Source organism: Nelumbo nucifera, chromosome 4 (assembly GCF_055504915.1).
Source record: "Nelumbo nucifera cultivar China Antique chromosome 4, China Antique-T2T, whole genome shotgun sequence".
Classification (NCBI taxonomy): domain Eukaryota; kingdom Viridiplantae; phylum Streptophyta; class Magnoliopsida; order Proteales; family Nelumbonaceae; genus Nelumbo; species Nelumbo nucifera.
Window position 1 is genome coordinate 16,082,266 of NC_142652.1, and position 70,818 is coordinate 16,153,083.

Genomic DNA, 70,818 nt, shown 5'->3' on the forward strand with positions numbered 1-70,818 from the left:
TATAATACAGTAAGAAACAAAATAAAACAATGAAAACTTAAAAAAGTTATTATTGGTTAAACAAGCATGGCAAGCATAAGGTTGAGTTTGAAATCAAGTTTGAGTAGGCTTGGCACACTATTGAGATTGAGCAAGGCCAAACTCAAAGTTATGAACTTTTGAGGCAAGTTGATTTCAAGCTAGTATTTCTAGCTTGAATTGAGCTTGAGCCCAAAACTAGGGCATTATGCTTTTTTGTTGAACCAAGCTCAAATAGTTTGATATTTGGCTCCGTTCACCTTGGCTCCACCCTTTGGAGGAGGTTAATTTGGCATCTTTGGGGTTATTTCAAGTTAGGTTTCCAATTCTTTTTTGGGTAGCATTAAAGAGATAGTGTTTCTACTTTATAGAAACAAGAGAAAAAAAATAAAGAAATAAGAGAAAATATAAATAGTAATGGAGAAAACAGTATAGTAAGGAGAATGATTTCTAAATGTGAAACTATAGAAACCCAAGACTCAGAGGTCCATTTGTATTCCGGATTTTGATGGGTAAAGTTGATTAGCCCATGGTAAAATTATTTTCCTTGACTATCACTTACCCAAATAAATGATACCCATCTTCAAAATGGGTAAATACTTTTTTCACATCTTTTACATTTGGAAGAAATTTGCTAACACATAACATAATGAGATAAAATTGCTCCTTTTAATAATAACTTTTTTGTTAAAAGGTCATTATCTTATTTACTTGTGAAACAAAAACATAAATAAATATACTTAACCAGATAAATAATGACCAAAAGGAAAATGAAGGGGCCATCAATATTTATAACCCTTTTTGATTCATAGAGATAAGGGTCTAGAATCAAAATTGAAATAAAACTGTTGTTGGGTGGAATTGGAGTTCAAATATGCACCCCACTGCCTCGTGCCTCAAAAACGCCCCACACAATGAAAGCCTGCCAAGTGGGAACGAGATCTGCTCCTCACACATGGGCACTTCGCAGGCACATCCATCGTGCATTGGGAGCATCTCCCGTGAATAACAACTTATAAGTATGGGAGATGTTCCCAATGCTTGGTAGGATGTGCGTGTGAGGTCGGTGTGAGGCACCCATGTGTGAGGAGCATATCTGGTCTCTGCCAAGTGTCCTCCTGCTCCTGCACTTGCCTTGATGCGTGCGGAACTACGGGATGAACGTTTATTCACTCTGTTAGCTCCCAAAAATCTCATTCCCGCTTCTCTCTCGACTCTGTTATCTGTCATCTCATTTTAGTTGAGAACCAAACTTGGATTCCACACTTGCTCTCCAATGCCAGACAACTAAACTTACACTCCACATTTCACCTCCTACACGTATTACCAGTCTGACTCCTAGGGGGCCACGAGTCGAGCTCTTCACGAGCTACTTGAGTTCGCTCGGATCGGTTTCAACTGAGCTTCGAGTCGAGCTCGAGCCCAATTTATAGGCTCGATTAATAAACGAGTCGAGCTCGAGCCTAATAGAGCTCAGCTCGTGAGGCTCTATAATTATAGAAAATAATATATAATAAAAATATTATAATTCTTAATTTTTTAAATATCAAATAAAAAATATTTTTATATATAATTTTTTATTTTTATAAAACATTTTTTCTCAAATCTAGCTCAAGATGAGCTGAGCTCAAACTTATGAGTTTTTTACTCGAATCAAGCTCGAACCTTGTACTACCTTGACAAGCTGAGCTTAGCCTCATACTATTCATCTTGGCTTGGCTCGAATCCACCTTTTCACTCTCACCACGCTTCAGTCATTGCTCTACAATGCAAAAAACTTATGCATGCAACTCGCCCGTTTGTACAACGTTAGAAACTTGATCAACCTTTCAAGAACTCTTTCGGTGCTACTTTGATATAAACCTGTAATTTGCTTTCTAAGTTTCTTTGAACCCATTTTGCATGTTTTTGCTGTGAGTTAGTGAGTTATCATTTTGTCATATTTTATCATTTTCTTCAGTAAGTTTTTGTATTTATTTTTATATAGATTTATTGTGGGTTTTACAGTCCCGAGTGTTCTATATTGAACTTCAAATGAATTCCTATTTATCTCCTTTCAGACATTTTTCCTTCTCTTATTTTCATTTTTTCTATTCCACACTTTTCGTACATATTTCTCACTGTATGGAGGCTAAATATCAGTGGTTCTCTCATTTCTTTCCTAAAAACCCTATAAAGTTGGTTTGGTTGTTTTTTCTGTGATGTTTTCTCCGATTGTTCCCTCTTTGAATTTGGAAGATGGGTATTTTTAGAATCTTTTTATCATAGTTTTGATAAACTTAAACTCTCCATCCAACTAATTTATGTTGTGTTTGGAAATAATGCAAATAAGTGTGAATGCAAATACGTAGAGTGTAAAACGGTTCATATAAATTGTAAAATTGGGTTAGTTTTGCACTGACAAATTTACTTTCTTACCAAACAGACTTTTAGCTATAATAGATGCAAACATGAATTCCAATAAAGCATATGTTTTTTTTTTTTTTTTATCAAAAGCCCACTTGAATGCAAATTTACTTCTTTTTTATTGATTTACTTTTACATCATATTGTCAATGTAAATATGCAATGGTTTGTCATTTGTCAATGCATAAATGTAATGTTGCCAAACACAAGCAAAAGTGAACTAGAGTGCAAATTTACCCTGAATCAGGATTTACACTCCATTTGCATTGTTGCCAAACACAGCCTTAAGGGTTCGTCCTCTTTAGCTTTTTCGTTTGGTAATATACTAATATTTTGTTCACAATTTTCTAAACTTGATGTTTTAAATTCTATAAACGAATTGTCAAAGAGATCCCTGCCGAGAGGTGAACGGAAACATGAATTCATGAACAGAGCTATCAATTTCTTCATGAGATTGTTGTTTAACATGATGAATGGAGAATTAATTAATAGTATTTTGAAGTTTAATATGTATCTTGTATCTTTAACCACTCGGGGAGAGAGAGAGAGAGAGAGAGTATGGGCGATCGAGTTCCACAATGCAAGTCGAGAGTCTTATAGAGCATGAGCGGGAATAAGGATAAATTTTCATTTTGGGTGAATTGGGAGCTAACGGCTCTGCACACACTGAAGAGGGAATGCATGTGAGAGGTCACTTGGCTGGCTTTCATTGTGTGGGGCGTTTTTAGGGTGCCAGGCCATGGGGCACAGATTTGAACTCCTGGAATTGGAGTCTTATTCTCATTGTTGATGGAATGACATTCCTCTCCCTCTTTGAAATGAAATCCCATTCCAGCTAATTCTAATTTTCATTCTAATTCCTATCTAAATCAAATGGACCCTTATATCTTTGATTCCGATAAGATATACACCATGCAATGCCATTATGCCATACCATATATTGATGCTTTAAACTTGCGTATTGGAGGTGAACTCCACAGTCTCCACCAACGGTCAAGGCCAATATATGGCATATAGTATTAGCATTTAGCCAATTAGGGCATTTTCTATGATGCCGGAAGGTATAATACCGCATGAACTTTTAAACACTCAGAACACGAATTCACATCTGCACCCCACAAACGGCCCACGACATATCCCATCGTGTATTTTGGGAGCATCTCTCTCAGTGAGAACTTGGGGAGATGTTCCCAATGAACGCTGAGATGTGCATGTGGAGCGTTCGTGGGGCTCAGATGTAATCTCTCAGAGCCCACCCATTAGTTTGATTAAACCAAACTTAAAATGTGACCACCTCATCGTAATCGCGGACTAAGATTCGAAATTCAAATTAATGAAAAAACAAACGGTCAAAGCCAGCCAGCTGGATCCCACTGGCATGTAATTTAAAATTCAAACACACCGAGCCCCCCAGTAACATCGTCGGTCTTTTTAAATTTTAAAAGGCAAGCTTTCACGGTTTCACCACACCAACCTCTTACTTCAACACTCCCCTGGACCGCAAACCCTACTTTCTTCTACCAGCTTACCGCTCTCTCTTTTCTCTTTCTTTTATTTTTCTATCTTTGCACAGCAAAACAGGAAAATGAGGGAGTGCATTTCCGTCCACATTGGGCAGGCCGGAATCCAGGTCGGAAATGCCTGCTGGGAGCTTTACTGCCTTGAACACGGTATCCAGGTAAGTTACCCCCTTTTCCTTTAATACATTCCTATCTCTCTCAAAATGTATGCTGTTATTTATTTTTCGCCTTCTCTTGTAGCCTGATGGACAAATGCCCAGTGGCAAAACCGTTGGAGGAGGGGATGATGCCTTCAACACATTTTTCAGTGAGACTGGCGCAGGGAAGCACGTTCCTCGTGCTGTCTTCTTGGATCTTGAACCCACTGTTATTGATGAAGTGCGAACTGGTGCCTATCGCCAACTCTTCCACCCCGAGCAGCTCATCAGTGGAAAAGAAGATGCCGCCAATAACTTTGCTAGAGGCCATTATACAAGTATAAGCCCCCCTCCTTTTCCTTTCGTTTTCTTACTAACATACCCTTGTCAGATTCACATTTATACATAACTACATACATTTGGTGTCCGTTTTTTCCATCACAGTTGGGAAAGAAATCGTTGATCTGTGCCTAGATCGTATCAGAAAGTTGGCTGACAACTGCACGGGACTTCAAGGCTTCCTTGTTTTCCACGCCGTAGGTGGTGGCACTGGCTCGGGTCTTGGATCCCTATTGCTTGAAAGACTCTCGGTTGATTACGGGAAGAAATCAAAGCTTGGTTTTACAGTGTACCCATCTCCTCAGGTTTCAACCTCTGTTGTTGAGCCTTACAACAGCGTCCTGTCCACTCACTCTCTTCTGGAGCACACCGATGTGTCTGTACTCCTTGACAACGAAGCTATCTATGACATCTGCCGCAGATCATTGGACATTGAAAGGCCAACCTACACCAATCTCAACAGGCTGGTCTCTCAGGTGTGTATGTTGATCAGTTTGGGTGTCGTCTGGTGACATAGTTCTAGATTTTAGCCTAACCGCGTACCCTTCTTGTAGGTTATTTCCTCGCTGACAGCATCTCTTCGTTTTGATGGAGCTCTCAACGTGGATGTTACAGAGTTCCAGACTAATTTGGTTCCGTATCCCCGTATCCACTTCATGCTCTCTTCCTATGCCCCCGTTATATCCGCAGAGAAGGCATATCATGAGCAACTCTCGGTTGCAGAGATCACCAACAGTGCGTTTGAGCCATCATCCATGATGGCAAAATGTGATCCCCGCCATGGTAAGTACATGGCCTGCTGTTTAATGTACAGAGGCGATGTGGTGCCAAAGGACGTGAATGCAGCAGTTGCCACAATCAAGACAAAGAGGACAATCCAGTTTGTAGATTGGTGCCCAACTGGCTTCAAGTGTGGAATCAATTACCAACCACCAACGGTTGTCCCTGGTGGAGACTTGGCCAAGGTTCAACGGGCTGTGTGCATGATATCAAACTCAACCAGTGTTGCTGAGGTGTTCTCAAGAATTGATCACAAGTTTGATCTCATGTATGCCAAGCGTGCTTTCGTACATTGGTATGTTGGTGAAGGTATGGAAGAAGGAGAATTCTCAGAAGCCCGTGAGGATCTTGCCGCTTTGGAAAAGGATTACGAGGAAGTTGGTGCTGAATCTGGAGAAGGGGACGATGAAGATGAGGGAGAGGAGTACTAGTCCCATAGTTGAGCAGTAGTAGATTTATAGATGTGGCTCTTTTTGCTTTCAGCGTAACATCACCAATCGACTCATTGGCCTGCAATGAGGGATTAAACCGTCCGTTTTATTAGCTAGTGGATTTTCGTAGTTTTCATTTTGGTGTATTAGAGCTGTTTTCTTCAAGAGAACACTCTCTTTCTTAATGGAATCATCATATACAATTCTGTTTTTAGCTAACGTTCTTCCACCCCATACTGGAATATATCTTTGCAAAACATTCGCTAAAGCCTAAAAGGCCATCTTGCTTCTGATTCACGGGAAACATTTCATTCTCTGCAAATTAACACCATAAGCAATTTGCTTAGAGTATATTTTTCTTTTCAATGGTTTAAGTCAAGGAAGGGGATTGTACTTTTTACCTGTTTCTCAATTTCGATGGCAGAAGCAATGAGCCTTCTTTTCAGTATTGACCTCTCTGCTTCGCAACTCTCTACCTTGGTGTCTACATATGTCAAGAAAAAATTCATTGACTTGCTTGCTACAAGAGGTCAGATTTTGTATCAATTTATAAGTAGTTAGATTCTCAGTTCTCACCGTAAAAGTAGGTTGACAAAATTGTGATCCGTTCAGTTGGCTGAAAATAAAAGACAAATATTGTAACTTGTCAATATCCTCTCAAGTATCAACTAAAGCCTAACTTCCTACCATAAAAAAAGAAAGAAACCCTTCATAAGAATAATTACGGGCCATTTAAGATCTGTCAATACTTGGATGCACCTCAAGTATTTAAGAAATCTGCAAACTGACACAACTCCAGCTCCCATGAATGGATGACACTATACCATGTATTTTATTTGAAACAGGACTTGTAGTAAACTATACTTGTACTTTTTCTTGTAGTCATTTATTAAGGAGATTTGCATCATAGCCGAGAACTGAAGACCCTGGAAATTGATAATATAGGTGGAGAAATAGCATACAACTGAACGTACTCTTTTGACCTGTGAGAACTCCCGTCATCCGTTCACATATTTGGAAAGGAGGCAACTTGGAGGACCCCTCCACGAATCCTAGTGGGCCCATCCAGTTCCAAATGTAATATAGAGGTAGCTGAGAACAAGGGTAATCTGATGGGTAGTAGAAAATGATTGCAACAAGTTGCCATAGATGCATTAAAGTGGTAAAATGTATGAACAAAATCTAACCTTCAGAAAGACTAAATGACACATCATCCAATTAAGTCAAAGTTGCACTTGTAAGAAAATAAGGGAATTTTACCATTACAAAGATCCCCTCTCGACGGGTTGGGAGTTGCTCAAGCTTTCTCAGTGTGTCATCGCCTTTCGTAACTCTACCGAATATTGCATACTGAAGTTGGAGGAATGTCAGCCAAAACTTGAGGAGCATAAAGCACTGGAATCATCATTAATAATGTTTACCAAGTGTAACAACAATACCTGGCCATCAAGGTGAGGAGCATCACCTAGAAGGATTGAGAATGAGGATTGTGCACTATTTGGATCAGCATACCTGCGCCACAACACAGATACATATCACAAATGGAAGAAATCAATTTAGGACCAGCAAGAGAATTGATCAATGATCCAGTAGCCAGAAAGAGAAAAAAAGATTAAATAGATAGAGCGGAAGATGCAGAACATCCCATTTTGGTGAAAGAAAACATCAATTTTAAAACGAGTATAAGAGATGCAAAATTACAAATGCTAAAAATGTACTACTAAAATTCCAATTTTAAGTGGATCAGTGTGATAGTTCTAAATCGGGCTTTTGAGATTTGTCCTTTAGTATAATATTAAAAAAATGGCGAGTAATTTCAATCAAGAAATTGGTGGTTATGGTGTGCGATCTGGTGCTCCCTGCCGGCGGACAGCTCAGACGCCAGGCTGGTGAGGTCGCCTGGGCGAGCTGCAAGAAAACAATATCAGAGTGTCTGGGTTGCTTTACCCAGGGTGGGCACTCTGATACAGTCTTCTTGCAGCTTGCCCAGGTGACCTCACCAGCCCGGCATCCGAGCTGTCCGCCAGCAGGGAGCACCAGATCGTGCACCATCAGGTGGCATCATGAATAAAGCAAGATTGAAGCATAACTAGCAAAAGGATTTCATGAAAAGTAAAGCATAACTAGTGAGGAGATTTAAGGTTAAACAAGGATGAAAGTTTTTTTTTTTTTCTTGATGAATAACAAGGACAAAATGTTTAGTGAGTAATAACTGGATAATTATGATTTCGAATCACCTTAGTGCCGTCAAAGGGTTGGATTTGGTTCAGCCAGGGTAGACCAGGTCCCCAATCATTATCATCTAAGCCTTATCCCCACTATATGGGGTCCATTACACAATCCTGTTTCATCATTCTGTTCTGTTACATATCCATTGTAAAATTATGAGAACTTAAATCATTTCTTACTACTTCAACCCAGGTCCTTTTTGTAATAGCCATAGCCCTTCTAGCCCCTTTAGCTTGCAACAGATTGCTTCTTTCTACAGATGCTGTAGATGGTCTTCAATGCACTCGGTCCCGAACCAATTAAGAAATGTATAGACCCAGTCCCAAACTATATCCTGTAGAATTTATTACTTGCAAAACTAGAACAGTCCTTATTATTAATCAGGATAAGACCCAATCATAATTGGCAGGTATTTAGAAATAAATTGGGATCTGTTAAAATTCTATTGGTGTTAAGAGATTTGTTAGCATCTTAGAGATTCACACAGTAAAATTTTGATACTAAATCAGAAAACAGACCGTCTTGCATTTTTTGTTGAATGCCATGGAAATATACTAAAGAGTTCATCCCCAATCCCCAAAAACACTAAGAGTGGGATGGCCATGAAAAGATAAATACTGCTCCAATGCAACTATGATGTCAGATCTCATTCCATTAGAGACAAAAATCAACCAACTCTCTAGGTTGATTGTTTGGCTCAGGGAAGTTGATAAGATTGATCTATAGGGTGAGATCATCCAGATTAGGCCTGGTTTAGTGACTACTGCTTGTTTTTTTTATTGATTATAAATAAATTATAATGAAAACGGAATATGATAGGGCACTTACTGTCCAGATCTGATGTATGGCTACAAATCATTCATTCCAACAACTGGCAGATGGCACATAATAGTTTGGTTTCACATGGAAACATCTTAAAGCAAAGACAGATCTCTATTCCTATCACAGGGAATAGGACATCTAATGCATGCTATAATGATACATGAAACAGACAACTGTGCCACAAAGAAGCACCATAACATGGGACAGAACTAGGGGTGTGATGGATTGTACCGGGGCCAGGCCAGGCTTACCTCATGCATCCCCATGCAATGACAAAACACCCCTTTTCAAGATCCATACTTGTTATTATCATGCTTTCATATAAAATATTGGAGTTGGAAATTTCCTAGGAGGGACCCATCTTAAAGGGCAAAAAAAGGAACCCAACTTCATTGCAGAACTGCATTGGTGTAGACTGTAGACTATGATGTTGGTCGAGCACTTTTTGTTCTCTTGGCACAACCACTCAGTAATACCAAACTATTAGGTGCCATCTGCCAGTTGCTTCTAGTGTTCAAAACTCAAAACCAAGACCCAGACTGCAACTGCTAGAGATAAGAGATCACTGCCAACCACTGTTGCTACTGTTCTGACTCATAAGATAGATGCACTAGTCACTACCAACACGGCTTGCCAAGCTCCAAATAGGTGCTGAACTAAACATTTAAACCAAGATAATGCAGTGTGCAGAGTGCTGAACCATCAGCAAGCTTGATGACGGCAAGATTGCAACTGCTGATTGCTTCTAGTTTGCTTATTGCTTGCCAATTTAGAAGAGGAGATCAGGGCTTCTCTCTTTCTCTAGGTATCTTATATATTATGACAATTTTAGACATATTAACATGTCATTATTATATGTAAGCCATGAGAAATAGGTTTTTAACTCTGGGGGTATGCATTACATTATAATACATAGTTCATTCAGGTCTTAATCAGGTCAGAACAAGAAAAACTGATCCTAGACCTATTATAATCAGAACTCAAAACCAAAACCAAGAATCAACCCTATTATAATCGATACACAAAACACAGATACCAACCCTATATAATAAGATCAATTTGGTTCAGGTCTGTCAAGTTGACCCGACCAATTGACAGTCCTATACTAACTATTTGAGAATTGAAGCATATCCATAACATCTCCCTTTTCCATAAACATGAAAAAAAAAATGGGTGGGGGTTTGAGGAATATGTGATACCCAACATTTTGGGTCAACTCTATTAATTCTAAGATCATAACTAACCATATAATCTTATTGGTAATAACTCTTTCATACACCATAAATCTTGAGTATTCTGTCAGGCCAGATGTTACCCCACCAAAGACGATCTTCCAAATGTTTGTGTATGACACACTAATACCAGGCACTGAAAGGAGAAAAAAATTTATCACTAGCAATCCACAACTTCTAAATACATTCTTTTTGATAATGACTGCAAGTGTGCTATACACCACACATCTGGAGCATTCTGTCAGTCTAGATCCCCCCCTTTCCAAAGACAATTTTCCAGATATTTGTGTATGATAAACTTGTACCCAGCACCAAAAGCGGGAAAAAGATGCAACACTAGTATTCATGAATTCTTACAACTATTCATTCATTCATCCTAATAAAAAGATATTTTTAAAAAATCAAAATTATAAGATCATTCTTTTGTGGGAATTAAGAATGCAAAACCCAAAATGGACTTATTTTGGCTTGCCTCAAGGGGCTTGGTAGTTGGTACAAAGGCAGCCCATAGAATCAGGATTCAGGAATGCAAAATGTTTAACATCACATTAGCTATTTGAAATAATGCGATTAGGAAAAAATATAGAGATAGAAGGTTTTACATGCTCAAATATGTTTTATGTTATATTTGATTTTAAGTTTATATTTTTAATAATATTACATTTAATATTTTTATTTGTGCACTCTTTTGAATGTTTTGGCATTTTTGAACCTTACTTTGGAGAGTCATGAACCTCGCCTTGTGCTTTGTGCATTAGGCTCAGTTTGGAAAGAGTACAGATACAAATATGTACAGTACAAATTCATAGAAAATAATACAAAATACAAGGCTTTGCACTCTACAAATTTGTATTTGTACTCCTTCCAAACTGAGCTTCAGGTGCAAAATTCCCTTTGCACTTCTTTTGCACCTTGCACTTTTAAAACCCTGCTCTCAACGCATGCACCAGTGTGTGCACCAATTTGTGTTACATTCTTATGATTTTTTTTTTTTTTACAGATTAAACCAAGTCAACTGTCTCATGACACAATGAACCAGATTGACATGGCTGAATCTTACTACATTCTTAAGAGAGGATTAAAGAACTAAATCTTCCTTATAAATTAACAAGGAGAAGCCAAAGACATTTGGAATGACATCACAGAGAAGTCCTGAAATAAAATTAAAAGTTTCTAGAAAACAATTTCTTAAAAGACCTTACCTCCCCATAGAAAGAATACCTCTTACATGTTTGACACTACTAAATTCACCAATAATGGTTTTTGCAGCTTCTTCCCTTTGTTCCTCATTCAAAGGAGCTGTTCTACCACCCAAAACATCTGCCACTTGGGCAACAAATCCCTTGTCAACCTGCATTGAGTTCAATTTAGTATATCTCTACTGGTTTGCTAATCAATCTGTTATGGAAAAATCACAATTCTAAATATTCCAGTCATTACCCGGAAGAAGTGATTAGTATTATAGCAACCCAAACGGACAAGTTTGAATATGTGGTCAACAGTTTTGGGTGCAACACTGGGAAAAAATCCAAATTCAATGTCTCCATAATTAGTCTGCACGGAAAGTATGTCATGTCATTACATGGTTAATGCATAAAAAAGTGAATTAAACAAATTCAAGCTTTTATAATAACCATAATCACCATCAATTTATCTGGATATCAGGAAGCCAATTTTTCTCAGGATGTAGATTTCACTGTAATGCCTGGAGAGCAATCTTTTTATAACTAGATTGTATAAATTATACACAAAACTGTTAATATGAGTCATTAGGGGTAATGGTCTTTTGGCCAGACCTTGTGCAAAAATTAACATCAAAATGATATGATCCTGACCCAATGGGTCAGTTCCTGTGATTCCATGTATTTTCATAAAGAGTTTTTTTTTTTTTTGATAAAAAATGGCAACGAAGAAATATTTTTAATGATATTCCAAGGTTCTTTTTCTTCATTCCATCTTTTCATGTATATAATTGGCAACAATATTGACCTAGTGGACAATGACAATGCTCACACCAAGTCCAACAAAACTGCCCATGTAAAATTAGTTGATGAACGAAAGTTCTACATTTTTTCATACATAGTTGTTTCCATTTTTATAGTATATGTATTACTTATTCAGTTTTTTTTTTCTCTCTCCCAGATTTCATTACAAAACAACTCCAAAAGTTGCAGCTTAGCATTATTATTATAGACTTTGGGTGTACATTATAGATTTAAGAAGCCTGCACATCAGGGCCAAATTAGTTCTTTGCTGCGACATATTCTAACATGATTTTGCAGACAAGACTAAGCACGAAATTGTTAAAAATAAATTCCTATGAGGATCAGAGACCAGATGGGTAATAATCAGGTAAAACAGAGATTAATCAGATGCCTTGTCCAGAAGGAATTGGTACCCATAGCAATTATGTCATGACCCATTCCTGAAGCCCATGAATATAGTGTACGGAATACCATCTTAAGAGAAAATTTTCACAAATTTCAATAGAAAATCTCTGCACAAGTTACTGTTCCTAGTAATATGTACGCAAAAAAAAAAAAAAAAACAGGTACATAATGATAATTACCCCATGTGATGAATGCACCTACTTAAGGAAAGTCCATCACCTCCCCAAAGTTCCTTCAATTTTGGATTTTAATAGCAAATGTTAAAACCACTCTCCCATTATCAACAACTTCTCCAGTTATATCTTTCTATTTCTTAAACAATAGTTTCTTAAGTCTGTATATTTGATCCTCCAAATCTTTCCTTACCAATACTTTCTTAAAATAAAATATTCTTTTTAAGAAATGCTAGGTTTAATCATGTTTGTTACCATTCAGTTCTACAACTTATAGTTTATTCCTAAAGTATTTGAAGTTTTTAACAAATAAATTTTTCTCTTTTCAAATCCTTTTCTTTGTAGTACACATATGAGGCACCCAAACATACCCATGGATGCTCACAACCTTAACATATTTTAGCTTGGAATCTAGCATTCTCACTCTTGTTCTATGCTCCTAAGGACATCATTTTGTGTGGAAAAAGCATGTGGTTATGATCTGCACTCATAGGAAGATTGGTTCCAGCAGCTCTCCAGCTTCTCATAAGTTGTAGGAACTTGACAAGGACTCCGACCTCCATTGCTAAAATAACAAACGTGTAATTTACGCCTTTATACTTAGCCTCGAAATTTCAGTAAGTTATCTTCGTATACAAACCACACCAGACCTTAAAAGAGATAACCCCTTATAAAATCTATCCTTCGGTTTCAACATTGCACTCAATCAAGCTTGAGTATACATAACCATACCTGTATAGTTTACTAATGAGCTCAAAGAACACTGGGAGGGAGTATGAATATGAATATGAGGTTAATAAATGAAACCAAAATTATAGCGGTATGATCTTGTTAATTTACAATCATAAAAAGAAAAATAAAAAGAAGATAGAAAAGCTGGACGAAATATGGATAGAAGCAGGCAGGAGTTCTCTTTCAGAAACCTACTCCTGTAGTCATCACCAAGTGAGCTATTAAACCACGGAGCCACTTTCCCAAGAACTCGATATTTTCCTAGTTCTTAGGATCCACGTTCTTCCCTACTGGAATCTTATCGCAATAATCACCTACTAAAGCGACCTATGTACCAGCACATTGTGGGTTATATACTAAAATGTGATTGAACTGGAGTAGATTATGAAAAACTTCCATTTCAGTAAACAATCTCCCAAGAAATATCAAACAATTTTCGAAAATTCAACAGAAATCCAAAATAGGTACAAACTAAACGAATAAAAATGAGGGCGAAAACTGCAGACTCTGGTGAAAATACCTGAAAAACAACGCGAACCGATCCGAGTTCGGGATCTTCAGAGGAAACCTGAACAAAAGCAAGCAAGAGGCAAGTAACGAGGATCGACAACCGACGACTTCTCCACATTTTGTTCTGACTTTGGCGTGAGATCTCAGTTCAGACGAGCTGAAAATAGTCGTCGTCCCTCCCCCGCGCTACTTCAACCGTATAACGTGCACCAGTGGACATATTCCAATCTGACGGTTGTCAGTGTTAGCTATTGGCTCTATCCGCTTCAATTAAAAATGTGAGAAATTTTTTCGGAAAAGTACGACAGGCCTAATACAGATTTTTTAATTCCACCGCAAATCTATAAACATTCAAAACGTAAAAATCACACTCTACGCATTCATACCCGTCCGGAATTGGCATCAATTCCGATCCGGCACTATGACCCACCCCAAATGTTTTTTGAGCCTAATATACCTTTCTCATAAAAGGGAGAAAATTTTTCAGGTGCCAATCAGGATATATTGGAATTCAATCTTAAACACACTGGGTCTGATACAATTTGATTCAAAGATTCAATCCGATCTTTATAAATATCGATTTGAATTCAAATCTAAGATGTTGGATATCCCAATATGACCTGATCTAAATTATTTTTTAAAAATTAACAAGTTATTAAAAGAAAAAAGAAAATATAATTCTTTAAATAAAGAAAAACAAAAAATACATGTATTTTTCAACCATTTTCATCAATTTATACATATTTTTATAAAAATTAAATAATATAAAAGAATTTACAAAAAAGAAATATAAATAAATAACATATACATATATATTATATACAAATAAATAAAGTAAACATTATATTACATTTCACCTCATAATTCTAAATTCCACTACAAATTTACAATAATTTAAAATTTTAAATACCCCTACCTATAATATCAATACCCACCCATGTATTGGCATCGAATCCCACATCTACCCCAAGTATATGGTAGAACTAAGATTTATTGAGATAGACTGAACAATAAAAACCACATAAATAAATAAATAACATATATCATATTGGATAGAGGGATGATCTGAATCGGATCCAAAAGTTCAAAACATGCATATAATATAGGATAGGACTTCAAATCGGATCGGTATTTGCACCCCTACGCAATACTTGACTGTATTTTCAGTTTTCACCTATTTGGCCATTTCACCATATAAAAATGTTTTCATTGTCATATATATCAAGACATGAAAAAAATAACGGAAAATTTTTAATTTGAAATGTTTCGGGTCAAATGATAACCTACGCTACTCATACAGTTTGGAACTTCTCTTTGTCTAGTAGCTGCATAGCCGTAGCAGTCTAGCTGGCATCTCACGGGGAGGTCAATGGGCTGGGCCTTCTTCTATTAAGCCCAAAACATTAGTTGATTCTTCAAAGAGCTCACGTTGTTTTCTTCTTCTGTTTTGGGTAATCAGCCTATCCTTGTTAATGGACCTTTCAGGATTATAAAGGATTTTGCTCAGATCTCCTATACACAAGACATTTCAGCCACACATCGAGAACATCTCCCATAATTATTTATAGTCATTGACGGGAATGCACGGTTGTAGTGCCATGTGGGTAGATATAAATAATTAAATAGGTTTACAATATGGCTGGTTTTGTTTTTCAAAACAAAAACAATTGCCCTATCAACAAAAAACAATATCATTTCCTTGTTGCAGCAGCTGTATTTATCTTAAAAAAATTAAACCAGTCATGTTGTCAAACACCCCCTATTTCACTTTCTAATAAAAGACAATATAACGTTTCCTTCTCTATGTCCACTGTCCAGACGGCAGGATTTTGTAACATTTTTTTTAGTGTATGACTAAAAAAGTTCACTAGTAAGTAAATGTGGATATGATTGCTCCAATCAGGCCATAGATGGGCCTGGCCTAACCAGCCCACAGTTTGGGAGAATTACAATTTACAAGCCTGCGCTAAGAAAATAGTCGGAGGTTGGTCTCCCCTCCCATGTCCCATGGCTTTAAATTTTCAGTGGTTTGTGATTTCAGGGAAGCCGCACTTTTCTTGTTGAAATGAAGTATTTAAGGGGTCCTTACCAACATAAACTGAGTTTTGCGGTGCGATTCCATGAAGCTGGGATAATGTTCAGGAATCAGAGAATCATCAGTTGATTCTTCAACTTAGACTGATTTTCGTTTTCTTATTCCAGTCTACATATTTTATCGGCAAAAGGTTAACAAAAGAGAGTAATGGTGAAATGGAACCAGTTGCCCAGTTTTCAGAAAGTTGATTACAAAATTGGAGAAATATTCTTTTTTAGGTTATTCGAAATCAGTTACAGAAAATGGCATGTTAGAGGATGGATTTGTCATCCACCAAGAAAATTCTATTAGGCCGTTTGGTTCGTGAGAATAAGGGTCTAGAATCGAAATCGGAATGACAACTTTTTGGTTGGATGAAATCAGAATCCTATTCTAAATCCTGCAGAAATGGAATCCAATTGACCAAACAGACTATGAGAGTGGACTCTGGCTTTGATTTTAATTGCAAATCAAACAGACCCTAAAATTTTCTGAAAAATGGGAGATGTGGCTCTATCATCCACCATGAAAAAGAGGATTTCCTCCATTTTAAAAAAGCAGCAAAACTTTTTTTCGCATGTACTTCACTTTTTTATGAAAAAGAAATAAAAAAATGTTGTGCATATTTTGTTAAAAAAAAAAAACTATTACTTAATAGATAATCAAATTGGTTGGTCAAGATTTTATTGGATTGCAGGTATTATACATTAATGAACTATTAATTATATGAAAACCCTACTCCCTAATGACTAATAAATAGAACAAATGAGTATCACAAATAAAATAAAAGTTGACATGAAAAAGTTATAATAAAGACAATAAAGAATAATGAGCAAGCATTACATAGCTCTTGTTGTCTGGATACTTTTTGCCAATGCAAACAAAGCATTCAATCTGTTGTCACTCTGTGATGAAGCTTTGTAACGCACACACAAAAGAAAAAAAAAAAAAAAATCTAACCGTATGATGCTATAAGCTGCAAGATTGGATATTTTTGGAACGGTCGAAATCAAGGATTCCATTAATTGCAAAATGGTTCATTGATTTTGATGGTTAGAGGCATCTAATCAAGTAGGTTTCTTGTCTATTAAATCTTGTACAAAGGTTATAGCATTTCTACAATCCAATCTGAAATGATTTCCCACCAAATCCTCTCAATCAAAACAAGCAATTGCCATACCTATAATAGTCCAAGAGCTATTGGATACTTCTTCTGAGAATAATATATCAAAATTCATGTTAGTTATGCTATTGACCCCCCCCCCCCCCCCCCTATCCATTAAATCAACTGAATCGGGTGGATTTAAGTCTATAGATTTATTTGTTGGATGTCAAATTGTCAATCCATGTCGAGTTGGTTATGAGGCATCCCTCCTCAGATTTGAAACTGAGGCAAAATATTTATTTGTTGGGTGATAGAAAAGAGCTAGTATTTTCTTCATGAATGAAAGAAGAGCTAATCAGAAACTGGGGAATAACCTCAGAACTCTAATTAAGTTTTGCTAGATAATTATTTGAATTATATTTGGCTTGTTCTGTTTTGTAACTCTCACATTGTTTATATGGATTTGATTTTTCATATTAATTCAGGATTCAATTAAGAAGCAAATCCAGTTTATCAGTAAGGGTGTCAATGGATTGGTTTTGGACTGGACCCCGTTCAATCCAAAATCAATTTGAATGGATTGGATGGACCAACAAGACATATTGGATTGGACCAATCCAGTCCAAAATTTTTATTAGATTGGATTGGACCTGGTCCGTCTATAATAAATTTATATTAGATTGGATTGGATTAAGCCAATATTTGGTCTATTAATATATAAGAATATAGATGTCTATGAAACAGATTTGAGTTAAAACCAATTTAAATTAAAACGAATTTGAACAGATTAGATGATCCAAACATTGAATTAGACCAGTCTAAAATGATCCAAAACATTCATTGGATTGAATTAGACTTGGTCCATTTGTAATGGACTTACATTGGACTGAATCAGAATGGACCAAATCCAGAGCAATTGACACCAACCTCTCCATATTCACTAATCAGGTAATCAAGCACTCGTTTTTATCTGTCATTAATGGAGGGAAAGGTGTTATAGTCACCAGACAACGAGTTTTAGTCACACACTCACATGGCTTGTCACGTTCTATATATTAAAAGTTTAAAATTATTAAAGCAATATCCATTGAGACTCGTTAGTTGCACCATATCTTGCTGTCTTTCCTAAAACGAGTTCTAATGCGGGACCATCGCCAGATGTGGATTAGGAGACCTTGCTGAGAACTATTTAAGGCCATGGCCCAGCTGGAATGGAGTATTAAATAGGGAATCCACCCATTGTCACAAATTTTAGAAGACAGGCTTTCGATTGATGAACCCTTAATCGAATAGGATAAGATTCTTATACAACTACTTCTTTCTCATCATACGTTGTTTGAGATCGTAATACAACTGTTTTCTGGTTTCAGGCCCCCACAGAGATTGGCTCCACGAATTGATGCTCTAAGTTGTTGACAAATGAAACCTTCAAGTACACATTCTTCTGTTTTAAAGCAATTCAATTTCCAATTTTCAGTCCATGTACAACATTTGGTGGTTTTTGTAATTTGCATCACCAGAAATCACTGAGAACTCAGAATACAAAATCTGGGAAGTTGGAGATACTGTGTCCACCTGGCAAAAACAATTAAACATAGCCACGAAGAAGTATTGATTTATAGAAGGAAAATGTTGCACTTCAAAAAAAAAAGGGAAATTGTCTAAAATTCACCATGAGTTTTCGGCATTTCTTTTAAACTCACCACAATTTTTCAAAATGTCTAAAACTCACCATGCCACTAACTTCACGTTAAATTGACTAACAGGTGTTAATATATTATCATTTTAACCTTCATAAAAATATAAAATATATACAAAATAAATTAACGGGTGTTAATATATAGCCATTTTAATATTTAGACATGAAAAAAGGAAAAGTTCAAAACATATTTTCAAATATAAAATATATAAAAACATAGAAATTACAAAAAATATAGAAATTGCAAACAAAATAAAAAATAATTTTCAAATTATAGAAACTATAGAAATTGAAAATCAAAATCAGAAAATAAAAATTGTAGAAAAAACAACAAAAATTATAGAAAAATACATAAATTGTAAATAAATAACAAAAATACAGAAAAAATTTATAGATTGTAGAAAATAGAAAATGTAAAAAAATAGAAATTATAAAAAACATTGAAAATTATAACAAAACACTAAAAATGCAAAAAAAAACAAGAAAATTGAAAACAAAAAAAAGACCATTTTTCCTCTAACTCCCCATTCAAAGGTAATTTGGTCATGAAAATTGTTATTTATGTTGACATGGACACCTCTGTTAAGAAGCATTAACAGTGCTCTAAAGGAATGTGAGTTTTGGAAAAGAAAAACTTACTCACATGGTGAGTTTTAGACATTTTGAAAAGTTGTAGTGAGTTTAAAAGAAATGTTGAAAACTCATGGTGAGTTTTAGACAATTTCCAAAAAAAAAAGGAAAATGTATTTTAAAATGGACCGTCTAGATTTCTTTGTTACACCATCCTCCTTACTTACTCATATGATGATAGGTTTATTTTGCCATTATGAACCATCTAGTGCATCATCCAGTTTCAAACCCCGATGAAAGGGATGCCAATTGGACTGGATTTGATCAAATCCGATCCAGTCCGATGTGAGCTCATTTCAAAGGACCAGGTTCAATCCAATCCAATGAATATTTTGAACCATTTTGGGTTGATCCAATCTGTTTAAATTCGTTTTAATTAAGATTGATTCAAACCCAAACCTCATTCATTAACACCTAAATTCTTATCTTATATCAATGGACCAGATATTGGCTCAATCCAATTCAATCCAATATAAATTCATTATGGATGGAACAGGTCCAATCCAATCCAAAAATACTTTGGACCATTAAGTTTGAACTGGTCCAATTCAATATGTCTCATTGGTCTGTCTAATCTGTCCAAATTGATTTAAATTTGGATGGGTCCAACCTAAAACCAGTCCATTGGCAACCCCCCCCCCCCAATATATTCACATTTGAAATTTTGGAAAAAAAAAAAGAAATTAGACTATAAAGGCTGCTTGCATTGCCATATGGAATGATGGATATCATATAAGGCTGAAAATTGCCATATAAAGAGATGTAGTGGATAGTTTAAATTGGCAGTTTGGGACATTACTCTCTTTTTGGGCTATTGCTTAAACTGCAATATAAAATCCATGGGCTACCAATCTACTTATTGCACCACCGTTCTGATAAGTATGTCTCTTTATATGATATCTTCCTCCATACCCAATGCATTTTTGGCTGATGGAGATTGGATTTATACTATATCATAAATGCATATATAGCTAATTTTGATATTTTTATTAACAAGTAATTTAGAGGAAGTTATGTCTAATGAGAGTGAGCATATCTTGACATTGTAAGGTAAAAAGTAATTTTAAATGGCAAAATTTTTGTCTGTTAGGCATATTCTCTAGATGATTTCAACCACATGGAGAGATGATATCCAATTCATAGCATCCATTGGTTTGGTAATTCTTTGGATTATCTATGTTAAACCTACTTAATCAAAACAATCTGATTAAGGCACTCTTAATTTGATCTGTTTATAATTAGATCTACCCCAATGTGATCTGCTTCATGTAATGACACTTAAATATTTACATTGTACTTATGCCCACAAAAAAATAATGCATTTATTAGTAAAGTTAGTTTAAATTTTATATATTTACTAAAAAAATCATAGGTTTAAATCTCATAAAAAGTTATTTTCAAGTCATTTTATTCATGATATACTATATCAAATTTATTTTTTTTATTAATAATATATAATATTCTGATTATTTTTAGTTTCAAGATTCGATCCGAATTCAAATTTTAATGAATCAAATTTGGATATAGGTATATCAGACCAGATTTGGTCTATTTGCAAAGTACACTAGTAGGGATGGCAATTTGTGTGTGTGTTGCTTGAAAAATGGATTTTTGGGGAAGGACAGGTTTTGGAATTTTACAACCAATAGGTAGAGGATTAGGCTAAACCCAATCCACATATCATTGGAAGGCATATAAATTTGTGTTAAATGTTGAATTTAATAATATTTTAAACTGTATATGAAGAATAATTGGTAGTTTATGTATTTTTTAAATGTTTTAGGCCATGCTTGGGAGTGCTTATGTTAAAAATAAGTGCTTAAAAATAAGTGCTTATTCGAATAGGCACTCATTTGCATTTGGCGCCCAACTTTTTCAAGTTCTTATTTTAAAAAATAAGCACTCATTTCATATTGGGCATTTGGTAGTCTTTCTACAATAAGCACTTACATAAGAATTTGTGACAATTTTGTCCTTCACTTTCTTTCAAATTTTACAAAAGCACTTTTATGAAAATACTTTTATTAAAGAACTTTTCTGAAAAACACTTTTACGAAAGCAATTTTATGAAATACTTTTATAAAAACACTTTTACGGAAGTACTTTTAAAAAAAGTATTTTTATAAAATCACTTTTACGGTACTTTTATAAAAGCACTTTTTCGGATATACTTTTATGAGTGTTTTTATAAAATCACTTTTATATAAGTACTTTATAAAAGCACTTTTTCGGAAGTACTTTTATAAAATTCAACTAGGGGTAGTATTGTAAGTGGTATTTTAGAATTCAACTAGGGATAGTTTTGGAAGAAAAAAATTAAATAAGTACTTATTGTATTTGCACTTAAAAAAAAACTGAAAATTTGGACTTAAAAACTAAGCCCTTATTATTAAAATAAACACTTATCTCGGAGGTATTTTCCAAACACCAATAAGTGCTTAATGATGTAATCCTAGCTCAAATAAACACTTATTTCAATTAAACACTTATTTTTAAACATTCCCAAACATGGCCTTAATCAAATCATCGGAAACTTTGATATTTATTCATATTACTTTACTTGCCTATTGCTTATATACAATAGGAATTTGAAACCCAACCAACCATGCTAGAGTCTGCCGAGATCAAGCCCGCCCTATTGCCATGCTTATACGCCAAGTGAGTTTTGAATGAAATTTAAACTAGAAAGCACCAAGTAAAGATGTGTTTAATTTAGCTATATTAATTTAGGGTATATAGTATTGAATTTTGCTCCAGATATGGAAGGTGGAGTGACATGGTTGGATATAAGACAACCAACTCAGCAACTTAAAAAGATGAATTAATTGAGGGGGTGTTACAACGTGGTTGGTTCTATTTTTGAAAAAAAAACAAATGCTACGTTAGCAAATTTGCGGAATACCCCTGAGTTAGCTAGTATAGGTTATGTAAGACCAAGGGAAGGGAATATTGGAATTAAGGTTCAAAATTTTGATACGATACACTCCGTATCGGTAGCTTAACGATACATTCCTACAGAGGTCATATTGGGGTCTGACCTGGTTCATGGGGTAGACCAGCCTTAAACCGACCCCTCTGAACTAGTTTCAAAGAAAAAAAAAAGTGTGTGCTTCAATATTACATAGGCCCATACTACTGATATTTTAAACCTTGATTGGAATTTGAAAACTTGCAACAACTTAGGGGGTGTTTGGTGATTTTTATGGTTTTGTTTTTGAAAAAAAAAATAATACGACATCAACAAAAAACAATGCATTTTTGCTGATGTGGCAATTTTTTTTTTCAAAAAACAGAATTATACACATTGGTGATCACCCCCTTAAAAAAGCTAGAAGGCAGCATGGAAACTCATGCATTATGGAGTATCTTTATGGTCAAGGGTTCTGAAAGAAAAGTATTTTCCGACCACTTCTTTTTGACAAGCTGGGATTTGTGTTTAGAGTGGCCTGAATATCCAAAATTTGACTCTTACAAAGTTTCCTTCATTGCCTGCTTTCAAAATGTTAATTCTTAGGCCTCTGAATTGCTAGTTATGTTGTGTAAACGATTAGGCTCTGTTTGAAAAGAATATAAATGTAAATATATAGAGTGCAAAACCTTGTATTTTGTATTATTTTGTATCTATTTATATTCCTTCTCAACTAAGCCTAAAAGATGAAATGCGAAGAGAATTCAAATATTATTTGCAAAAGCTGAAGAGCACACCATATCGTGCATTCCTCTTAATTCTCTGTCTCTAATATTCTAGTGTTTGAACTTTGAATCATCTCCTTTTTGTGCTCCTATCTTTTTCTCTTCTTAAGACTCCAAATAACTCCTAACCTTTCTCTCTCTCTCTAAATCACTCTTAACATGTAGGTTGGGTTGGGTTGCCTGAAGCCTCACCCTTAACCCAACCTGAAGTCAAAGTGGGTTAATATTTTTCTGCCCTAATCCTAATCCGACCCTCAGATAAAATCAAATTTTCAATAACTCGGTCCAAATTACACCATATCCAGTTCATCGCACCTCAGCCCTATGGAATATGGCTGTATGGGGGCTAAAGCCACATTGTCTAGTGTCTTCTAAGTCTACACAAGAATTGATCGATCGAAGTGCATTTGGAAAAAGGTAGTCCAAATTTTACCAACCATCCGAATCCAGCCAACGTAGGTCCAACCTATCCCAGCCCATTTTCGAGAGTGGTAGGTATATTGAAACTTCGTGACGGGTCAGAATAGGTTTAACGTAAACCTTATCGGTTATCACTTTAGGCTCAACTAAAGTAGTCTAAAATTTGATCCCTTGACTCTACCTGTTTTTTCCAGGATTCTCACAGGTTGAAAAATAAAACGTGGCAACTAGCTGGAGCTATAAAGACGTCCACGTGTTCTCAACGTCACCTTTTTGTAATTTTTAAGGTCGTGACCATTAATTTGTTTAATTTAATAATTCTTTACCACGTGGCAACAATGAAGTCTTTTTCTCTTTCTAACCTTCTCCTTTCCCCTCTTAACAAAGACGAAAAGATGCATTCGCTGGCATTGAAAAGAGAAAACAATCAAACATGCCATATACAGTAGTAGGAGACGATGCTGTTGCAGTCGTACGTAGCCGACAACATTGCACAAGCAGCCGATTCAGAGGTAGGCGTAGGATCAATTAATTTGGCAACGTCGGGAGTCGGTTAAGAGCCGTGGACCATCTAAACATCAATCCTAAACCATCTGTGATTGAAAAAAAAAAAAGGAAAAGAAAGGAAAAAAGAACTAATAGACTTTTTCTTTTTTTTTTTTTCTGCCTTTCAAATATTTTATTATTATAACCAAGAAGCAATCACCAGAGATTGAATTATCAACTTGCCAAGAGGATTTCTACGGTGTTGCCTCGTTGGACTTCTATCTTATTACTATGATTATTATTATTTTTAATTCAGATTCGCGAAAGAAAGCAAAAGAGGAACTGTTTAAGCGTCACCCCTGGTAATACGAAATGCTCACTCCTAGGGCCCACAATGTCAGACGGTGCTTGGGATTCACAAATCACGACTAACGCAAAAGACCATCCAACAGTGTGGATCAAAAAGAGCGTAATCACTGGATTGAAAGTTGAAACAATCCCCATTGAAATTTGAACTATCTCTTTCCGTCTTCAACTCTCGATCGCCCTCGTTTTCATTGATTCTGGGTAGTTGATGAAGCAGAATATGGAGCGGACCCAACTCACAAAACAGATGTGTTGGATTATTGTACGTAATCTTTCAGGTAGCGTTATATACGTGGAAACAGTGGCTTAGACCAACAAACAATATTCTCAGTTGCTAGAGAGAGAAAGCATGAGCGATGGAGAGGAGAGAGCATGGAACAGAAGGAATACCGAATACATGCATCTCACCAAGGCAGTTTCTGTCGCATTTCACATCCAATGTGGCGAATTACGGTGTCGAACCTCTTTTATAAGCACCCAAAAGAAAAGAAAAAAGATTCTTCATTTGCGGGTCTAACCACGCTGAAGAGAACATGGATGTGCCTTATTTTGAGCCCTAAGATTGGAATCCGCTGGTGAGGGGTGCTCACTTTTTTTCTTTTAGTGGTACAAACCAACTTCCTTTCTAGATGTTTGTCCAAATTAATGTTCCAGCTGATGACCTTAACCCAAGGGCATCTCATTTTTATCCATACATACATATCTTTTGAACAAATAAAAGAGCCAACTTAGAAAAGATGCTTTCCTTTCTTCTTTTCTATAAACTATTCTGATCTCTTTAGGGGCAAAAGTCATTATCAGGTTGAGAATGAGATCATCATATTATAAATTAGAATTTAGGGCTTCGGGATTAAAGTTGGTTCCTTTGGTTAACCGAAATTCACGGATTACATGTTCCCATCTTTATCACTTTGTGAATACGACATAAAGGCAAAGAAGAGGGGTAGAGGTGGGCCTGTGACTGTGAGGGATATTTGAGTTTAATTTCCACAAGTTGATGAGTTGGAGATGCCTGTAAGAGTAGAGTAGAGAATTAAAACAAGTTAATTTTATCCTTCCTAGTTCCTATTTGTAGGTTAGAATGGATGAATTAGTGGCGTGAAAGAGACATTTGCCTACCATTAATATTATTTTTTGTACTCATCTCATCCCCATGGAAGTGGGTTGGGATGGAAGCTCAAAAATAACATCTCTTCTTTGACATTTGAACTTTCCGTTTGTCCTTTATGCTCCTTGATTGAGATCATCACCAGTCAAATTTTGCATTCTATTTGGCTCATTATCATCTTTTTCTTTATTTAATTAACCATTTAGAATTCCATAGGACTCGTAGCATTTAATTTGCAAAAAAACGCACTTGTTTGTGATTTAGGCTCAGTTTGGACGGAATATAAATATAAATATTTACAATACAAATACATAAAAACTACTATAAAAAGTAAGATTTTGTTTCTACTCCTTCCAAACTGAGCCTTAGATGTAAGTGAAAATTTATTAGTGTTTGACAATGGATACATCTGTGATAAATGACAAATGGGAGAGATAATTACCTTTACCATAATTTTATCTATATATCTTGCTATGCTGTCTCATCATCAAGTGAACCAGCCTTTAGTAATTGCCCCTAGTGTCTGATTTGATCTTTGAGGCCAATATCATTGTTGGGTTGTCAAAATTTTTGGCCTTTAACATAAAGGTAATCAATAACGACCACTTATTAGTTGCCAAACCACTTATTAATATTTATGTTTCATAGCATATCATGTGCCCTCTTCCTCTTTGTGAACGTTGAAGAAAGTAACTATGATATAAATATATAAGGTGTGACCCTGGGCCTCTCACCCCTGCTTATTAGTTAGCTGTTTGATTGGAATTTGAATGTTACTCTTCCCAACCACTCCCCCCAAAAATATTACAATAAATTAAAAACTAAAATTCCAATATTTGGTTAAAGTACAGTACTCCTTTTCTTTTTGAACACCAAATTCAGCTTTGAAATTATCATTCGATGATGTGGGCCAAAGCAACAAACTTAGATGTTGTAATTTCCAGAAGAAATCCAAATTAAGTAAAAAAATCTGGCTGTTACAAGTTAATAAACATACTTCAGAGTTTCACATTACAGAGGGAAACCAACTAAAAAGCTGCAAGCTTGAGTGAATTTTAATCCCACCAGATGTGCAGCTAGAGGTTTGCAGCCTCAGGTACAGAAAATGGAGAAACAAATCCGTGCTGAGAAGGGGAAGCAGTTGGTGAGGTTGGAACTTACTATTTTTAAGGGGGATTGGGTCCAGGTTAATTAAAATGCAAACTGTCATGTAGCAACCATACATCCCACATGGGTTTGGTTAGCCCAGCCCCGACTCAATTCCCCCACCACCTATGGCCCTCTATGCACTCACAAACAAGCAACGATTACAAGGAAAAAAAGAAATCAAAGAATGATGGGTGTACGTGTAATTTTTCCTTCTTCGGTTATATTTGTACTACGTTTTCTTTTTCAAATTCAATAATTGGAAAAAATAGTGATGAGTGTCGCCTTTCCTTGCCTTACCCTCACTAGTCACCATGCCTTTGATTGATCAGCAGCATAAGTGGACACACTGGATGATGATGATGGTGGTGGAAAGTTTCAAACTGTTTTTCTTTAAAAGCAGTTTAAGATATAGCGTGGCAGGAGCTTTCATTTGCCACGTGGACTTTACTTATATTGCGTGGTAACTAGGCACCACGGCTCTCGTTAGCTGACATCCGAGTCAATAACTAAGGGGGGCTAAGTAGGAAAGAGGGTGGGACCGAAGTCTGAAACCGCCTTTTCTTTTAATTAATTTTTTTTTCTTGGTTTCGTTGGTTTAATTGGGTTTGACATTAGTCATAAACAGCTTTCTCATCCTCCAATAATGCTCCACATGACCACACGTCTTTAGATAAGCCACTCACACGCGTCGGTCTGTGATTGGAAAGCTGGCATCTCGGTTCGCGAGTGATTATTTTAGTTGGTTAGTGCACGCCAGAATCTTTTGTGGTTGGGTGGTGGAGTTGCTTGGTTTTGAAGTTGTTTGCCATATTTTATCTTTATTTCTTTTTTCATCCTTTTTTGGTTTATTATTATTTTAATTGATTTCTGCTTCAAACAATGTCGAGGTGGATGATGTTAGCACATGCCCTGTTACAGTTTTTTTCCTTGTTTTAACAAATCCCACACATAAACACGAATACAGCTATCTTCTTCAGTTTCTTCTTTATATGCAAACCGGTCCAAACTCAAACTCAACCATGACTAAAATGGTAAAATGGGGACTGCACACTGCAAGTACGACTCTTCTTCTTTTTGCAATCCAAGGAGGAATTATGCGATTTGGATGTCGCTCGCTTTTATTTGCTTTTTTTTTTTCTTTCTTTTAAGATAAAATATCCATTTCACATTCTCACTTACCATCAAGAATTCTAGATAGGCAATTAAGACAGCCACCCGCTGGTCCATCCCCCCCCGGGCTCCGGCCCACTCCTCTTCATTCTTCAATTATCAGAATGGCTCCGTTCTAAACTTATTAATCAACCATTTTTCCTTTGCTAAATCTGAATTGCCTGAAGATTGAGATTTGCTTTTTCTTATTGTTAAATGTTTAGATTTTAGAATCCCTCCCAGATCGTGCTTTTAATTTTCGATTCATGTCTCTCACTTAGATGGTTGCATGCGAATGGAATTATACTTGTTCTTGGCTAGGGTGTAGGTCTATACCGTTCTTTTTAGGGTACAGAATACATGATGTCGGCTTCTCTGCCAACCAGGGGGCCGGTTTAGCTAGAGTGAGATTTTAGTCAGTGACAGTGAGGGCCGCCTCATTAAACCATCCATGGGGCTGAGAGGCAAGAATGAATTTTAATGGTTTCTTTTTAATTTCATTTTCTCTGTGACGCACTTAAGATTCGTTTAATTCCTTCGAAATGAAACAAATGAAAAGAAACGGAGCCCCTCCGGCGGATAACGATTGATAAACTGTAATAACGACCTCTTCCAATTCAACGATAAATGATAAATCTACATCATGCTGTGCCAAAACCCAAACAAGGGTCGTCCTTAATTATTAAAGTTATTCCCGTAAAAAAAAATTCGTTTTTAGTCATCGTTGGACTGCCTCAACACTGTAAGGCTTTCACGGAGGGCGAGGACACTCTAAACTGTAAAGTACGTAATCTACAATTTGAGCAAAATGAGTTATTTTCACTCTGAAATATAGCCCAAGTATTTCAACACTGATTTTCCCTTTTATTTCATTTAAAAGCGTATTGAACTTGAAGGGTAGAAAAAAGAACAAGAAAGAAAAGGAATCTATGTGCCCAAATTTGCATGTGGGCATGAGTGTATATCATTTTAGAGCATGGACGGATTTAGTTGAGAAATGACGATGCCAGATTAATTGTTGCCTGGCTGGCATTAATTTGGTCTTTGTCTTTTGATGCATTCTCTCAAGTCTAAACCCCCACTCTCGTCGTGGAGGCAACCTCTCTGCAATATAAGATTACTGCCAAGCATGGCCAGGCACGTTTCTGTTACTTGTCAATCATCCCCTCCATCTGTAATGCAAATAGGGGTAGATAAGTAGATTGAGTTGAGAAATTATATCCCTTAGCCTTAGTCTTAGCATTAATTGAATCTCATTTCCCAACTTAATTTGTATTGTTAGGTTTTGTCACCCCCTCCCCCAAAGTCCGTTTCAGTTGGCAGACAAATGGCAGAATTCAAAAGGTTTGAGTTTTAAACGAGCAAATTCCATGCAAACTCTCACGAGATTAATGTGATTACAATTATTTTGTTGGTGGGAATTCGGAAATACACTTTGGCTTCATAAAGGCTAGAAAGTTGTTGAAATCAAATTACAAATTAATTTATCTTATTTTTTTGAGGCGAGCAGCATCAGGCGGGTGCAAACTTGTGGTTCAAATGGGTTGGACCGGATTGAGGTGTATATGGAACTTTCAAGCCATTAAACATGAAATCCATTTCTTTGTTGGATTGATAGTGATACTCTCCAAAAACAGATAGTACGATCTCTCTACCCAGTTAAAATATGAATTTTATGGTCATATATTCACAAAAATATATATAACGTGGTGAGAAAGAAGAAAAGGGAAAAAGTAGTAGCAAACTAACAATAGATAATGAGATAATGGCAGGGACATTCTTCCGTATAGTACTACTGGGCTCCCCGCTGAAGGCTGAGAAGGCGATCGAGATACATAGTATATGGACTTGTGACTATGGACTATGGAAGAGGAGGCAGGCGTTGAAAAGCGCAGGCGCTTTTGGAACAGTCCAACTGAAGCTTTTCCACGTGCACCGACACGTGGCTCGCTTTCCCAAGCCGATGTTTTTGGCCTCGCCACGGCGAAACTCGATCTTCCTCCTCGCTCCCACCACAATTACTTTTATTTTAATAAATAGCCAAAAAAAAAAAAAACCAATAAAAAGGAAGCTGCCATGCGGATGCGCGGCCCAAGCCAATTGACAAGTGCCAAACACAGGTTCAGAACATCTCTCTCATCAGCTCGTCAACCCCCCTCAAAGCGCATGCGGCGCACGAGATGCTAATAGAAGCGGCCCAGTCCACGATGTCGTCAAGTCAGACACGATATTACACATACACACTCAAAAAAAAAAAAAAAAATCCTAATATTTAAATCAAGGTTTATTAGTTTAGAAAGAACAAATAAAGTAATAAACCCACTTCGGCTCTTCTCGCCAATTTCTCTCGATATATTGAGGATTGACGGTTTCTTTCGTTTTGGAGAAACCGTGAAGGCTCACGGCTGGACTGGTAATAAAGATGGATGGCACTTGGTAGTTAGCTTACTCGTGACGAATGTGGATCAATCAGATGGTGATGGTCAGCAGCTTATGTCAAATTTCGGCAGCGTCCATTACTTCTTTCTTTTTACTTTATTTTTTAAGTGTATGTAAGACAATACCATCACGTATCTATTGTCTTATACCCATCTACCTAGCTAGGACCCATATAGGGTTCTTTTTTATATAAACAAGGTTGTGAGCTTGTGATCTAGATGCCAAAATAAAGAAATGAGTGACATCTTTAAATGACTTCATTATAACCGGCTGGCACACATATATATGTAGCTTCTAGTCTTTTACACACCCACTCTCCCCCCAACCTCAACTGACAACACACAAAGGGAGAGAAAGAGAAGGACTCGTGTTAACCGTTAAATTGTTAGTAGTCCTAGGATACCCCCTTAATGCAAGGGACAAGACCACCTATGAAGCGTTCATAACTCCCATAATTATATAGCTCCTAGATTTAGAATTCTGACCACTTTAAGTAAGTTGGGCAATGGGTAAACCCCAAACCCCCTCTTATTGTCTCTTACCAAGATACTTATATGGGTAAAAAGGTAAAGTACAATAAAATGAAAAAAGAAATATAAAACTGAGAGTGGTAAAAAGGTTCCATAGACTCTAACCACGATGGGAGGAAAAAGATGACAAGACCAGCCCTCCTCCGTTGGGTCCTTTTTTGGTATTGACCAATGTTTGGATCTTGACTAAATTGCCTCCCATTTGAAAAGCCATCATCCAACCAAAGAAGAGGGTTGAGACTTGGGACGAGTAGTTATTAATACTTAATGAGATTGTGATGATTATTTCCATCCTAATTCCCTTTCTTTCTCGATAGGCAGCGAAGTGTTAAGCCCGACCACTCCCTCCTTCCTAAGTCTTAATCTTATCATATTCTTATGCATATATTAATAATATATATATTTTTTTCAGACTACAAAATGTATTATAATAATCAAAAGTTGGAATGATTACGAGAATCTATTTACAGTAACACCAAAAAAAGATAGTAGCCGAGTGCTGCGTGAGAAGGATTCCTCCTCCCATCTCTCTCTCTCTCTCTCTCTTACACGGAAAAGCTTTTCCAATGTGACTGATATGCCTCTATTTGTATATTAAATGAAAGCTCTGTTTCGTACGTTGTTGTCGAAGGGGAATTTGTCAAGAGCTGGGGTAACGACACAGGGAGCTATAGATATAGATTACGGGCCACAGAACCATTCAAAAAGAATATGATAAGTATTACAAGTTGGAAGCCATGGGTAGAGAGGTTATTTGTATACCCACCCAGTTTTACTTTATCGTCCACCTTCACAGCATGTGCCTCCCTCTCTTCTCTCTATTTAATGTATACTAATCACTAAACCAACAAACTACAATATATTCCATGAGGTTTACAAATTACTACGCTATCGCTGACCGCTGAGGCCACGCACAGTCATCTTCATACGAATCAAGTCCTAAAATTATAGCAATTCAGATATCAATTTCCCTAGAACGATTTAGAATTTCTATATTAATATTCTAAGTAAAGCTTTTTTGAATGGCCTAAAAAGTAAAAACCATGTCTTCCGTGTTAAAATTGACTATAGAGAAAGAAAACAACTGCAGTTAATAAAAAGCATTAAAACACAACGAGAGGAAAAGGTATTTTAATTATGGCTTAACATATATAGCAATTAATAAGTAGTCACACTTTTAATCCATATTTGAATGAAGTGAAGTGAACTGATTTCATTGTGGTCTTTCTTAATTATACATTTTTATGCACAATATCACCATCTTAAATGGGTCCATCCCCCCCCCCCCCCCCCCCCCTCTCTCTCTCTACGAATATTAGTGGAATGAGCTCAATTCTTTTTTTTTTTCCCTTCAAAATTAACATCTAAGTTTGGTTTAACAGCCTAAGATAATTCTATCTTGGGGCAGGGCGGGCTATATCCTCACCTGTTATTTCTAATTTTTCATTTCATAATGGTTAATTAAATCAGAAGGTGGACTCCCCCTTCACCTGGAGTAAGGTTTGGGGTTAAAAAAAAAAGAAATTGTTGATGTGCATTGAAATTTTTATAGAAACGAAAAGATAAATATTTTTTTTTGAGGAATTGAGAGACCTATTTTTTTATTAAAATATTTAACTTATCTTTTTAATAGATCAAAAAATCTAGATATAAGATTAATCTTTTCATGGATTAATAAGATAATTACTTAAAGTAATATATATTTGAATTTTAATATATTGCAAATTCAACATGTATTCCTTTTCCATTTACTAATCATTGATCAAATTCTCTAGAATCTAAATGCAATAACAAATTAACAAATTCTAATTAAAACTGTTTTGTGATGCATCATTTAGAAGCTTCGCTTGGTTGAACATTTTCTGAACATCAACTATGTGCATCAAAATCTAAGTACTGTAGTTCTCTTATGCATATATTCTTAGATTATGATGATTTTAATACTTCATAGTTCATTATACACAATTAATCATGCAAACAATTGTAAGGATGTAACTCAAATGGTAAAACGCTCACTTAGCATGCAAGAGGTATGGGAATCGATACCCTATATTTTCATTTTTCGTTTGTACAAATTTATGATAAGGTGGGGGGGGCTGGGGGATTTCTATAGAAATTGAACCAAATTTTTTGAAGGTGGCAAGTAGACCTATTGAAAAAATTAAAAAAAAAAAGAAAAAGAAAAGCTGTTCTTATACATTAGATGGTTGATATGGTAAATCCTTATCAATATAAACATATTATACAATGTTGGTTTTCTGGTCGTGGTAGCCGTAAGTTGAGCCATGCCCTAAATCATGAACAAAATTTCATTGCATCAATTCTTTCATTTATTTAATAAATTATTAAGTGTTGGAAATGATGAAAGATGTACATATTTAAAAATCACTGAAACGGCATATATTGGATTTTTCCCTCTAATTTATAATTTCTCCAATCTAAACGTAAAAAAATTGCTCCATATTTAGTACAGTTTTGGATTTATCATCTTTTCTATGAAAATAGCCATAAAAAGGGGTTACTGAAAATTGGAACATAAGTCATGATTTGGGAAATAGGCCTTATTTGTTTAATGGAGAAGCATTTATTTTCCCTGTGCACAAACATACATGCGGAAACTGGTTTCCATGAAAACACTGCATGTTTTCAGTCGACTTGCACTCCATTGTTTTGAACAGTGTTAGTTTTCTGCATCTCTAGTACAATCTCCTCTCCAATCTTTTATGTGCATTATGTGCAAAGCAAAGAAGGCTGTTTTCTTTTTTGTGAAAAAAGAAAATGTCTCAAGAGTCAAGACTCTCAACCCTGAACATGTTAGCTGTATTTGGGATTACTTTGCGTTATAAATATAATTACATGTCCGAAGGGTATCTTAGTAATAGCACACTATTTTTTTGTCCAAGATGCCCTTGTTCTGGCGTTTTACACGTGTGGAATCTTGCCATATAACCTGTGTGGATTTCTGCACAAGTTGCAGAGGTTGGCCAGATCACGCTTCTCCCTCTAAAAATAGAAAAAGGAATCAAGGCCTCATTTATGAGATGGTCATGTTCACACCTCAGCTTATAATCCAGTTTCAGGCTTTCAGCCTAAACGCATGATGACAGATCAAAATTTGAGTAACGTTTTAATGACGATAAGATACAGACGCCAGCCACGAGAAATTGAAGGAGGGCTCCTCTCTCTCTCTCTCTCTAAGACTCTAACGGGGAGTTGGAGACGTAAGAAGAACGGAGTTCTTTTATTCTCTGTACAGCTGTTTCTCCATTTGGCACGTGTCCAAACGTCTCTGTTATCAGTTTCAGCTCTTCGACCACAATCCGAAACGGCGATGACTGCGAACCTCTTGGCCGTTTGCTGGGTCCACCTTCTCTCTAAGAACAAAATATATTAAATAAAAATAAAAAAGTTAGTAAAATAAATAGAGGCCTGAGCAGGGGAGAGAGAGACAGAGCGCGCGCGTACAGAAGAGTGGGGGATAAAGGCCCAGATACATAGTCCGAAAGGCCCAACCCAGAGCTTCCAGATTTGGGGCGTGATTTGCAGAGAGAATCGAAGCACGACGAAGAAGAAAAAGAAGAACCGAGGAAGAAAGAAAATAAATTATAAAATTTCCAATCAAGGCCTCCTTCTATCCCAATCTGTAAGTCCGCATCCCTTTGTTCATTTTCTTTGCTCCTTTTCCTCTGAGATCTCCAATCCCATACCTTCTCTCTGATGAAAAATAAACTAATAAATAAACAAGTATAAATTTTACCAACAAAAAAAAAACGGATCTTTTGTTCTATTCTTAAAGAAAGAAAAGAAAAAGATAAATTTTGATTTTAATTTTACATTATTTTAGATTACAGGGTCGTCTTGGGCAAGCCGACACATTTCTTCTTTATTGCTATAACCTAGAGTCTGCTTTGAAGAATTTTCGTGTCTAGGGGTTTTCTCGCACTCGCTCCTTCAAGGGATATTTTCGTTCTAATATTTATATATATATTATTCGCTTTGATCCATCGGTTCTTTCATCTTGTTACGAATTTGGGACCTGAAGATGGGTTCTGATATCTTCTAATCAAAAATTTTTAATTTTTCTGTTCATTTGGATCGGTGATTTTTGGATTTGCATCGATGAATGGTTGAAACAGTTTGAAAATAAATATTTTCCTCGGTTTTCTCCTTTTAATTGGCGTTTCTGGTTTATATCGATATACAATTAGGGCCACTTATTCTCCTTCTGCTTGAAAGATTGCAATTTTCCTTTGCGAATCGGTTCTTTTTGGATTCGAGGGAGTAGCTAAAGCGTTAAGGCTTCTATTCTAACTGATTTATTGTGGATTTCATTTTGGTGAGGAAGAAAGGAGGCCTTGGGTTGGTCGGACTACTAAATTTACTGCTTTTCCCGGTTGAATTCGGGAGAAATGTTGGAAGGTCAGTCCTGTCTGATTTCGAGGGCGTTGCCGAGCTCGTGTGAGCAAGAGAGTAAGTGGGTTTACATGACTTACCGTCTTATTGAGATGTCAAATGGTAAGCGTCGTTTAGAAGATGATGGGGATGATGAACATGGAGACAGAAAGTCATCCAAGCGACTTGATGCGCTTGACAAAGAGGTAACGATCCAAACTCCGCAGGATCTTTCCTCGTCTCCCGCGGATGAATCCAGTAACAAGGGTAACCATGAGGATCAATCAGATTTAAATTCCCTCATACAGCCCATTGGACGGGATATGTCAATCAACTGTCTGCTTCGCTGTTCAAGGTCTGATTACGGTTTGGTTGCCTCTCTCAATCGGAGCTTCCGGTCTCTAGTTCGAAGTGGGGAGCTTTATAGGTTGAGGCGGATGAATGGTGTGATCGAACATTGGGTCTATTTTGCATGCCACCTCCTTGAGTGGGAAGCCTTCGATCCCATTCGCCGTCGTTGGATGCATTTGCCAAGGATGCCTGCAAATGAATGCTTCATGTGTTCTGATAAGGAGTCCCTGGCCGTGGGAACGGAGCTTCTCGTGTTTGGGAAGGAGGTTAGATCTCATGTGATATACAATGTGATATACAGATACAGTATTTTGACAAATTCTTGGTCAGCCGGCATGAGGATGAACGCGCCTAGATGCTTGTTCGGGTCTGCCAGCCTTGGGGAGATTGCTATTCTTGCAGGAGGTTGTGATTCAGAAGGGAACATCTTGAGTTCAGCTGAGCTTTATAATTCAGAGACTGGAACTTGGGTGACTCTCCCAAGCATGAATAAGCCGAGGAAGATGTGTTCTGGGGTATTTATGGATGGAAAGTTTTATGTCATTGGGGGAAGCAACCAAGAGAAATCACTCACCTGTGGGGAGGTGTATAATTTAGAAACAAAGACTTGGACTGAGATCCCTGACATGTTCCCTGGACAAAACGGTGCAACTGGTGGAACCGCACCCCCTCTGGTTGCAGTTGTAAACAACGAGCTTTATGCAGCTTATTATGCAGAGCAGGTGGTGAAGAAATATGCCAAGAACAGGAACTCATGGGACATAGTGGGGAGATTGCCTGAGCGAGCAGTCTCAATGAATGGTTGGGGGCTTGCATTTAGGGCATGTGGAGAACGGCTTATAGTTATTGGTGGGCCAAGAGCTTTGGGCGGAGGAACCATAGAACTCAATTCATGGTCTCCGAAAGACGGCCCACCACAATGGGACCTCCTTGCTTGCAAGCCGTCAGGAAGCTTTGTCTATAACTGTGCTGTGATGGGGTGCTGATGTGTCAGGTTTTGGCGACACCATGTGTATTCTATGGTGCCTCACATTGGATGGGATGTACAAGATTGGTTAGTTCAAGGGGATAATATTTCTGGCTAATGGGTAATTTCTACCAATTTTCTTTTTTTTTTCTGGGAAAATTTCAGATTTAGCTCAAGATTCAATGGAATGTTTTCTTGTAAGGAGGTCTTGAGTTCTCTTTTTCTTTGATTCTTATTTTATTTCTTCAATTGAATTTGCAACTTCTACCCTTTCTGATTCCATGAGAGCTTTCAAAGGCTGGCATCTTGTAGAACAGAATAGGTTAATAATGAAGCTCCAATTCATTGGTAGGTTGTCAGGAATATCACAAAATCATTTTAAGCATTTCAAACCATCAAGTGTGACTGGCTTTCTTTTGAAGAGAGAAAACAGTCTTTTCAGATGTTTTTCTCCTCTTCATGGATCATGGTGCATGGCCTGTGGGATGGTTTTGTATATAATTCTTGCATTTGTATGCTATAATGCTTGCAATCTCTCTAACTGTTTTATGCTATTTCTGGTTCTATCTTACTTGATTTGTTGAGTACAAAATGGAAAATAACCTATTTGAAATGTTGATCTTTTCCTTTACTCTCTCTCATTAACAGGATAAACAATATTAATGGACACCAAGTTTTCCCCAGATCTTGGGTGAAAAACCTTAGTTTGTTATTTTTTATTTGCATAAAACTGATCAGTTTTTTCACACCAAATTCTTATTCTGTGAGTATTTCCTAGGATCTTCTATCTGCCTTAAGTGAAGCTTTTTGTTCACTAGTTTCCATTCTGATTGATTTGCCGATTGATGTTAGCTTGCATTCCAGAATGTCAACATGTTCAATAATATTAAGCATATACATTCATCCAATATGATATTGTCATTTTCTGTCACCAAAGGAATCATAGAAAGTTGTGGACATGTCTTTTCTACTCCAATCTCATGCTTTTATTCTGTAGTAGCAATTCAAATATTAAGTTGATTATTATTACTATAGTTTTACCAAACAAATTGAATACTTCCCTTCATAAGACAACTTCATTGCAATGGGCAAACATTACAGATAAAATTTGATGGAAATATATGGAGATATACCACATTACACTTTTGTTGTTTACATCATACACACCAAACTCCCCCTTCCCCCTTCTCTCTTACCTTAACACCCCCCCCTCCAAAAAAAAACAAAAAAAGCCTTCATGTGTGCTACTCGTTACTAATATATGATAAGAGGTTGTATTGCCACATTATGTATTTTCCAGCTAATGGAGCTGTATAAACTTATAATGGATCTCAGGATTTCATATGTTGTGTTATAAGCATTGATGACATGTACAACTACTGTTACAAAAATGTTGAATTCCATTATATTGAAAGCCTTTTGTTTGGAGTTAATCATGTAATGTGATTTTATTAAATCCATGTTCTTTTTAATGTAATGGCACATTTGAGTTTCTTATATATGTTAAATAAGTGTTAACTCTGCAGCTGGTAATCTGAGCAAAACTCACCTTAAGCTGCATAGTCATATGAACATTATAACTGGACCTGCCTCCTTGACTGGTTAGTTGATTGAAATCTTGCATATCTTGTTTTTGGAGAGGTTTTTGTGCAAACTGCTTATTTTGGTTTGGACAATAGACTTGATCTGGAGTTCACTGAGATTTTAATATGAGAAGCAAAATTGGATCCTTCATGCTTAGTTATTTGATTTCTTGTTCTTTTTATTTGGATGGGGGGTGGATTAGCGATTAAATCTTTCCTCAGGGTTCTTGGTTTTAGCCTTTTCTAGGACAGATTGGGTTGCTTTGATTTTTCTCAGAGTTGGTTGAGCCACTTAATTGGAAATAATACAAAAAAGGAGCTGCAGACCATTCAGATGATGCTACCAATTGCTACTGATGTTACAATGCGGTTGTAATTGTTTTTGAAAAAAATAAATCATACAATAGGTGAACACCACCTAAGTTTTCCATCTCCCATGCTGAAGCGGATTGCTTTCTATCGCATGCTAATCTTCTTATCCTGTCATTCTTAGTAAATAAATTCTTGTCAGGTTGTTAATCAAGAATCCTGCATGTATGTGTCAATTACCTTTTTAACCATTATTGCTGTTTGGTGCTTAAAATGGACTAGCTCTTTGATAATGTTTGACCTGTTACCTCTTTGATATCTTTTGCCGTGATTTATGCCCTGACTATCTGAATCATGGGTATTTTCTCCTTCTGTATCGCCCTGTTTGAGGGATGATCCCCAGGTTCCCCATCTGGTTGCCTGTATAAATGACGTTTTCATGTTCAGTGGTGATTATGGGGGTAGGCTAGGTACAGGTCTTTGATTAAATCTTGAGGAGATTTCACATGGTGGAGTGATTCCAATTGTTGACTTTCAGTTTTTTTTTTGGGACAGTACTTCAAATTGTTTTCAGGTTGTACAGTAGAGCAGAGAGATGCCCTCTTGCCATTGAAAATTAGAGAGAGAGAGAGAGAGAGAGAGAGAGCATGCAACCCTATTACAGGAATAGAACATGAGGTTGTCATATAGGAATGTGCATCCGTAGGTAGTTTCATCAAATCAGAAGATAGTGAGAGAGATCATGAGAATACAAATTTGTTTTCTTGCTCTCGTACAGACGCACCGTACATCATCAATTTATAACATTATTAATCTGTTTGTACAGGTGGGTTTCACGCATATTCCAGATATGTGGTTTTGTAAGGAGTGGAAGAAAATAACTAGTTAACTTTGGGAGGAAAATGATCGTGCATCTGATTTGGTATTAAGGCTGCGTTTGGTTGTAGTGCAAATATGTAACAGATGCAAATTGGTTCTGTTTTTTTTCGTAACTATGATTTGCATTTTTTTATTTGATTAAAATTTGTACCTTTTTTGTCTTATTTTGCACTCACTAGCAAGTAAATTTTTCATCTTAGAAACTGATGTAAAATTTGCACCACCTTCTTCTTCCTGTCCATTTTTTTTTACTCTCGGTCTCAATTCTTTTACATATAAAGTGGGGGACTACATCTTGTTCACTCCCAGACAAATAATCTCTCTTCAGCTCCATTCTTTTGCATATACACCATTTTACTTTTCACAAACAAACAAAACAATGTGAAATCTGAAGCAAAGGTAAACCAGCAGTTACACTCAACCTATTTGCACTCTTATGCATCTACACCAGTGCAACCAAATGCAGCATAATGACTAATGTTCACGGGAGCAAGGTGCGTGTGAGGCCCACTAACCATACAAGTGTCAGAATTTTCAGTTTCCTACACCTTAGTTTTAGAGTGCATGTGTGGCCCATTAACCATACAACAGAGTTTACAGTTTTCCTTTTTTTTTTTTTTTGATAAAATAGGGGATGTTTGGAATCGTGGCCGTTTTTCTGAAAAATGGCGCCACATTGGATTTACGTAGGCAATTCAACAATCACATGTATCATCGTTTGGTTCAAGCGTTTTTTTCAAAAAACGCACAGATATGGTAAATACCTGTGTCCCATGTGGTGCTAACCTGTTGTCATTAGTGGGAATGTTTCGGTGCTTCTTGGCTCATTGATGCTCTATAACCTTTACTCGTTTCTTTCGTCACTGTCATTGCCGGAGAGGGTGGTCGCTTGAGCCACGTAATTTGCCATCAGTGTTAAATCGGCTAGCGTAAAGTCATCACCAGCCGGGAATCGAATTTCCCCTAGCCTCCGCTCGTACACGTCAAGTATCTTCCCCAGCTTCTCCTTATTCTGTCTGATCAAGCCCTCGTCCTGCTTGAGCTTCATCCTTGGTGCGAGCGCAAGCTGAAACACAAGAACAAAGCTGGGTGGGTTGAAGCTCTGCCTTTCTGCCTCCAACCACTGATCTATCGAAGCCTTCTCTGGAACAGAGCTGGGTGGGTTGAAGCTCTGCCCTTCTGCCTCCAACCACTGATCTACAGAGCTGGGTGCGTCGCCATTAGAGGCTTTACAGCGGCAGTCGGTAGCATCCTCTCTCGTTCCTGTGTATCAGTGTATGTATTTCCAGCCTTCCACGCTAAAAGAAGAGATGGGACTTTATTCTTAGGTCAAAGAGGGTGGTTACAAACTACTGTAGATTTAGCCTACTAGGCAATTAAACATATTTTCTTCTTCGTTCTTCCCACTAGTCACCACTGTACTTTTCTTCTTTGGGTGGGAAGTGATTTACTAAGGGTGTTTACACCTAAAACATATAGCAAGAAGGTGAATTGAGAACCTTCATATATCAAGGATGTAATCAGAAGCATTTAGGTGAATTGGATCACGCACAGTCGTTGGATATGATGCCATTATTCATGCTGATGTTGTTGATTTATTCCAACAACATTTTCAACCATTGGATTTAAAATTTTAGGCCAAATATTAAAAAACAATCATCCAATTAATCTAGACTATTTGGTAAGCATCGTTATATATTTTGGTATGATATTAGTACGCATTATCTTATGGGGTAATGTGTGCATATACATGAAAAATGATGATGAAAATCACCTTACTAAACAGTATAGTATTGCTCACAGCCTATGTGGCAAAAACACTCCCAAACAAAATCAAAGCATTTTTTGTGAAAAAATGGTCTTAGAAGCATAGGTGTTTTTTGTTGAAAATCGGTCTCAAAAAACGCCCATGCTTCCAAACACCATGATAGTTTACAGAGTTTTCAGTTATAGGAGACTATGAGTTTGATCCTACAACTTTTAGATGACAGTTTACAGGGCTTACATAATGGTGACTTCATTGGAGAGCAAAGAGGACAGTTTATCATCCAACTGGCTTATATGGTAGCTCATTTACGGGGTGTTTGCAAATGTGGAATGGTATTGTTTTCTAAATAAAAAACAATTGTTATGTAGGGCTGTTCATAAGAAGGCCCAACCCAACCAAACTGACCAACCCGGATCGACCCAACCCGAGTTGGCCGGGTTTTCATCCGCACCGGTCAGTTTCGGGTTGTACAAATTCATAAACCGATGGTTCGGGTCGGTTTCGGTTTTCTTGTGTGAAAACCGAAACCGAACCGACTTAGTTCCTACTTAACTAAAAACTGAAATATCTGAAAATATATATTCCAATATATTTGTGTGTATATATATATTTCTAAAATACATATTTCAGTTTTAAATATATTTCCAGAAAACTAGGTGGCCATGGAGGGGGGGGGCATGGATGAACTTAGAGCCGAAATCGACCCAAACTGACCCAACCCGACTCAAACCGAACCGGTCGGTTTCGCTTAACACTGGGTCGGTTTCGGTTTCCATCTCAGATAACCCGACTAAAACCTCAGTAACCGACCCAACCTGACCCGTGAATAGCCCTACTGTTATGTCAGCAAAAATAATACAAAAATGCTGATATGGTAGTTGATTTTGTTTTAGAGAAGAAAACCATTCACATCGACAAACGCCCCCTTACTCCGCTGAGATATGTTTGGCATAACGATGGGACATATAATATTTCAGTTAACTCAGGAGTCCAACTTGGGCTGGGTTAGCTTGAACCCAACCCAAAAAATGTATAGTATTATTCCTCAAGCATCATAACTTTCTTCTATTACATAATGGTAATGCTAAACAGCTGAAGTCGATAAACCTTACCTACTGCATACTGGAAATAAGAAGGTTTCGGCCCAAAAGAAGTGAAGAAATCAAACCCATCAGAGTCTGATCCGATCCCAACCCAATATGAAGTAATAGGGTTAGATTAAGGGTTCTACAATTTGAGTTGGTTTAGGTTGACCTTGACCCAAATTAATCCGTCCGACTTGCACCCATATGTAACCTTTCAAATAGGATTCTGATTTGGTTACATTAGTCAGTCTTTTTTTAACTTTGCCCTTTTGAATGAAGGGTGCCGAACCATCTTGAGCAAGAGCAACCACGCTGTTTTATATGCTCAAAAGGTTTGTTAGTTTGTTTTGTATGGTCGGGTTGCTGTCCCCAAAAAGGAATAACGGTTGGCATAAGCAAATCACACTCATCTTCCACTTAGATCCTACTCCTCCAAGTGGCAAGGACTGTGCTTTTGTGGCGTATTTTGTTAATGAAAAAGGGATAATAATAAAAAAAAAACAAAGAAAAAAAGTGATAGTTCCACAGCAAAACTTGGAGGTCAACCAGCGGCAAATTTAAGGGCACTTTGGTTTCAATAATTCAATGCGATGCGAGTATTCGTATGTGGTATTGATGATCAACTGAGACAGAGTTTGGATTGGCCAACCACGAGGTCTCTGGAGGAGGGTGATCATTGGAAGCCACTCACACTTTAAACATGTCACTTGCCAGCTATTCCACGCAACTTGTTCGTTCGGCACAGAGTGCTCAACTATCATGCCTCATTTAACACAATTCATCCCAAATGTAGATGCCGTTCCAAATGAGTTTCTTTTCTCATAAGAGAAAATCTATCATAATATCTTTCTGAATGTCTCAATGTCTTTTTGGTGAGGGTGGGGCCTGGATTGGATCAAATTAAGTATGCCTAGATCTAAATTGGAATAATTAATATCTAGATTCGTTCATGGAATTTTATCCACTGATTTAGATCGTATTTGGATTAGATTTTGATATTTAATATTAAACTAAAATTTGTCACAATATTACATAGAACGTTATTAATGAAAACAGCTAAAAATGACGATATTGTATGATAATGAATATGGTTACTTGAATTAACTGTATGAGATTTGAATCTATGACTCTCGAGTAAATATGCAACAATCAAACCAACTTTTGCTAATAGACACAATTTAAATTTATTTAAGTATAAGTAGATATAATTAAATATTATTGAATCTGAATGAGTGATCTATATGAGGGTGAAAAATGGATCTGGGTTAACTGCCACGTGGACCAATTCGACGATCCATGGCCAGTGTGGGCTTGTGTTGGCATGACTCGTGTGCTAGGCACAATACGACACATGGCCCAGCACGAGCACGGCACGCATCATGGCTCGTGGCATGACTTGGCCCTCCTCACCTTATTATAACCGTTTTATAGCCATTATAAGGGGCTATAATGGCAAAAATACCCTCTAACAACTATAAACAATTAGACTTGAGCATTTAGTTTATTCGAGTATCGAATAAATCAAAATTTAAAAACCGAACTGAAAAAATAAAAATCGAAACCGAAACCGAAATTTAGAAAAACCAAAATAATTGAAACTGAAATTTTTGGTTCGGTTTTCGGTTATTTCGGTTAAAACCGAATTTTAATAATATATACTTTATTATATATATTATATATTATAAAATATATGTTATGAAATCAAATTTTAGTATATTATATATAATAATAAAAAGTTCAATTAATTCAATAACCAAAATTCTAATTCCAAAAACCGAAACCGAAAACCAAAATAACCAAAAACCGAAATAGTCAAACCAATTTAACCAAAAAAAAAAAACCAAAACCGAAATTTTCGATTTGGTTATTCGGTTTTAACCGAATTATGCTCACCCCTATAAACAACTATTTTGGGGAGGTATGTGTATTTTAACCAAGGGGTGCAAAAAAATGACTAAAATGCCTCCAATAGTTATAAACAACTAGTTTAGGGGCATTTTCAAGTAAAGTGATAAATAAACTTTATAAATAACCAAAATACCTCTCTCAACAATTATAAACAATTAGTTTATGAGAGTATTTTGGTTAATTCAATTATTTTTAACCCTATAAATACCTTAGCCCTTGCCCATATTCATAACAACAATCAAGTATAATATTTCATATCATACTACTCTACTCTCATGTTCTCAATTTTTTTTTTTTTTTAATTTTAAGGAGACTTGATTGAGTATCTCAGCTGAAGTTGGCAATTTGTGATACTTAAAAGCTTTGCTTTCAAATTGAAATACCAAACCGGTAGACTGAATTCTAAGGACCAAAGTGCAATTATCGAATTAGCTGGATTTTTTTATAAAATTTAGATTTTAATATTTATTTAAATGGTTGGTTCCTCTTAGACCCCCTCTCAAACCCAGTTTGATGCTAGCCCTAGTAATTTTAGGGTAACAAGAAAGAAAACTAGTGATATTTGGAATTATTTTACCATCAAGGATGTAACTAGAAATGGCATGAAAGCATTTTGTAACAAATGTAAACGTGATTTTTTCTATCAAAATAGTATTGTCGTTGACCATTTGAAAAGACATCTATCAGACTTTTAGATGTCCAACATAGAAAATTTTGATATTTTTGCCTGGTAGAAAGTACAGAAAAATAATTATCTTATAATTGCCACTGTGACACACGATCTACTAATCCCTCTAGTGTCCACAATAGCATTGGAGTTTTGTTTTAATGTAGGAAACAGAGTGTTAGATGAGAAGAGGAGTCAGATGATGATAGATGAAACATTGGAGATGTGCATTTGTCTAAAATATTGGTTTGATGCAAAAGATAAACCGTAAGATAAAAGAGGACATGATATGTCGCCCAATGTATCACCAGTTAGTGAAACTTGAAGAAAATTGTTTAGATTATTGTAAAATTTGAGATGTTGTTCAATTTTATTTGTACCTTGTAAGTTACTTATAAATTTTTCAGCTCCATTGTAAATTTTTATTTTTTATTTTGTTATATAATTTTTTCAATTTCATTGTAAAATTTCCAAATTTATTTAATCATTTTATATTTTTATCGTATGAATTAATTATTCATATGAAATAAAATTTTATTATGATTTTTTTTTAATTATTGCTACAATCATTGAATTTGACATTTTTTACTTCAATTATTTTTATTATTTTTTTTTATTTTTTGTAGTGAATAAAAAGAAAGAAAATGAAAAATACAAATCGTGTTATAGGCCTAGGCTCGTGCTGCCCCCTATGGCCTAGGGGTGGCAATTTTCCCTGTCCCCGACGAGTACCCGGGCTCCCCAACCCGATGGGGTTGGGGCAATCTCTGAATCCCTGATCAGGTTCGGGGACGAGGATGGGGAATGCAATCCCCGCCTCGACCCGACCCCAATTTAATATATATAGTTATATATAATATAATATTATTCATTTTTTAAAATATTAAAACTTAAAAAACAGTAAAAGTGTAAAACACAAAACCCTCGACAGTTCAACTTCGAGTCTTTGATGGAGAGAAGAGAGAACTCTCAACTCTGTCTCTTGAACGACTGAACCCTAGCTTCGTGCGTGCCTTTGTCTTCGTTGCCCGAATCACCGATTCATCGATCGCCGTCGTCGTCAGAACCCTAGTTTTGTGCCTTCTTGAGTGATAGAGAAGAGATATTCAAAGAAGAGTTTCAATCCTTCAACCTTCGTCTACAGTCGCTGACCGCCGTCATTGTCGCCCGTCGGACTCTCTCTCATCGCCGACCTCAACTCTCGCAATGGTCCTCTCTCTCTCTCTCTTTCTCTCTCTCAGTCAATCTCTCTGTTACATACTCACCCAAGTTTACATTGATACACTCTAGTTCGTTGGGGATTTGGGTCTCCGACAGAAATTCATCCTTATCAGGGTCGGGGATGGAGGGGGATTCCTTTCCCCACCGAAGATCGGAAACGGGGATGAGGTGATTTAGGGGTCGGGGTCCCCGCCCCGTTGCCATTCCTACTGTGGCCATATCAGCTCGAGCCGTCCCGGCATGGCCTTACAGTGCGGGCGGCACAAAAATGTGGGCCATGCCGGGCCACAGTATGGACTACGGAAGTACGGAGCGGCCCGAGCGGGTATGGGGCGGTCCGGGTATGAAAATCCGCCCCGCCCCGCCCCGCCCCTCTCCGTTGGCCATTCCTAGTTTCCTACCGCCAAAGCAGCAACCAGCAAATCCTTCAACGCGCGTACCATGGTCACCTTGGTGTCTTCCCGCTCCGCAAAGAGTGAAGTGAATAGAAGATGAGCTCTGGTTCCACTCCACCACTCGTATACGAAGCAAAACCTAATTGTAGGATTTCGTAGTCAGGTTTTTTTAGGAGAGAAACAAAAGCCTAATTTTTTGAATTACTCCCATACGGATTTGAAATGGAGTTCTGAATTTTCATGGGCTGAAGATGGGATCAATCGATCATTTGCACCAATTTTGGGACTTCTCTCCCGCTCTGCTTTCTTTTCTCGGAGAAAATTTTCGGACAAAAGATGATCTGCTTAAAGCTTCGGACCTCGTATTGGAATTGGATAAACAGTGCTTGGATTTGGATCACAATCTCACGGATCTCAACCAGAAACTTAAGGCAAGTATCGTCGCGTATGCTTCCCAGTCAGAACGAATCGGAGGTCTTTTCAATGAAATCAAGGCCAAATTGAACGATCTTAGGTCATCAACGTGCGTTTCAGGGTTATTCCTAGGTTTGCCTGATTTCCCTCGTCTTCTATTGTTTTTCACTTCTTTCTATTCTTTTTGCACCATTGTCGAGGGCTTTTTTTTTTCTTATACTGTGATGCAAAATCCAAATTCCAAAATCTCTCTGACTTTGTCTTTAGATGGAAGTGATGGAGAGAATTTAGGCAGAGCGGAGCAGATTCTAGTGAAAGAGCTGCCTTCACTAGCAAAAGAAGTGGCTAGGGTGGAGACTGTTCGCATTTACGCAGGTTAATCTCGTATGCCTGTCTTTTTGAAGTTGGATTGTTCATAGCAACCTTCGGCTTAAGTATTGGTATTCACAAACCAATTCAATAAATTCAGCTGGATAAGAAGATTTAATTAGAAAAGGAAAATAAATAACCTTGGGAAATGCTAGGTAAAATCAAATATATCTTTAAAGTGACAAAACGATCTAAGCTTATTCAATGCCTTATTGATTGTTAGCTCTTGGACCATTCTTTCGTTTATTTCCCAAAAATTTGAAGTTAACTCAAACCTTTATTGTTTCTGAATTGCAGACTATCTTTCAACTTAATTACTTAAAACAATCAAAGGAGCATTTACCCCTCACTTTACCTTTGAGATGTTTGGATCACTTCTATTTGTAATTTACAGTTTTGACATTAAAGATTATAACCAGTTAAACAGTTTGCAATGAGTTAGAAAAAATGGCTACTAATAAGGCTCCCTCACGGGCTTCATGAACAAAGTGAAAAACAGAGTAATTTGTTTCATTCATTATGAATTGCAACACAGGCAGTTAAATAAACGAAAGCAAACTAGCAAATGAGAGATCAAACTCACCAAGAATGGATTGAATCCATGTCAATTCAGCAGTAACTACTTCCTGTTTGCAAGAAAACTAGCAAATGAGATTATGAGGAAAATAATTTATCTGCTTGTAGATTGCCAGTCATCAGGCACTTCATGCAGTCAACATTGGATTACACATGTAAATTAAGCTTAGGTCATTGGAAAGTAGGGGGAGAAAGAGAATGTTTCATGACTTAATGATGCATTTGACAGCTGCCCAATGCTCAGAGGTGGTTTGTTTATAAACTAGCACACTTTGTAGTCTTTGTTGACTTTGAAGGAAAATAGCACTTGTAGCGGTAAGATATTGAAGAGTACCTACAGTGCGACAATATTCACTACAATCTAGTAAAGGGTCCTGGAGTGATAGGAAAGTTAAGAATAGACATAGTGGTGCATGCCCTATATGATGAACTGTCCATGTCGGATGCATTGGATTCAGGCACTCCAAGGATTCTTGATGGACACTTGGACGTAACATTTTTATCAACTTGCTTATTTGGCATAATGAACAGCTAATATACACCATGAATGCCATTATTTTCATAAACATGTATTAAGCAACAAAGATAAGCAGATAAGCTTTTTTTTGACATAGAAGGTAAAGTATTGTATTAATCAAAATAGGAAAAGATTACAACCCCTGCACAACAAGGCCGTGTGCAAGGCCTATTTTCTTTCTGTACATTTCCTAATTCCTATCCTGTGTGCATAGGTACAAAAAGAGAGCTTAAATAAAAAAAAAGAAGTATACGGTCTGACTTTGAAACTTTTCTGTATTCCTTACCCAAGAATACAGCCTACCTAAAAAATCCTTCATAATTCTGTTTTGTACTTATTTTCGAAAGGCCTCCTATTTCTTTCCATCCAAATTGTCCAAACCACAGCTGCAGGCCCAGATCTCCAAATGATCTTTCCTTATTTACATAGACATTTCAGATCCTAGCACCAAAGTAAAGCCGCCAAACTATGTGGGAAACAGAACCGAAGCTCAAAAACATTCAGAAACTTGGCCCATAAAACCCTTTCTAGTCCGCAATGGACCAGAAGATGACCCAAATCTTCAGAAGCTTCCCCCCTCATAACACACCTGCTGGGCTCCACCCTTAAACTTCTCCTAGCCAACTTATCTGTTGTTAAGCAACAAAGATTAACTTTTGGACCTTTTTTATAGGTATATGTTAGAATTGTTAGAAATAGTGTACTCTGTTGCTAGTAGTCAACCACTTCATGCAGAGATTTCTTAGTAGTCAACTACTAACAGTATACTGTTCGTAGTAGTCAACTACTAGACGAAGAGATTTCCTAATAGTCGAGTACCAGGGCACTGTTGGTTTTTCTCTTTTATTTTGTTGCCCTAATATAAATAGTGATGTTGGTGCTGCCAACCTATCTTTTTGACTCCAAATCTTTCTCTCCTCTCTTCCCTTCTTCTCTTCCCTCTTCTCTCTTCTATTCAGCAACGTTTCTACCAAGAAAACATTGTATTAGAGCATCGGTTCTAAGACTAAAAGCAGTTTGGTCACCAGTTCTTCTCAACTTTTCTTCTCTATTGATTGAGGTCGACTGTATTGTTCATGGCACTGTTCATGTCTCAACTTTTATGTGCCCTAGGAATAGAGAATATTCTCTATTCTTTGGTGGAAAGTAAAAGGACTCAAGAGGACTGATCACCCCCCTTGGAAAAGAGGCTTTAATGCCTCAAGTTGCAGTGTTGTGTGAGTTGGTGGTGCTTTTCTAAAAGCTCTCTATTCGGTAGTTCGAAGAGGGCAATCTTGTGATGTCTCAAGTTGTGAGGTAAGTGCTTCTTAATGTGTGGTGATTTTGTGGTGTGGTAACATCTTGTGGTAAGTGTATGATCTTCCCCTAGTGTTTCTAAAGTAGAATATTGGTGATTTTTGGTTTTTTTTCCGAAGGAAAAAGTGTGCTACAGTAGGTGCATACTAGCTGTTTGACCGTTTGCCTAGGTGAAACAGTAGTGATCTCTTCTCATATTCATGGCTTCATCAAGTGATAACACCAAACCTATAGTAGTTGTGCAATCAGATCTCATGACTTTTCAGTTAACTACAATGAAACTTAATGGCACTAATTATATCCCATGGACCAAGTCGGTTGAGGTATCTCTCATTGCAAGAGGCAAGTTGAAGTACATTAAGGAGGATCCATTGAAAAGTGAATCAGAAGGGTAAAATGAATGGGTACAAGAGAATGCATAAATTATGACATCTCTTTAGAATATTATGGAGATATTCTAGACAAGACAATAAGAATTTACCAGTTATACCAAGACTATTTTTCTCTTCAACAAGAGGATAAAAGTGTTGACGAATATTATGCTTCCTTAAAAAGCTTAAGGAATGAGCTTAATGTTTATCAACCCTTATCCACTGGTTTGAAGACTCAACAAGAACAAAGAGAACATCTAAATGTGGCAAGGTTTTTATTTGAGTTGATGCTTGAATTCGAACCAATGTGGGCCCAAATCTTAGGTAGTAGTGATCTTCCATCCTTGTTTGAGGTTTTCTCCCACATAAGGAGAAACTCAAATCTACATAGTGATCATTCCCCATCTTCAGAAAGATCAGCCATGGTGATTTTCATAGGAGGCTTTCCTGGTAGAAATATGCGTGTTAGAGGTGGAGGTAGTGTGAGGGGTTTTGGCCATGGGCCTAGTGGTTGATGTGGAGGTGGTAGAGAGGTTGGCAATGCAAGAGGTGGTGGTAGTCGTGGTTCAGCTCGTGAGTGCTCACATTGTGGACGAGAAGGTCACATAGTCAACTTTTGTTATGATCTTTTTGGCCTCCATCTTCTTTGGCTAACCATGCAATGGTGGAAGGTGACTTTGGGAGTCTTTGTCTGACTAAAGATGCTCTTGCTTTTAATGTTGGTAAGGGTAAAGACACAATCTCTATCTCACTTTTGCCAGTCTGCTTCTTCCAGTTTTGCCATTGCTAAACTTGTGAAGTTAGGTATTGCTTGCCTTGTTTCTAGTTCTACACCTTCACCCTGGGCAATTGATTCTAGAGCGTCAGACCACATGACTGGCTCCTCAGATATGTTTGTATCTTTGTCACCACCTTCTACATCCCTGATTGTTACTTTAGTTGATGGTTCTTTTTCCATTATTGTTGGTACCGGTAATGTGTCTCTTGGTTCTAACCTTAGTTTATGCTCGATTTTTTATGTTCCCATGTTTCTCTTTAGTCTCTTGTCTGTAAGTTTACTCAAATCCTTCATTGCTTAGTAACCTTTTATCCTTCATACTGTCTTTCAGGATCTCAAGACGGGGAGGATGATTGGTGGCGGTCATGAAATTGGAGGATTGTATTACTTGGATGACCATGGTCTTTAGAAGGTTCTTCACTCCTTTCTTACACCACATAAGTGGCGTTGTCGTCTTGGTCATCCCTTCTTTGTGTGTTTTGAAAAAGCAAGTCCCAATGCTGGAGTTTGTAACTCAGTTAGATTGTGAGTCATGTTAGTTAAGCAAACATCATAGAGTGATTTTTGTTCCTAGAGATGATAAGAGTCCTAAGTCCTTTTGCTTTAGTCCACTCAGATGTTTGGGGCCCTAGTCGTGTGTCATCTTATAATGGATTTAGATATTTTGTAACATTTATTGATGACTATTCAAGAATGACATGGATTTACTTAATGAAGGATCGTTCAAAATTGTTCTCTATTTTTCTATCTTTTCATGCTAAGATAAGGAATCAATTTGGTGTATACACTAAAGTTTTTCGTTTTGATAATGCCAAAGAATACTTCCATAAAAGTTTTCAGTCTTATTTTGACTCTCACGATATTATTCATTAGTCCTCCTGTTCACACACTCCTTAGCAAAATGGTGTGGCCAAAAGGAAAAATCGTCATGTGATTGAAACTACTTGGGTCTTGCTGATTCAAATGTTGGTCCCTAAAATATATTGGAGTGATCCAATCCTCACCTCTTGTTTTCTCATAAACCGTTTGCCCTCTTTAGTCCTAGATGTTGAGTCACCTTTCTCTATTTTGTTTCCTTCAACTTCCCCTTTCTCTCTTCCTCCTCATGTGCTTTGTTCACAAATTGGGTCAAGGCCATGATAAACTTGACTATAAGGCTATCAGATGTGTTTTCCTTAGTGCCTCTCGTACTCAAAAAGGTTACAAGTGTTATGATCCTATTCTACAGAAAGCTTTTGTTGCACTGGATGTTAACTTCTTTGAGAGTTTATCCTATTTCTCTAGACGTGAACCTACTCCTTCTATTCCTCTTCCCTTTGACTCCAATGGTGTCTTTCTTGTTACAAGCAGTTGATCAACAACCATAATTGTTACAAGCAGTTCACACACTCCAAACGTGATCAACAACCATAATTGTTACAAGCAGTTGATCCAACTCCAACTTTTAACCTGCCACCAGAGTCTTTCTTGTTGACAAATTCACCACCCTTAGATCTTGATCTTACTATTGCTGTTCATAAGGATGAGTGTTTGCACAGATCATCTTCTTTCTCGGTATGTCTCCTTTGCTCACTTATCTCCTTCACATCAACGGTTCATTTCCATATTGCGTTCTCTACTGGAAGCTCTCTCGCCTCTTGACTGGAAGAAGGCAACGGATGAAGAATTTCATGCTCTTCAATCCAATAATACTTGGGATCTCACTTCCTTACCACCTGTGAAGCAGTTTATTGGTTGTTGATGGGTTTATACAGTTAAACATCGTCAAGATGGCAGTATTGAGTGGTTCAAAGCTCAACTTGTTTGTTGCCTCTGTTTGGGTTCTAGTGAAACAATTTCACATTTAATAATCTCATGTCCCTTTGTGTTCTTTATTTCGTATTGGTTCTCTTCTCTCTTTGGCTACAGGTGGACTCCCTCCTCAAGCATGGTGAACCTCGTTGATCCAACTTTTTACAGGCAACCAACAGTTCGTGGAAGGATTATGTGGAGAGCCACTAGAGCTGTTGTATTGTGGTCAGTGTGGGAGGAAAGAAACAATAGGATCTTTAAAGGCAGATGTTGATCCAAGGAAGAGGCTGTGGAAGGAATAACTACTAAGGTTATCCATTGGATGAAATCCTGTGATCTTTTTAAGGATTTTTCAGTTGAAGACATTTATAGAAGTTGGGGTATTGTGGCATCTACTACTACTTCCAAAGCTATGATACAGGAAGTTTGGTCCCCACCGGCACAACAAAGGGTGAAACTGAACTTTGATGGAAGCTCTATAGGTAATCCAGGCCCATCTGGTATAGGAGGTGTTTTCAGAGATAATGAAGGCAAGATAATGGCTTTGTTTTCTGGTCCAATAGGAGTTGGAGATTCCTTAAGAGCGGAAATCTTGGCACTACATCAAGGTGTAAAACTGGCCAAACAGTTGGGGCTACAACGGATTAAGATAGAGGGAGACTCCAAGTTGGTAATTGGGTGGATGCAATCAGGGCAGCTGGGAATTTGGCAATATAGACAGCTGATAAGGGAAATTCTTAGCATAACAAGGGAGGTGGGTGTTTGGTTCAAGTGGGTAAGGAGATCAGCAAATGGTTTTGCTGACGCCCTAGCAAAACAAGGGACTGCAAAGGAGAGTCTTTTTTGGGCAGTGTTGTAATGTTTGATGTTTATTGGATCAACCTTTTCTAATAAGGGTTGAATTCTGTATTTCAGGTTAATTTATCTCTAATGAAAGTTATCGTTTCTAATAAAAAAAAAAAAAAAACTCGACTTGTTACTAAAGGGTATACTTAGACCTATGGTGTGGATTATTCAAACACCTCACTTGTGGCTAAAATAGCTTTTGTATGAGTGCTCATCTCTTTAGTTGCCCACTTTGATTGACCCCTATTTCGGTTTGATGTTAAAAATGTTTTCCTACATGGTAATTTTCAAGAAGAGGTGTATATGGAGAAACTTCTTGGGTATGTTGTTCAGGGGGAGTTTGGGAAGGTGTGTTGATTAAAGAAGGCTATCTATGGGCTTAAGTAGTCACCACAGGCATGGTTTGGTCATTTTAGTAGTGTGGTGCAAGATTTTGGCTTAAAACAATGCAGTGTTGATCATTCTATGTTTAGCAGGGACTTTTTATCTAGAAAAATCATTCTAGCAGTGTATGTTGATGATATTGTTCTCACTGGTAATGATACACATGGAACTAATGAGTTGAAATAGTTCCTACAACAACACTTTCAAACTAAAGATCTAGCAACCCTGAAGTACTTTCTTTGTCCCAACAAAAGTATGTTTTGGATATGTTGGATGAAATTGAGTTATTGGGATCCAAACCAGTTGAAACTCCTATGGATCCCAATACGAAAATGACTAATAGTCAGGGGGAGCCGTTAGAAGACTCTGCAATGTATTGGAGACTAGTAGGCAAGTTGATCTATCTTACCATCACTAGGCCTGACATCTCCTTCAATGTTGGAGTCCTCAGTCAATTCATGCAGAATCCAACAATTGCTCATTTTGATGGTGTTATGAGGGTGTTGAAGTATCTAAAGGGTGCTCTTGGTCGAGGGCTTTTGTCTCTGGTAGGGTATTCAGATGCAGATTGGGCACGGTCTCCAATGGATAGGAAGACTACTATAGGTTATTGTACCTTCTTGTGTGAAGATCTTGTTATCTAAAGAGCAAGAAGCATAGTGTGGCTGCTAGGAGTAGTGCTGAAGCTGAATTCAGGGCAATGGCCCATGCTACCTGTGAGCTAGTTTGGTTGAAGCATATTCTTTAGGAAATGAATATCACAATTTTCCAACCCATTAAATTGTTTTATGACAATCAAACTGCAATACATATTGCCTTCAATCTAGTGTTTCATGAAAGGACTAAACACGATTGCAATTTTGTAAGAGACAATGTAACAAGTGGAGATATTGTTACTTCCTATGTTAAATCTAAAGACCAAGTAGCTGATATCTTTACTAAAAGTGTGGGTCGCTCAAGGATGGATTATATTTGTAACAAACTAGAACTCTATGATATATATTCTCCAACTTGAGGGGGAGTGTTAGAATTGTTAGAAGTAGTGCTAGTAGTCAACTACTTCATGCAGAGATTTCTTAGTAGTCAACTACTAACAGTATACTGTTCTTAGTAGTCGACTAGACAAAGAGATTTCCTATTTGTCGACCACTAGGGCACTTGTAATTTTTCTCTTTTATTTTGTCACTCTAATACAAATAGTGATGCTGGCGCCGCCAGCCTATCTTTTTGACTCCAAATCTTTCTCTCCTCTCTTCTCTCTTCTATTCAGCAACATTTCTACCAAGAAAGCAGTATACAATGTTAACATTTGAAAAAAAAAACTATAATATCTTAATAGATTATGTTTTTCTATGGCCATGCCCTCAAGTCTTTGTTTTATATCTTATTGAGACACTCCTGAACATGCATCACTTAGAGAAAGTTATGGTTTTACATGTGGTTTAGCATCATCAAGTTTTGCTTGAGAAAGTAAGTAAAAAGAGGCAACTATATAATTCTGGTCCAGGCAATCGAGGGTCTTGGGAGGGGTGGACTACATTGGACCTAACCTCTGGGACCCTTTTTTTCTTTTTCTTTCTTTTTCTTTTTTTTTTTTATATAAATGGTGTATTGTATTGCCGAACCATAAGGTAAGACTCCTCACAAAACATATGGACCTAACCTCTGGAACTCTTTTAGCATGAAATGGCCACTTCTGAGAGAACAAAACTTCAACATAATGGGCTACATTCTGATGGAGGGGCCTTAGCATGATGAAACTTTAAAATAATTTCATTTGTAGGAGTCAATTTCATAATTTGTAAAGATTTTTAGCTATAGAAAGAAAATGTAATATATCATGAGTTGGAAGAGTAGCAATTAGATTGTTCTTTTTTTCTAATCTTTTTTTTTTTTTTAATGAAAGATGATTGGGGTCAATTTGGAGGAACATATGTGATGGATACGAAAACATGAATAATTTCAGTTTATCACTTGATTAGGGGGCCATTATATGCTGTCTTCTAAAAGTAAATCATTCAGATGTCTTGCTTTATGACCAACTTTGATTGTCAGGGAGAGAGGTGGAGCAGCAAAAATTGCAAGCCTCTGGAGAGCAAGTTCACCCTGGTTGATGATAGTCAAACATAATGGTTGCAGCTCAAGGTGTGTTGCCAGCAAGGATCAAAATATCGATACACACCAAGACCAAAAATTGGGTATCAGTGCATATTGATAGACCAATACTCTTTTTTTATAACTTTTTTTTGGTCAGCCTGAGAGGGATGCCTTCTATCAGTGTGCGTATTGTATTGATATTTTGATCCTTTGTTCCCAGGCTGATTAAAAACTTGGCATAGAGCTTATTGATTGGCTGGAGATGACTGTTGATGTTTTGGCTTAGTAGTACCGATTGTTCCTTTGCTGTAACCATGACCAAGCTTTTTTAATTGATTCTGTATTTGGCAATTGTTACATGCACAATTAGAATTATTGGAGTAGGACAAGCTTTTGGCAAAACCGTTAGATGAAGCATTTGAATTGCAACTGAGAGATTTTGATTCTTGAGACAAGTCATGGTTAAGAAGAATGCCATGGAGTACTGTAGTATCTATTGGTGAATTGCAGAAAAAAAATCATGTACTGGAAGGAGTACTCCTATAAGTAGAGAACTAGTTAGAAGTTGATAAAAAGACAGCCCAGTGCACGAGGTTCCTGCCAATGCAGGATCTGGGGTGGGACAATATCCAGATTACCAGCAATAAGTTTCACCTATTGGAAAGACCAAAAACAGTGATGTGGGGCAGAGAGAGGAAAGAATGATCCTTCTTCTCTTCCTATGTCTGCATCATTTACTTGTTGGATGGGGAATTGGCAATGAACTTCTTCAATGTAAGAGCCTAGGAAGTTGTCTCTTTCCTTTGGTTTGGCAGGGCTGGGATTGGTGGCTTCAAGTGGAATGGCTGATATGTTTCAAGAATGGAAGTCAGTTCCATTAATTAGAGGACAGTTCGTTGGAAAGCTGTTATTCATGCTGTTAAGCCTGTTATGAATGAGCAGGGTGTCAGCAATGAAGCACTTCTGATTGGAAGTGCTATGGGAACATGTCTTCTTGCTAGTTGACTCTTGGGCATTGACTCCTAGGTTGTTCCAAGGGATTTCTTTCAATGTTCTATCATCATTATCACCCAAGCCTTATCCTAACTATATGGGATCTTCTTGCAATGTTCTATGAAAGGGATATTTTGGAAATTGTTTAATCATCCTCCTCATATTCCACACACCTTAGCTTTGCCCTGACCAAATCCAACAACGGAGGAGTAGCATTTTAATGGCAGCTCCTTGGCTATCCCAGGCTTCATAACATTGATGAGCTGTCATCAGTTCAGCATCAGTCTACCAACTTGGGTGGAAACTACAGCCATACAAGTGAGCAAATGGGGGACATGGATTCCACCAGGGCAGAGACGACTTCCCTTCGCACAGGCTCATGGATTGTTTTGAGATTGCAATCCTCTTCTTTGACTGTTGAAGGAAATTTTGGACAATGTCATAGTTGGAGTAAAGCATTAAGTAATGAAAAGTAACTTTTATCTGTAGTTATCTAAGGTTGGAATTAATCTAAATATATATAAAGATTGGTTTAATATAATATTAAAAAATTGATATGGACTATTTTAATAGTTCATACTTATATAGAGATGTTTTCTGTAAGTTTTCCGATCTTGCCAACTTAGATTCTCAGACACATTGGATTCTGATTCCTGTGTCCATGTTCATGAAAAACTATTTTTTATCGGTAACTGGTCAATGTATTTATTAATTAAAAGAATATTATTATAAAATGTGCTCAGCACACCTAAATGAGGGCTAGAATTGCTACCCATCCCTGCATTACCACTTTCTTTTTTTATAATTACAACATGAAATCACCCCAATATTGGTTATACTTGCCTCTTTTCTTGCCAACACATCTTCCATGCCATTGGCTGATGCGTGTTCATGTAAAGCTTGCCATTATCTCCTCTGCCAACCAGAGAGGTTGTTGGTCCTTGTGCAGTATCTTATTGAGTGGGGCTTTGTATATGTTATGATCATATTAATATATTATTTTATCTACTCTCAAAAAAAAAAAAACTATTTTACTTCCCTTATTGCATTCCTGTGTAACCATGGGAACTACTTTTACCTATCCACCTGCCAGATCTACCACTTGTGTTTGTTTTGACAAGGGTTGGCTTGAGCTGAACCTGACTGAATCTGTTTTTTTTTTTTTTTTTTTCTGGTATTTGAACCTGACTGTATCTGATCTATATGTCATGTTGGACAATCCACCCTTAACATGACAATATATGTTGCATAACTTATTTAGTTAACTATTTTTCATAGAATATCATGAACTTGTGATAGTGTAGAGGTTGGTTAGTTGCATATACATTAAGTTCTCATTTGAGAAATAGTAAGCTCAACTTTATGCCATTTTAGCTTATCAAATATCATAGCTTCTAATCCTTTATCAACTTGTCAAACAGGACACTCATTGTGGGTTGGATATTGGGTATTATTGAACTTTGGTTTGCCCAGCTGTAACCTGATCCATCCCACCCAAGTTTAACCTATTTTTTTTTTTGACAATTAAAAAAAAAATCTCAAAGGAAAAGTGGAGGGAACAGGGAATAAATTGTATGTATTGAACTAGATCAGGTTCTAACTTGGAGCATCTTCTATTAGGGGGTTAAGTGTTAAGACATCCAAACTCCAGCAAATGTGATCAGGTTACCATAAGGTAGAATACAATTTTGCTTTATGGCTATTTCGTATGCCCTCGTCATTTCTCAACCTAGAATTCATTTATATAATACATTAATGCTAGGCTTCTCCACTAATTGCTTGTTGCAGTTGTGAAAATTTTCTTTATTCTTTCTGATTGTCATTTTTTTATTTAATTCGTTCCAGAGACAGCATTAAAGCTTGATACTTTGGTTGGTGACATTGAAGATGCTGTTTCCTCTACCATGACTGGACATTTGAGAAAGATTCACTCTTTGGAAAATTTAGAAGTAAGCAACCTATAATTCAATGGAACAGCTGACGTTACAAATGACACCTTATTTGATTCCAATGTCTCAATCATTATGCAGGAAACACGTCTTATGGCCATTAAATCGCTCAAACTAGCAGAGGATGTCTTAACTTCTGTTACAAAAGCACGGCCTCAGTGGACACATCTTGTTTCAGCTGTTGATAACAGGGTTGATCGAGCTTTGGCAATTTTAAGACCCCAGGCAATTGCAGATTACCGTGCCCTTCTTGCTTCCCTAGGATGGCCACCACCTCTTTCCAATTTGAATTACTCGAATGCAAATGCAGGGAAATCTCCTGATATCCTAAATCCTCTTTTCACAATGCAAGGGGACCTGAAAAAACAATACTGCAAAAATTTTCTTGCTTTATGCAGTCTCCAGGAGTTGCAAAGACAGAGAAAATCTCGGCAACTCGAGGGGCATAACCGAGAAGTTGCTCTACGCCAACCACTTTGGGTAATTGAGGAGCTTGTGACCCCTATTTCATTGGCATCCCAACATCATTTGTTGAAGTGGGTTGAGAAGCCAGAATTCATTTTTGCTCTTGCATATAAGGTAATCCGGGATTATGTTGACTCCATGGATGAATTATTGCAACCGTTAGTTGACAAAGCCAGGCTTGTGGGTTATAGTTGCAGAGAAGAATGGATTTCTGCAATGGTAACCTCCCTAACAACATTCTTGGAAAAAGAAATCTTTCCTATTTATGTTGGACGCCTGGAGGACAATGTCTCTGATCTTTCATCACACGCTAGACTCTCATGGCTGCATCTGGTTGATTTGATGATTGCTTTTGATAAACGAGTTCATTCTCTGGTCACACATTCAGGAGTCCTGCTTCCCAATGGGGAATATGATAACTTACAGAGGATCTCTTCCATGTCTGTCTTCTGTGATCGGCCTGACTGGCTTGAGTTATGGGCAGAGATAGAGCTGGGTGACATGCTTGATAAGTTAAAGCCTGAGATGGAGGATGAGAGAAGGTGGACAATGAAAGTTCAGGGAGAAGTTCTGCGAGGATCTGAAGATTACAAATCTCCCGCAGTTACTGTTGTTGTTATCCGGCACTTGTCAGCCATGGTGGATCGTTGCCGGCCATTAGCAAGAATTTCATTAAGAGCAAGGTTTATCCAATTAGCCGGGTTGCCTATAATACATGAATTTTTTGATGTATTACTTCGAAGATGCCAAGAAGCAGATGCGCTGACTGCTCTAGTAGATGATGATGCCCTTATCAAGGTAATACATTCCATCAATGCAGCTCGGTACTGTGAGTCTGTTTTGAAGGAATGGTGTGAAGATGTGTTCTTTCTTGAAATGGCACTCAACCATGGCGATCAAGTTATAGAGGAAGTTGATTCAGCAAGTTCAGTGGCAGGGACTGCTGAAGGACCTGGGAATGGTATTTTTGAGGAGGTAATCAAGAAGTTGGAGGAGTTCATATCAGAGTGGGTTGAGAAGATATCAATAGTTGTTTTAAGAGGATTTGATGTTCAGTTACGCGATTATGTCAAGAACAGGAAGCAGTGGCAAGAGAAGGGGGAAGAAAGTTGGAGTGTTTCCAAGTCATTTGTGGGGGCTATGGATTATCTGCAAGGGAAAATTTCAAAACTGCAGGAGGGTTTGAATGAGATTGATTTTATTGGTATATGGAGAAGTTTGGCTGCTGGGGTGGACCGGTTAGTTTTCATTGGTGTTTTGATGAGCAATGTGAAATTTTATAATGGGGGAGTTGAGAGATTTGGGAGTGATTTGGAGGTTTTGTTTGGGGTATTTGGAGCTTGGTGTTTGAGGCCTGAAAGCTTTTTCCCCAAGATCAATGACGGTTTGAAGCTGTTGAGAATGGGGGCTAAACAGCTGGAGGAACTGGAGGTAGGGAAAGGGAGATGGTTGAAGGAGAGTGGATTGAGGCATTTGAGTGTAACGGAAGCAGAAAAGATTGCAAAGAACAGGGTCTTCACAGGTTGAAGACTTGATCGAATTTCCTTTCCCTTTTTGTTTTCTAATTTCATAATTCACCCAAGGAAAAAAGGTATCATAACAGTGAAGTCTTGTAGATGGCTATGGAGGTCTTAAACTGACCCATTTTTCCCCTCAAAAGATGTAATAATGAAGAATATTCTTTGGAAGTAGTTCAAGGATTAATCTGTATAAGCGTGCTTGTACTAATAAACAATCCCACCGTCGGACGGACCTTCATGTCGGTCCACTTTCCCAAGTCTCAAACGTCTGTATTTCTACTCCAAACACTGGGTTGATTTATAGTAGTGGTGGGTAGCAGTAGCAATGTAGCATCTTGGTGGATTTAGATCTCGATAAAGAAACCATCAGATAATCAGGGACTCGGGTAGCGGCCAGAGTTTCAAATTTAACCAAATAGGATGGTGGTATTTGTGACCGAAGTAATTACCAATAAAAAAAACAGGTAAAAAAAGGTGACCAAAAAAAGGATTCAAAAGTTTAAAAATCTCTCTCTGACCGACAGATTCAGTGGACCCTTACGTGCACGTTGACTCCTTTGAAGAAGAAGAAAAAAGAGCTTACCACCAGCAAACCTGGAGATTTATCCGATGATCAGCAGACATCATCGCAGCCGGAAAAACTTCAGTATGGTTTTGACGATTCCACGCTCACGGCTTCGTTAGAACCAGATAAGCGGGAATTCACTAGCCAGCCAAAACGCTGGCCCTTCAGCAGCAGCTACTTCTTTTGAGAGGCAGCGTTGGAATGGCGATATCGCCGTCGTCTGTTCCTGGCACTAGCTCTCAGGGCGGCGAGTCTTTTTTCGTTTTCTTAATTTTTTTTTCTTTATTTGAATCCGTAGAACGGAGAAGCTTCAGTTCAAGGGTTGTACAACGGGTTCGTCGGATCTCTGTCTCGCAGCTCAAACAGTGAGAAGACCACCGGTGATTTTCCTGCGCAAACAACATTGAGAAGACCAGCAGCGACGTTCAAAACAGAGGCAACCCTGTTTTGACCACCGGTGCTAAAAGAAGAAAACGGCAGTGAGAAGGCGGTGCAGGAAGAGCACCGGCGACGTTCAAATCGTTATATTTGCCTCTGTATTCCATATTTTAAAAGTTTTTTTGTGTACATTAGACCAGACAATCAGACAAAAAGCTAAAAGAAGAAAACGACGGTGGTCTTCTCACCGTTGAGACCACCGGCAACGTTCAAATCTTCTTCCCACTGTCATTTTTTGCTGCTGATTGATTCCTAACCATCTGATGTCGTTTGCGCAAGAAAATCGCTGGTGGTCTTCTCACTGGCCAGGGTAAGGCTCGGATATGAGAGAATGGGAGGAGAGAGGTTTTCCATTTTTTGTTTTAGCGTCCGGTTCAACCGGACGATAGAAGTTAACATTAAATGCTCGTTAAGTTAAGGTTGGTTCAAAGGAGCCGACGTGCACGCCTCCTATTGGAGGGTTCACGCGCCCCATGAACATAAGGGTCCATTGAATCCGGACTCTGGGTCCCATGACCACGTCATAATCTCTCTCTCTACTGATAGGTCTTTGCTGACTTGCTGTGTTTTGTGAACTAAGTTGTAATTCAAGAAAAAGTAGGGAATGGGAATTATAAACTTCTACTTTTAAGTATCGTCTTTTCAGTTTTACACTCTTACTGCATTATAAAAACTCGTTTATAACTCCCCTTCCATTTTGTCATTCGCTCGATCGTACATCCATTTACACTCGCATACGAAGCTTTAATATTTCTGCTTTCCCACTCTCCTTCCAGTTCCAGTTTTTGATTAACTCATTCTTCATTTGTGCCTTCATCCACTAATCTGCTTCAAGATGTCACTCATAAACTTGAATGCTCATATTCAAGAGTATTACATGGCTTCTGCAATTGGGGGATGAAGAAGGAGATGATGCATTAGCGACGTACGATATGTGGTGGAATGTCCCAGAATCACAGCAAGAACTTCTTCGTGAAGATTTACTACTTACTATGCGACCTCCTTCGTTCAAGGGCCGTATCTGCCATGTTTTCCGCGCTTCTCTGAGGAGGCGAAGGAGCTCCTGGCACCAAACATTTCTTCCTTTGGTTGAGAGGTGGCCATTACTGTTTTTAATGGAGCCCCCATGCCTGTTGCTTCTGTCCACATATTGCATACTCTTAGTGAACGGTACGACGAAAATGCTGCCATACCGGGGTGGAGCCATTTATATTGATGGATTCCTTGGCCCTTTAACTTTTTGTTAAATCAAATATTTATATATAGTTTGTAAGTAGAGGTAAGGTAAAAAATGTAATAAAGTGAATCCTTGGCCCTTCAAAACTGGAATTAAAATGTTAAAAGGATCATTTTCTAATTCTCCTGCAAGCAATTCTTAAAATTAAAAACTTATTTTATTTTATTTTTTCTTCAAAAAAATCTACATTAGACCCAAACCTTCCCACCCCATTTTCCTATACAGCCTACCTCTTCTACTCTCAAGTCTCACTTAATTTTCTTGTTTAATTTGCCCCTCCCCTGCAGTTTCGATGGAATCAATAGATGCCAGCAACATGGCCAATAGCGGTGGGTTTGAAGCTGTCCCTGCATCCGTGTCAGCCATTGAAGCGTTGGAAATGGTGAGATTCGACGTCAACGGTGTGGATTCTGTTGGATTTTAATCTCATGAGAGATTAAATCCAATGGGTTTGATTGATCAATTACATGAGAAATTGCACCTGTACACTTGATTAAAAAAATCAGTTTTTCTCTTATAAAACCCAGTTTTGAACTTATTCCACATTGGAAAATTATAAGTTTTGTTTTCAGTATTTCAATAAGAGCTGATTTACACTCCTTAGAATTAGTAGATGAGAGTGGAGATTCGATACCACGCAACGCGCGCGCACGCGTGTGCGCGTGTGTGTGCGGCGCAATGAGGCGCTTTAGAGGCGCACTTTGCTCGCGATGGGCGGCTCTGGTTTTGGTGCGCTGATAACCGTTGATCACCGTTGATGAGATCAATGGTCACGATTCGATCGGGTGTAATCAAGAGGCACAATTCAAAGTTAACAGTCACCAACTGTTAACTACTTTTTAAACAGTCACAATGTTTGAAATTGTGATTGTTCAAGGTGCCTTCTCTAAACCAGCACCTACCTTTTCTTCATACCTCTTCACAAATTATTTAAGGAGCATGAATCAGACTCCAAAACACAATTTCGAAATTCACTCTCTCTCTCTTTCTCTCAGTCCGATCTGCTACAGTCTTACAGAAGGTTTCTTTGGAGACTCTTCAACTTTGCTAGTTACAGATTCTTGCCCAAGGCTCTGTTATATCCTGGGAACGAATTTGCCTGTAACCCAACAGCAAACTCACTAAAACTGAGTGGGGGCAAATAATGTTCTAAAGATAATGTCTTCAGACGCGTCTCAAAGCTTCTCCTCCAAAGTTACAGTGACTCCATCTTCTCCAACAATTTTAGAACGTTATACTGCAATGGAGGCAGAAGCAAGCATGACTTCAATCAAGATGATGAACCAAGATCTTGTTCGACTAGACCAGTTCGATGGAGCAAATTTCAGCCGATGGCAAGACAAGATGATCTTCTTTCTGACCACACTAAAGCTATACTATCTGTTGGACCCGAATCTGCAATCACTTCTTGAACCCACTGACAAAGACTCAGAGAAACTAAAGAAGGAAAGAGCAAAACGAGAAGATGACTAACTTCTGTGCCGAGGACACATACTGAATGCTTTATCAGACCGGCTCTACAACTTCTACAAGGAACTTACATCTCCAAAAGAAATCTAGAAGGCCCTGAAATTCAAATACAAGGTGCAAGAAGCAGGTACGAATAAGTATCTTATTGCAGAATACTTTGACTTCACCATGAACGACCATAAACCCATACTAGAGCAAGTTCATGAATTACAAGTGATAGTCAACAAAATTCAATCCCTTAACATCATATTTCCTGAATCTTTCCAAGTGGGAGCAATCATTGCCAAACTTCCACCCTCTCAGAAGGATTACAGGAAGAAGATTCTGCACAAGGCTGAAGAACTTACCTTGGAGCAAATTCAGCAACACCTTCGTATTGAAGAAGAGTCTCGAATTAGAAACAGTAGGGATAAAATCCTGACCGGTATGCTGAACTCTAAGGTCAATTTTGTGGAAAACAGATCGAAGAAGACTAACCCTGCATTGCAAGTAAAGAAGAAGGATGAGAACTTCAAGAAGAGTAACAATAAGAAAGGATCCTGCTATGTTTGTGGAAAGAAGGGGCATTATGCCTAAGTCTACCGACATCGGAAAGGCGGAACCAAGTCTACAAACATGGTAGAAGACAATCTCGTGGCCATGATTACTGAAGTCAACATGGCAGAATCATCTTCTGGATGGTGGTTTGATTCAAGCGCCACAGTCCATGTTTGCAAGGACAAGTCCTTATTCAAGACATATGAAGAAGTGACTGATGGCCAGGAGGTACAGATGGGAAACCAAACATGTGCCAAAGTTGCTGGAAGGGGCAGCGTAGAGTTGAATTTCACCTCCGAAAAGACACTAACTCTCTTGAATGTTCTCCATGTTCTTGACATTAGAAAGAACTTGGTCTCAGTAAATCTTGTTTATAAGAGGGGATTCAAAGTTGTCTTTGAATCCGACAAACTAATCCTATCCAAGAATGGGATGTTTGTTGGAAAGGGATATGGTTGTAATGGTATGTTCAAATTAAGTATTAATGAAGGAAAAGTTTCTGCTTATATTGTTGATTCTTTCTCTTTACGGCATGATAGATTAGCACACTTGAATTTTAAATCCATAAAGAACATAAGCAAACTAAGTATAATTGCTTACAACAATGAATCAATTGAAAAATGTGAAATATGTGTAAAATCTAAAATGGCTAAGAAACATTTCCCTAGTGTTGAGAGAAATTCTCAACTTCTAGAACTAATCCATTCCGACATCTGTGAACTCAATGTTGTATTAACTAGAGGAGGTAAGAGATACTTCATAACATTTATAGATGACTTTTCTAGGTACATCTATGTCTACCTTATGAGAACTAAGGATGAAGCCTTTGACATGTTTAAACTATATATGACTGAAGTTGAAAATCAACTAGAAAAGAAAATTAAAATCCTTAGAAGTGATAGGGATGTTGAATACTTTAAAAATGAGTTTAATTCTTTCTGTGAAGAATTTGGAATAATACATCAGTGTTCTGCTCCCTATACCCCTCAACAGAATGGCTTGACTGAAAGGAAAAATATAACACTTACAGAAATAATAAACTGCATGTTGTTAAAAGCTAATGCACCCTTAAACCTGTGGGGGGGAGCACCCCTAACAGCCTGTCATTTACATAATAGAATTGTTTCTAGAGTTAATAACAAATGCCCATATGAATTATGGACAAGAAGAAAGCTTAATTTAGCATATCTAAAAGTGTGGGGATGCTTAGCATATTATAGAGTTCCAGATCCTAAAAGAACCAAATTATGACTCAGAGCTAAGAAATGTATGTTTGTTGGATATGCAGAACATGGCAAAACCTATAGGCTTCTAGACTTAGAGTCCAACATAATAATTGAAACTAAAGATGTTGAATTTTTTGAAAATAAACTGTGTTCTGAACCTACAGAAAATGAATCCATAGAAAATGACAAAGAAACTCAGATCTCAATACATGTTGATAATAATGAGACTGAAAGAAGAAATGACACAACTGTAACACCTACAATAGGACTTAGAAGAAGTCAAAGACAAAGAACAGAGAAACACTTAGGTTCAGATTTTATCTCCACTCAGTCAATTGTATTTTTGGTTGAGGCTGATAGAAAGAAGATTTTAAATAAGATATCTATTGTCCTAAACATTGAAAATGATCCAAAAACCTATAGTGAGGCCATGACCTCTAGAGATGCTGCCTTTTGGAAGGAAGCTATAAATGATGAAATGGATTCAATAATGTCAAATAACACATGGGTACTAGTAGACCTGCCTCCAGGATCAAAACCAATAAAATGTAAATAGGTGTTTAGAAGAAAATACAACACTGATGGAACTGTACAAACTTTTAAGATTAGATTGGTAGTCAAATGATTTAGTCAAAAGGAAGGGATTAATTACTTTAACACCTATGCACCAGTGGCTAGAACAACTTCTATTAGAACACTCATAGCATTAGCATCCATTTATCACTTGCCTGTTCACCAAATGGATGTTAAAACTGCTTTTTTAAATGGTGATTTAAATGAAGAGGTTTACATGGAACAACCAGAAAGATTTGTTCTTCTTGGAATCGAGAAGAAAGTCTGTAAACTGGTTAAATCACTATATGGATTAAAACAAGCACCTAAACAGTGGCATGAGAAATTTGATTCTTGCATTCTAGCTTTTGGTTTTAAACATAATAGTGCTGATAGATGCATCTACTCAAAATTCACTGAAAATTATGGAGTAATTGTATGTCTTTATGTTGATGATATGCTTATTGTGGGTGCAAATATGGTTGGCATAAATGAAACTAAAAACTACTTATCATTTGTCTTCAAGATGAAAGATTTAGGAAAAGTAGATACCATCTTGGGAATAAAAATTAAAAAGCATAGTAGGGGCTATGCATTAAGCCAATCACATTATATTGAGAAAATATTTGAGAAATTTCAACATTTATGGTTTAAAGAATATAACACGCCATATGCTAGTGCACAACTTGAGTATGCTAGTGCAGTAGAAAGTTTGATGTATGTTATGCTTTGTACCAGACCTAATATTGCATTTGCAGTAAGTAAACTCAATCGGTTTACAAATAATCCCGGTGCAGAGCACTGGAAGGCAATTGGGAGAGTTCTTGGGTATCTCAAGAGAATCTTGGAACTTGGCTTGTTTTACTGTGATTATCCAGTTGTACTAGAAGGGTACACTAATGCAAGTTGGATTACCGGTAATGGAGATAACAAGTCCACATCTGGATGGATTTTCGTCCTTGGTGGGGGTGCAATCTCTTGGACATCCAAAAGACAAACTTGTATATCTCACTCGACCATGGAATCCGAATTCATAGCCTTAGCGGCTACTAGAAAAGAGGCTGAATGGATTAGGAATTTATTATTGGATAAAAAACTTTGGCCTAGTCCTATGCCTCCAATTTCCATTTACTGTGATAGTGAGACAACTCTGTCAAGGGCCTACAGTGGTACCTATAATGGTAAGTCCAGACATATAAGGCTGAGACATGAATTTGTTAGGCAACTGATTCAAGATGGAGTCATCACTATAACCTATGTGAGGTCAAGTAAAAACTTGGTTGATCCTCTTACCAAGGGCTTGGCCAGAGAATTGGTAAGAATGACAACCAAAGATATGGGATTAAAACCCTTTACTTAGTCACCTGTAATAGTAACACAACCTGAACTGAAAACCATCAGTATTGGGTTTAATGGGTAACAACAAGTTTCAACAATGTGACTGTTAGCACTGACATTGAGAAATTTCCCATCACAACATAAACAGTGATGTCCGTTATGATGAGAGGTTGAGATAAACTCTTAATGAAGTTCTGAAATGTGTCAAATAACGAAGCACATAGTGGAATTCACCTATGTGAACATAGAAGTGGTGCCGCTTCTCATGAGGGTTTGGGTTTGCTCTCGGGATTGTTCATGAAACCAGGAAAGAAGCACATGGCCATAACAGTGCTAAGCAAAACTTGAAACTCTTGCAGAGACTGGACATTTTTGTGTGTATAGGTGTCTTCGGTTTGTCTTGAGAGTAATTGGTTTAAGGTCTTACCACCAATAACTTTGACAAGGCTCTGAGATAACTATACTAACAAGAGGTTTAAGTTGATAAACACCTTTTGTATGCATAATTGTGTCATAGTAGTTTGGATTGAGAGAGAACTATGTAATTGATCAATCAATGTGGGGGATTGTTGGATGTTAATCTCATGAGAGATTAAATCCAATGGGTTTGATTGATCAATTACATGAGAAATTGCACCTGTACACTTGATTGTAAAAATCAATTTTTCTCTTACAAAACCCAGTTTTGAACTTGTCCCACATTGGAAAATTATAAGTTTTGTTTTCAGTATTTCAATAAGAGCTGATTTATACTCCTTAGAATTAGTAGATGAGAGTATGGAGATTCGATACCGTGCAACATGCGCGCACACGTGTGCGCGCGCGTGTGTGCGGCGCAATGAGGCGCTTTAGAGGCGCACTTTGCTTGCAATGGGCGGCTCTGGTTTTGGTGCGTTGATGACCGTTGATCACCGTTGATGAGATCAATGGTCACGATTCGATCGGGTGTGATCAAGAGGCACAATTCAAAGTTAACAGTAACTACTTTTTAAGCAGTCACAATGTTTGAAATTGTGACTGTTCAAGGTGCCTTCTCTAAACCAGCACCTACCTTTTCTTCATACATCTTCACAAATTATTTAAGGAGCATGAATCAGACTCCAAAACACACAATTTTGAAATTCACTCTCTCTATCTCTCTCTCTCAGTTCGGTCTGCTACAGTCTCACAGAAGGTTTCTTTGAAGACTCTTCAACTTTGCTGGTTGCAGATTCTCGCCCAAGGCTCTGTTGTATCCTGGAAACGAATTTGCTTGTAACCCAACAACAAACTCAGTAAAACTGAGTGGGGGCAAATAACGTTCTAAAGACAGTGTCTTCAGACGCGCCTCAGAGCTTCTCCTCCAAAGTTATAGTGACCCCATCTTCTCCAATAGATTCCACTTCCACCATGTGTTGTACCATCTGTTTGGAAGAACTCCCAATCGGGTCGTAGGTCACTCACATGAGCCCGGATCTGCTCTTCATAGAGCACGCCTTACACCAACCTTACAAGCACATCCCACCATGTATCAAGAACATCTCCTGTACTTATATGTTATTATTCATGGGAAATATTCCTAATGCATGATGGGATGTGCATGTGAGATCAATGTGAGGTGTATTCTGTGAAGAGTAAATCCCAATTTCAGTTGCATGCCTTATTCACATGTAGGGATGGCAATTTCGTAGGAATGTTCGGGTATACAACCCATCCTAATCCTAATAGGGCATTTGATACCTGATATCGGGATGCATAAATATGAACCGATTATATTATATATCATGCAAAAATTTATAAATTTTAAGTATTAAGATAATTATTCTATTATTAATATTTTATTTGTATAAATTTCTTGGGATTAAATCATCATTTGATGTAAATTTGGACTTGATAGATTGCTTATTTTATTTAGTTATAAAATGCTATTTTTAAATATTAATTTCTTTTAACTTTTAGTTGTATGGATTGATTGTTTTGATAAACACAAAATTTAATAAAATATATTTTATTTCATTAAATAACACAAAAGGTGAGATGGTTTTGTGGCTTAAAGTAATGGTAAGAGATTTTGTGCTATCATTAATTGATCTGGGTTCAAGTCAAACTATAAGTATAAAGAAAATTTTTTAGTAGAAAACATTTGGTCAACGGGTTTAGAAAATTAAAAGAAAAAATTAGACAACTTTAAAATCAGAAATACATAGGCGAATTTAAGAATGGATAGGACAATTTGCATAAATACCCTACCCATTACCGTTCCTACTCACATGTCTATCACGTTGGTTGCATTGTTAAATGGTTGGAAGTGAGCAACTTGTGTCTGCTGTGTCGTTATGAGATACCTAAAAGTTTGATGATGTTGTTTTTTTTTTTTTAATTGTATATTGATTTTTCACATCAAAACATAAAATTAAATGAATTCTGAATTAATGCTTATTTATTTGTTAACCAAGGTGCCATAAGTCTGACAAACACAGTTTTATACTTTTATTCTCCCGTCAGGAATTTAATTTATTTTTTATTAAGATCAATATCAAATTAAATCCAACACATGCTTTGCTTCCATGCAAAGGAGTGGAAAGATGATAGTTGAGTGACAACCAGTAACGGTGCGTGGGCCAGAGGCTACTCGGGTCCAGGACGCAAGGTGGGAAGATCAATGTTGGAGGCGGGTAAGCCGGTACTCAATTGCGATATAATATTCGGACCCACGTTACTGTCAATATTTGATGCATATGTTATTTCAAACTGTTTCAATTCGGAACAAGTTTGGGCAAATCTCACGGAACGGGATCTGCTCCTCACACAAAGACGCCTCGCATATACATCGAATATCTCCCGTAAATAATAATTTACAAGTACAGAAGATGTTTTCAATATAGTACGATGTACATGTAAGGTGCAAGTGAGGCACCCTGTGTAAGAAGCAAATCCGGTCTCAAATCTCACGGTGTGGATGCACAGTCTCACTCACCTTCTGCAAAACATGTGGCCATGGATATTTCCCCAATTGGGT

General features: G+C 37.3%; 4 protein-coding genes across 9 annotated transcripts; 3 read left to right on the plus strand and 1 right to left on the minus strand.

Moving 5' to 3' along the window:
- The first annotated feature begins 3,841 nt into the window (after positions 1-3,841).
- On the plus strand, positions 3,842-5,849 carry LOC104586772 (tubulin alpha-1 chain). The gene is made up of 4 exons (XM_010244117.3): positions 3,842-4,101; positions 4,184-4,418; positions 4,525-4,895; positions 4,974-5,849. The coding sequence occupies exons 1-4, from the start codon at positions 4,009-4,011 to the stop codon at positions 5,628-5,630; spliced, it is 1,356 nt and encodes a 451-aa protein (XP_010242419.1). The 5' UTR covers positions 3,842-4,008; the 3' UTR covers positions 5,631-5,849.
- Positions 5,786-14,122, minus strand: LOC104586771 (Cyclophilin-like peptidyl-prolyl cis-trans isomerase family protein). 2 transcript variants are annotated; one of them, XM_010244116.3, is made up of 8 exons: positions 13,729-14,092; positions 11,354-11,467; positions 11,116-11,264; positions 7,070-7,142; positions 6,891-6,980; positions 6,207-6,246; positions 6,032-6,114; positions 5,786-5,945 (listed from the first exon to the last, which is right to left on the minus strand). In XM_010244116.3, exons 1-8 carry the CDS (start codon positions 13,834-13,836, stop codon positions 5,925-5,927), a joined length of 678 nt encoding a protein of 225 aa, XP_010242418.1. In that variant the 5' UTR covers positions 13,837-14,092; the 3' UTR covers positions 5,786-5,924. The 2 variants fall into 2 exon arrangements, with proteins under 2 accessions (XP_010242418.1, XP_088759027.1); XM_088902901.1 differs by lacking the exon at positions 5,786-5,945 and adding an exon at positions 6,605-6,722 and having other exon boundaries at positions 6,042-6,114; positions 13,729-14,122.
- A 19,882-nt stretch (positions 14,123-34,004) lies between these two features.
- Positions 34,005-39,288, plus strand: LOC104586773 (F-box/kelch-repeat protein At1g74510-like). Of its 2 annotated transcripts, XM_010244118.3 has the most exons (3): positions 34,005-34,209; positions 34,912-36,397; positions 38,995-39,288. In XM_010244118.3, the coding sequence occupies exon 2, from the start codon at positions 34,976-34,978 to the stop codon at positions 36,293-36,295; it is 1,320 nt and encodes a 439-aa protein (XP_010242420.1). In that variant the 5' UTR covers positions 34,005-34,209; positions 34,912-34,975; the 3' UTR covers positions 36,296-36,397; positions 38,995-39,288. The 2 variants fall into 2 exon arrangements, with proteins under 2 accessions (XP_010242420.1, XP_088759163.1); XM_088903037.1 differs by having other exon boundaries at positions 34,005-36,397.
- A 6,815-nt stretch (positions 39,289-46,103) lies between these two features.
- On the plus strand, positions 46,104-60,714 carry MAG2 (RINT-1 / TIP-1 family). Of its 4 annotated transcripts, none has more exons than XM_010244119.3 (4): positions 46,104-46,637; positions 46,773-46,880; positions 58,369-58,472; positions 58,554-60,714. In XM_010244119.3, the coding sequence occupies exons 1-4, from the start codon at positions 46,343-46,345 to the stop codon at positions 60,462-60,464; spliced, it is 2,418 nt and encodes an 805-aa protein (XP_010242421.1). In that variant the 5' UTR covers positions 46,104-46,342; the 3' UTR covers positions 60,465-60,714. The 4 variants fall into 4 exon arrangements, with proteins under 4 accessions (XP_010242421.1, XP_088760541.1, XP_088760543.1 ...); XM_088904415.1 differs by lacking the exon at positions 46,104-46,637 and adding an exon at positions 55,489-55,578 and having other exon boundaries at positions 46,849-46,880; XM_088904417.1 differs by lacking the exons at positions 46,104-46,637; positions 46,773-46,880 and adding an exon at positions 50,802-50,824.
- The last annotated feature ends 10,104 nt before the right edge of the window (positions 60,715-70,818 follow it).

Excerpts from the sequence above, each read along its gene's own strand:
- LOC104586772 (XM_010244117.3), top strand. The coding sequence starts at position 4,009 with ATGAGGGAGTGCATTTCCGTCCACATTGGGCAGGCCGGAATCCAGGTC. Across the intron at positions 4,419-4,524 it reads TGCTAGAGGCCATTATACAA|TTGGGAAAGAAATCGTTGAT; the intron begins GTATAAGCCCCC and ends TTTCCATCACAG. Across the intron at positions 4,896-4,973 it reads TCAACAGGCTGGTCTCTCAG|GTTATTTCCTCGCTGACAGC; the intron begins GTGTGTATGTTG and ends CCCTTCTTGTAG.
- MAG2 (XM_010244119.3), top strand. The coding sequence starts at position 46,343 with ATGGGATCAATCGATCATTTGCACCAATTTTGGGACTTCTCTCCCGCT. Across the intron at positions 46,881-58,368 it reads GACTGTTCGCATTTACGCAG|AGACAGCATTAAAGCTTGAT; the intron begins GTTAATCTCGTA and ends AATTCGTTCCAG. Across the intron at positions 58,473-58,553 it reads ACTCTTTGGAAAATTTAGAA|GAAACACGTCTTATGGCCAT; the intron begins GTAAGCAACCTA and ends ATCATTATGCAG.
- LOC104586771 (XM_010244116.3), bottom strand. The coding sequence starts at position 13,836 with ATGTGGAGAAGTCGTCGGTTGTCGATCCTCGTTACTTGCCTCTTGCTT. Across the intron at positions 11,265-11,353 it reads ATACTAATCACTTCTTCCGG|GTTGACAAGGGATTTGTTGC; the intron begins GTAATGACTGGA and ends AACTCAATGCAG. Across the intron at positions 7,143-11,115 it reads GGTATTCTTTCTATGGGGAG|GTATGCTGATCCAAATAGTG; the intron begins GTAAGGTCTTTT and ends GTTGTGGCGCAG.
- LOC104586773 (XM_088903037.1), top strand. The coding sequence starts at position 34,976 with ATGTTGGAAGGTCAGTCCTGTCTGATTTCGAGGGCGTTGCCGAGCTCG.